The sequence below is a fragment of the Pezoporus wallicus genome, unplaced genomic scaffold, assembly GCF_028554395.1.
Source record: "Pezoporus wallicus isolate ANWC-B61680 ecotype Strahan unplaced genomic scaffold, APGP_CSIRO_Pwel_v1 contig_5261, whole genome shotgun sequence".
Taxonomy (NCBI): Eukaryota; Metazoa; Chordata; class Aves; order Psittaciformes; family Psittacidae; genus Pezoporus; species Pezoporus wallicus.
Genome location: NW_026642423.1, coordinates 4,791,364 through 4,862,583, shown reverse-complemented (window position 1 = coordinate 4,862,583; position 71,220 = coordinate 4,791,364). Strand labels below are relative to the sequence as shown.

The following is a 71,220-nucleotide window of genomic DNA, read 5'->3' as shown; positions in this document are numbered from 1 at the left end:
GTGTTAGCCCCAAAGTACTTGTAATCTTAGCTTCAAACATGCAACCTCGTACACACAAGTGGACTTCTATGCTATCACAGTATTTCCAGAATCAAAATGGAGATAAAAAAAAACATAGGAAACAGGAAGAAAAATGAGTCAAAAGTTTGAAATGTGAAATCACTGGTTATATATTGGTTGATATATCCTTATTCCATTGTCTGTCATTCTTTATATTGGTTTTGATTTTTCTCTGCCCTTTTCTTCTTTTAATGCCTGAATAAACTCAGTTTCTCATTATTTTCTTGTCCATCTGTTTAAGATTAACTGACTTATACTTGCTTGCAATTAGTCTTGGGTCTCTGATCAAATGCTGTACTTGTAGGACTGTAAAAGCACGAACTCTACAAGTAATTCTCCAGCCATTTAAATATTCTCCAAGACACAGCTCCAAGGCAAGCAGATGCTGCTTCTGTCTTCCTTCCTTTCATTTTCAAATATCAATGCAGTTACCCTGAACAAAATTCACCTTTATCATGAATGGCCAAAATAAGGCAGTCCTGGCACTTTGTGGTACAAAATGTTATGCTTCATAAGTTTCATAGACAGTATTTCCTCTTCTAAATTATAAGCTAGAAGTGCACATGTGAAATAAAATGTGGCCAGTGATTCCCAGCTCCTGGAGGCACAGGCTGGCTTGTGTCCATGACCATCAGGACGCTCTCCCTGTTATAAAGGTCATGCCCACATTGCATGATGGGTCTTCTTGTAGGGAGGCATCATCATTACTGTTATTAGCATTATTATTACTAGTACTACTACATTGACAAGGAGCTGGCTCTTTCTCAGTTCAGTGTGTGAAGTAACATGATGGATGTGCTGCAGCTTTCCAGAGCAAGGCTTTTACAGGATGGTCATGCTGTTGGCCTGGTGTGTCGTGTGCAGGGATGCGAGGACTCTGAGGATGGCACTGGATGACCAGCTAAGGTGACAGGAGCCACACCTGCCTCTCAGAGCAGATCCTTCAGGAAACAAACTTGTGTATTGTGAAATCTCTCTGCAACACATGCGAAGCATGGGAAGGTGGCAGAGTTGGGAGAGATATTTGAAAAGCATACTCTTGAGCCAGTCTAAAATACTGGTGCAGATGCACACTATAGTGCTAGGCACAGATGCTACCTTCCTGCAGCAGATCAAGCTCCCTTCTGCTAGAATGAAATGCTGTTTAAAAAACAGCTTCCATCTGAAAATTTGCATTACTGTTTCCTTGCAGTAATGGGGCTTTGGCAAACCATTTTCTAGCATTTCTATATATCTGCCCCTACACAATAGTACTTAGCTTTGCACTTGTGTTTGCTAATCACTGAAGCAAAAGAAAATAAACATACTGAACACACGCAAACATTGTTTAAAAATTAATGCAGACTATAACCTGTTAAATATGTCTCCCTTGTCCTCAAAATAAATCAAAAACCCAGAAAGCAAAGTGGTAAAACAGAGGCTCTGTCTACTTTGCCAGCTACTTAAAGTCTCTCTGTCTTGGTCTCTGATCAGAAACAAAGTCAGGTATTTATGACTTTGTCAATTTTATAAATAGAAAAATCTAATTTGTAACTACTTTAAAAATATTTGTTTTGGTGCATTGAGAAGGAAAAGATAACAGCAGCAGAGGTCCTGGCCTGATGTAATTCCCAGGCGACACTGTTGCAGAGAGAGAGGATCAGGATATGATACTGTGGCCCAGTGACAGCCTAGGTAAATGGTAGTTATCCACTTCTAGTCTGGGCAATTTTGCATTCACCTACTTCATATTTTAGAAGAATAACCACAAGGATTTTTTAATATTTTTATTTACTGCCACTCTTCTGCGATTGCCTTACTCATGAAGGCTGTCATGAAGTAGGACCACACGGCTTCAAGATCAGAAACAGATTTGCTGAATCCTGGCTTTATTATTTGAATTCTTGTCTTGATAATGAAACACCAAATGAGAACAGAATTCAGCCTAAGAGATGAGATGTTAGAATAATTTTATATCTTGTCACTAGGTAATGATTCTAATGGTATCTCTTACTTAGCTGCCTTCGCTAATGACTTTATGGTGAGAGCGTGTTTCAGCAATTGTGAACGTGTGGAATACTCTGTGTTCTGGGGCAAAACATTAGCTTAATGAGGAGAAAGCCAGTTTCCTGAAGAAGTGCCTTACATAGTTCCTACTTTTAAAAGAACAACTGTAACGTGGACAATTTGTCATTATGAGATATAAAACCCACTTAACCTCACAGTTTGGTGCATTTATAGCACTCCTGCAGAGGGAAGAGAGAGATTAATAGATTTTTCTCACCTAGTAAAAATAGGTGGAAATCTGTCCAAGTCTTTTTGCTCAATAGAGAAATGTTCATTACCAGAAGACTGTTCAAGGAGCAGACTGTCACTTCACTTCTCATGCACTTTACAAGTTTTATTAGATGATTATTACATTACTTAGGTACCTTTGCAAATGTGGCCCCCAGACTCCAAAACTCTGTGATAGAGCTTTGAGAAATGCTCTTATCTTTCAAATGCAACATACTTTATTTTGTTATGGGCAAGTAGCTTTAAGTTCTGTAGTCAAGAAGTAACATCATCAGAAGGATTTCAGTAAGTCGAAACTACGGTGCTGCAATCTTTAGCAGAAGTAAAGAAGCTGTAGAAGGGAACAACTATGAACATTAGGTCATCTAGTCCATCTTGCCAACAAAGGATGTTTCCCTATAGCCTTGGCAAGCAAACATGGTAATCAGGCTTGCCAAAATAAAAATTGGCAAGAGCCTCGATACCTGATGTGCAAAGAGAAGAAATGAGCACAAACCTAATATTTACTTTGTCTGCATCTTTTTCACAATTTAAGCAGAAAGGATAGAATGTCCTTGAATGTTCTTCCCCAGGAAAAAGCTGTACCATATAATCTGTGTCTTTGCACTTGATAGTTTATGCCCTCTTGTTTTTTTCCAGTAAGTTTAAATACTGTAGTGAAAAAAATTCTACAGGGAAGGTTTCTTATTTTTTTCCCCTATTTACTGAATATCAGATACACTATTTACCAGCCTACCTCTTCAAGTTCTGACAAGCTTACATAATATAAAAAGACTGTAACTTTAGGGAACAGAGATTTAGCACATTAAAACATTATAGTTTTAGACAGTCTCAAGCTCTCTCACTGTCCTGCAGCAAAAACCTTCTGTCACCAAGCTCTCCAGCTAAGAACCGTTTTCCAGTGCAACCGTTCTACTTCTTGTTAAGGTGACTCAGAATAATGTACTTATATAAAGAAAGTGGATTCCGTCTGCTTATGATACTACACCACTAACTGCATTAGTGGGCTACTAATAGCCCACTGTGATACAAGAAAGGTGAAAGAAGCTGGTCAGCTGTCAGAGAAACATCCCCAAACAGATCATATCCTCATCCTCCCATACGAATGAAGTTTAAAATTTTCATGGCAGCAACCAGTTTGGTGATGCATACTTAACTGGGCAAAATGCTTTTCTATAAAATTTATCTTGATGCAAGTCACCAAAGAAAACAGACCAAATAGGATACCTTTAGGCTGATGGTGAACAAAACCCTTTTATGATTTGAGGTTAGAGGAACTCTGCTGGTGATTGCCGCTCTCCCCAGCCCATGCCAGGCTGGTATATAAAGCACTCTGAAAATCCAGGTAGTAGCCAAGGCCAGGATGTGGTAACTGCTCCTCTGCTGTGCTGGTGTTACAGCCACTGCTCTGCTGCTTTGAAAAGAAAAAAAAGACTCTACTGGAAGTGTTGCTGTATTGAATATAAACTTGCCAGTCACCTCATGTAATAACAATGAGAACAAATTCAAGACACGGGAAGAGATCTGTAAAATATTCATTAGATTATCTTAGCTTTCAGGACAGCCAAACTGACTACCATTTTAGGATCTATTTAAAAAACACTGTTCCAAAACTTATGGTGGGATAAATTCATATAGCTCTGCTGATTTCAGAGGAGCTGTTGCAATTCGTATGAACTGAGTTTCTAGTCCATGTTTAAAGCAAGTGTGACTTGCTTCTGACGTACACACTCACAAGTGGAAATGTTGTTGTAATTTCTGTATTTTAATGGAAAATAGATCACCTATATCTATGTCCCACATATCATCTATGTCCTACAGAACCAAAATAAATATGCAAAACATACAATAATAGATACTGCATTCTTTTCAAATAAATCATTCTGCTCATGCCTGATTGATTTTACATGATTTGTGTCATCACAACACTGCTTTTCGCTCCTACGCTATTACTTTTGCTTACAAAATCTCAGAGTTCTCAAATACTAAATAATTAATTGGTACTGGGAAGCTGGAGCAGATTCTATTTTCCCAATGTGAAGATGCTGTTCTCGGAACATCACTAAGGAACTGAACATGTTAAATCTATGCCCATAGAAGAAAACTTTATGAAAAAAAAATGCATATATCCTATTCTTACTATGCACCTTGTCCTTTCTGATGCTCCTACCTCATCTCTTATATAAGTCCTATCCATCTATGGTCATTGCCAGCAACAAAAACTCAAGATTCTCACGGGACAGAAGTCAGCATTATTCCACCACAGATTGTACAGTCATGCTTGTTTTAATCACCTAAAAATCTCAAAAACATGGTGCTTATGGCTGGGGTTGGACAACAAGGCCTTTCTACAGAAAGTGATGTTTTTCTACTCTTCTGTGATTCCTTGAGTCAGTAAACAGAAGAGTGATCAGTAAATCAAAATCATCATTTTAACGGAAATCAATATTCTTCTAGCAGAAAGCTGCTTTTGAAGACTAAGTGGTCAAGGGATACCAATCAATAAGAAGCTGGCTTAGAGATAGATAACAAAGAGTAAAAATTTTTGGTCATTTTTCTACATCACATAAGGTTGATGACAAAATGCTCCTATGTATCATAATAAAATCAATCTGATTTACTAAATTTGTTTATGAATGAGAAAGTAGTGAAAGCCAGCATTTTGTAGGCAGGAAAAGTCAGCGGACCAGAAAAAAAGAAATATATCAGTAGAATTTGACAAATTTAGACAGTGGGTCTGCTGATGAGAATCCCCATAAAGAAGTATATGAAAATCCACTGCAGAACTGAAAGGAGGTATTCACCCACAAGAGAGGTTACAAAATTTCACAAGATTGCTTTTATACATGGATCCAGTTTTTGTTACAAACATATTAGCAGTATTATGCGGCATGATTATCTATTAGTCTTAGCCTGACGTAACTGTCTTAAGTGGGATCCATCCTCTGAGCCTGCAGCTTTCATTTGGCCACCGGTCACATCTTACCCCTAAGACTTTTCTTCTCCAGACTACATAAGCCCAGATCCCTCTACCTCTTGTCATAGGTCTTGTGCTCTATGTCTCTGATAACCTTAGTAGCTCCTCCTGCACCCTTCCAGTTTCTTATCATCCTTTTGGACTAAGAGGTCCCACAGTGGGTAATCTCTGTTAAGGGACAACTCCCAAAATACATGAGCAGCTGTCATGTAACTACCCCGACCAGTGTCTCTCCCTTCCCATCTCATCTCCATCTGAAAGCAGAAAGAAAATTAAATTCTACCAAACTTTAGGTCAGTAAATACCAACAGAATTAAAACTTTAGCCTCTGAACTCTAGGATGGTCTTAGGCAGAAATTATCCAATAAGGACAGTGCAGGTGGAAGCAAATTTCATTCTAAATATATTCCTGGGGATTCTCTAGTGAAAGACCTCCTCTAAAGATGTGGTTCAAGAGGAGTTTTGGCAAAATATATAGCATCTCTTGTGTAACTTCAGTGAAAATGACACCTGACAAAACCAGTCAGCCTCACCCCTTTATTATTTTGTCAGTAACAATGACAGTGGCCTGCCTACAAAGGACAGAAATCACTGTTATTAAAACAGAAGACACATCTATGGCAACACCAGACAATTCTTAATGGCCACTTCACACCACTTGAGGCCGGGAAGACAAATAAAAACTCCAGCTGAGAATACCAGGAGAGGCTAAGTCTATTTAGATTAAAATAGTAGTGTCCAGATGAGAATCACCCAAAGTGATGCTGAAAGGGCAGAGAAGCTACAAACACCTTTCTCTTCTGCAGACACTACCTTTGGCAATGATTTAACAAATCTGTTTTAACAATCATTTTCAAACTTTTCAGATTAGCCCTATTTTTTTTGCTAATGGTTTAAGCCTCTTCCTGGTACCACCACGCATTCAACAGGAATGAAAAAAGCTAGCATGCAGCTCTCATTAAACACTGAAAACTCTGAGGCATGCTGTGCCCACTGGATCCCCTGGGCTCATCCACAGAAGTTATAATCATGGCATTCTTCTGTCTCTATACATAGAGGGTAGAAGAGGAATAATTACTCCTTGAGGTGAGATTCTTTAGCCAGAGAGATTGAGTTTTATATTGTAAAAGTGTTTGGATCTTGCTTGTCCAGGAGTGCCATAGTATTGATGGCAATAATCCTCAACCAGCTGTTGTAGATGATCGTTGCAAATGTGCAGTTATTCTTCTGAACCCCACCAAAAACCCAAACAAAACAAACCACACAACCACAGCAGGAGGGGATTCAAAGTTCAAAACCTAGTGATTTAAGCTGAGACCAAAAAAGTCGAGACAGTGGTTTTCGGTCACATTTTCAACTCATATCTTGCAGCTGCATATTCTTCTCTGATCTTATCTTTTGTATATCTTTTGCCTTTGCCCTTCCTTAGCTCAGGGATGGGATTTTTTTGCCAGCCTGCACGGAGGTCAGCCAGGCTGTGCTCTATGGCAGCCAGCAGGCTCTGCTCTCCAGAGGCTGCAGATACATCCACCCACAGTCTGGATGAAGGTATTGGGTCAATCTAAAAATGATTATATTGGTCAAGATGTCAGATTGTTCAAATATTATCTCCTCTTCCTTATGTCATTCTCACAAAAAACATAAAACACTGGATAACTTGCATTATATAGGTCATTTCTATGGCAAGTGGTTAAAACATAGTTTTCAAAAAATGACACAGAGTAAGCACAAACTAAGAGTTCCCTGAAAATAATACACTCATCAAGCCAGCAGTACTATTGTTTGGCCAACGGGTACCACAGAGCAACAGCAATGCTGGGGTGATCAGGTTTTTTCCATTATTGATAAAATACCTAATTTTAGTCTTGGTTTGAAGCACATTATACACTCCTCCTGCTATACCAGAAGGGTCCCAGTGCTATTCCTCCACTAGTGTAGTGCTGTCATAGCTGGCTTCTCGTCTACTGGTCTCCCTCAGCTGGTTGGAGCTGTGTAGGAGGATGGAAGGGATGCTTTGTAGGAGCTATAGGTAGCTCAAGGAAGATTGTCTAGGAATGGATGCCACTTGACACAAATTGAAAACACCTTTCAGGAGCTATTCCCCTCACCTAGGGACAGACATGGCAGAAACCTTGGATCTACAGTCAGCTCTCCGTTTGCCACTACTTCCTTGAGCGCCAAACTTGGCACAAATAAAAATTGTGCTTCTTGGTAGAAGGTGGTTCAGTTCTTTCCAAGGAACCAGCATGCTGCTGAAGGGCCAAAGCTCACTAGGCAAAAGAAAATCAGTTGCCGAGACACCTGCTGCGTATGCGTTATACTGGGCTTATAGCAAAGCCAGATCTCTGATGGCAGGTTCTAGCCAAATCCTATTGACTCAAATGGCATGCTGTCTGTGGCAACTAAATAATTCATAGTTGTTGTAGTGTGGAGACTTCATTCTGGCCTTTCTAATTGATGAGAGCAATCTTGGGCCAGTCTGCCCCTTGGTAAGACTCCCATGAATCGCGCTCTCTGGCTAGTCGCTAGTTTTCCTACCAGAATGGCCTTGGCACTTAAAAATCCAGTAAGTATTATGAACAGTGGATGTAAAGTTAGCTGAACCAAAGAATCCCAGCCCGCAATTCAACTCAGCCTGTTAGTTCCAGGAAAAGCAGTCATGTCCTCAAAGTCCACGTGCTTTTCTGGATTCCTGAAAAAAAGGTCTCTTTCAGGGAAAACATCAAGTGTTATCCCCACTGGGCAGGAGTTACTCAAGCACATATGCTCACTAACGTGCTGCCAGTGCTCGTGTGAGTGACTGCTTGCCAAGAGGTACACAAAGTTCTTATCTGTCATGTAGAAGCTTACCTAGGATGTTCTCTGCCTGACAGATCACTGCTCTTTGTCCCACAATATTATTTATCATCATCAGAAAAAAACTCTGAATTTGGGATTTTCCTTAAAGTTACTTATAGGTACATTGAACAGAGCAGACTAATTTTTAAACTAGGGAATCACTATTTCACAGCCGACAGTCTGCAAACCCATCCACCAGCTGCAAGGTGGAAGAACTTTTAATAGCTGAGTTACAAACCACTTGACGAGTTTATGATGGCATGATGTAGGTACACATTAAATGACAGTAAATAAAACAGCTATGACATGACTTGCATTTTACTTATTGGTTTTCAGGGAACCTATTTGTGCAACAGAAAATTTATATTGCATGCTCTTTGATAGTTCTTTGGATAGAGACTAACTTAAAGGAAGTTACAAAGTGCTAACAGTGTTGTAAAGATGGAAAATGTAAAAGACACACATTGGAAAGAATTTTTTGGGATCATAATGAAAAAATTTATCAGTCTTTTTGCTCTCCTTAACCTATTTTAGTAGCAATAAAACTGCTTTGTTGGTGTTTTTTTCAGGGTGGTTTCTTTTTTTTTTTTTTAGAAAGGAGGTGTTGTTTGTTTTTTGTTTTGTTTTGGTTGGTTGGGGTTTTTTTGTTTGGTCGTTGTTTGGTGGTTTTTATTTATTTCTAGGAAGCCAACATTTAAAGAAAACCGAAGGCAAAATAAGACTTGAGAAATAGGCAGAGGGGGACATCATTCCACACTGCTGAAAATAATCTGCCTGAGGAGAGCCCCATTAGTGCTTTGTGGTTAGGTCATCCACGTCGTGGGATTACTTGGTTTCAGTCTCTTGCTTCCCAAGGACTTAAACACTTTCTACATTAGCTATAATGAGTATATGATGTAAATGTTCCTTGGATTGCATGGTACAAGCACACCAGGTTCCCTCCTGTTTAACCTACCTTTTGATCCTTCCCCTTCCAGACCCATGATTGCTGCATTTTCTCCCACACCATGACACAGTTTAACAAGCACAGGAATCCCCTTCATCCATCCTTGCTTGCAACACCCCCCTTCAAATTATCTCCAGCAGATTATGGTTTAAACCTACAAATCATAAACCTGAAGAGATGATTTAGCAGAGTTTTACCACCTCAACATGTACACTAGCAGGTTACACAACGCAGTGAGCACAATGTCACCTCCTCCAACCATGTGTTAAAAGGACATCCCAGCTGCACTTTGTGATGGGTTTGATCCTAGCAGTGTAGCTTCAGGCAGCTCAGAGGACACAAACAGCCTGATCCCTTGCACAGATCCAGCAGCAGCAAATGCATGACTGAGCAGGGTTCCTCACTAGTTGGCACTGAGCCATATAACTGGGTCACTTCCAGACTCTTGCTGAACTCTGCTGCCAAGAAAAGGTGCTCAGGCTTAGGTGATACATGTTTTTTAATTAAGAATTTGTATCACTACATCAGTCATGCCTTCTGCTGGTTTTAGGCAAGCACCTCTGTTGGACTTGGCCATCAATATTGGCTCTATTTACACCACTCAAGGCAAAACTCAGTAGAAACTCTAAAACCAGAGCAACACCATGAAACAAAACCAGAGTGCTGTCAGCTTTTTTCCTAAAGGCTTTCATACCCACAATTTCAGCTGAAGCCAGCATGCATCTGATACCCACAAAAGACCAGGTACGGAACAATTCTTTCACACCAGACATCAGATTTCAAAGTCCAAGATGAAAATGTCCAGTGAAAGGGGAAGGAATTTTGACACATTCAATCCTGCAACATGCACACACAGTATTTTGCAGGGTTCAAAGCTGCATCAAATATTTTTCTAGTCTCAGAATAAAAGAAACTTCAGAGACAGCCATGATGTAATTTAGGAAATTCGTGCTTCAAGAAAACTTACCTTGGGATCTCCATGTAACACTTCCCCAGAGCAAGCAATTTTGTATCTGGATCAAGGAAACAGTAAGTACACCTGCCAGCTGAACTGTCTGTTTGAACATGTGTCCTGGGTTGAACACATTTGGTTTGATTTTCTTCTGCTCACTGTATAAGAGATCTGGTCACCATATGACTCTAGAAGAAAAGGTACCTTTTTTGATCCTATCTACTGTGAGGTTTCAGCCCAATTTTTTTTCTTTAATATTCACTGAAAGCAATCCCAAATATGTAGAAAATTCCAATTACTCTAATTCTTACTCTGTTCTTAGACTGAAAGTTTTGCATTTTCATGTCTCTACATATACAGTTCAGCTGCTGGAAAGTTAGAAAAAAAATTGAAATGAATGACTTTAATTTGCAACACAAATTATGTTCCGTCCAGGAAAGTAAGAAGAGAACTTCTGCCTTTGCACTTGCTTCATAGGTGTAAAGCCAACATATATATATTAAGCTTTCATCTAGCCACCTGCAACTATGCCATAGCTGTCTTCACATATGATACAAGTGAACACTATTGAGATCTGTAAATTGTAATTGCAAAAAAACACCTGGATTTATAACCTCCATAAAATGATAGATTCAGCATTTCCTTTTATAAGGTGCTGCCACACTTAATGAAAACCTAATCAAGAAAAGGTTTGTCTTGTTCCTGATTTGGCTTTTTCAATATTGACTATTGTATCTTTAGATTAAGCATAAGAACATGGAAGCAGAAGGGAAAGAAGTGTTAGGGGATAAAGTCAATTCTCCAAATTGCTTAAAAGAATGTATGAAATGTAACCTTTGGGATCACTGGCTTCTATTTTCCTATGGCAATGTCTAACCATCACATGCATATAATGAATGTTTTAACATTAAGAATTTATGTGTGGTGCCTTAGATGAGAATAATTCTCAACTATTATTAATGAGGAATTATAAAACACGCTTCAAGTTTTATGCCTAACTTACATGAAGTTTCCAAAAACCATAAATACATCTGTCTATGGGTATCTACGGAGAATTGTATAACATGCTTTTATAATGTAGTCACTGAGGCAGTAGAACTCATTCCTTGTGAGAAAAGATCTCACAAAGGAAAACTTTCTATAGAGGAATTCTTTCCTGCTCTCTTTTCTGAAACATACAGATGCCTGTAGTCAGGAAAGGCAGAACACACCCAATTCCCCCCCCCCCCCCCCCATTACTATACAGCGTTTCCCTCTATAGTAATTGAATTTTTGAGTATAGCTTTGCAATAGGAAAGCAGATGATAGTTTTATCTTTATTTCCACATTTACTATCTTCTTATAGTTACAGTGGAGTAATTTATTAGTTTCCACTTCTGGAAATTACACTTCTGTTTTTTATATCACAAATTATAGCTTCAGTCTCAGCTGATTCATGTTGATACCGAATGTTGTATTTGTGATAACAGAACCGCACAAAATTCCGTTTTCTCTGGCTGGAAATAAGTAATAGCTTGGGCTTTGTAGACCATCATACTTAGTAGAGCCAGCATAGTATTGATCTGTAACATGTTGCTTAGTGGAAGTTGGAAAAGGAACCATCACATTCAGTTCTCAACTCCTTTAAATAAAGGGATACTCCACTGAAACCTCTGGTGGCTGTGCAGTAACTGTGTCCAGTCCAAGGGAGCATGAAGGAGGAATTGGTGTGGGTAAGGGAACTGAAGCAGAAACTTTTGACTGGGACGCATGTGTTACCTGCAGTACCTGGAATCTGGCTACACACAAGGAACTGGGTTTTGATGGAAAAGGTGAATACTTGAAGATGCACTGAGCAGACTTATTTTTACTGTAGTTGACACAGTCATGAAGATGCTACTCAAGATGGCTAAGTATCTGTGCATAATGTCAGGACTGCAAAGCTTAGCTCTATTAAAGGGATAACCTAGAGATCAGTGCAATTGGTTACAGAATTCTATTGCAATTCTTGTGTAATACACAGCTTTCTAACAACATCAAGAGTTAGAAAATTTGAGGAACATGGGATTATTTTCTGTTGTTTTCCCTAGGTTTTTCTTCTGTGTTCCAAACCCCTCACCCTTGCAAGAGTTATTAAAAATACTTGCTTTGGCAGAAAAAAAAAAAAAAGTTCTTTTTCATCAGACAGAACCAAATAGATCTCTCTTCTTCTGCTCAGTGGCAGGTGATTAAAACACATCTATAAGATCCTCAGTGGAACTAGCAACGCAAGCAACTTGAGAAGTCGGAGTTCTCAGAGCCAGTGTGCAGTATCCCTACACAGCAGCACTCAAATGTAAAATGGCTGTGCTTGAACTAGGGTATCATCAGTACAAGCAGCTAATGGTACAACATTGCTTGTTATTTCTCAAGTCACAATATGTCACCTAGCCATAGAAGTATATGAAATTCTGGGTGATTTTCAGGAGTAGGAAACAGAATTTCTATGGGCTCAAAGGTAATAGCAGCATAGTGACAGAGGAAAATCAAGATCAGAAGTGAACCGGGTGCCACAGATGGTAAGAAATACATCTCTCAAAAAGTAATGCTAAATGAAAAATTCAAAAGCAATTTTTTTTTTTTTTTGTGGCAAAGCAAGAAGGTTTCTAACCAATGCCTATTTTTCATTAAGGCAAAGGCATTTTTCATTGCAAAAACACGCAGACTAAACCTAATAAAACAAGAAAGAAGTTCAAGCTGCTGTTGTCTTTAGCAGTAAGTACTGTAGGAGCAAGTAGGTAGTGCAAATGCAATTGCAAGCAGCGAGAGCTCAAAAAGTTCAGAAATCTTGTTTGAGCGAGCTGAAGCAGCCTGCAAGATGAGTCAGCTGGCAGCTGAGGCAATTAGAGTAGCACAGCAAGGGGAAAGGAAAAGGAACAGAGAATGAAGAAACAACATTCCCACTGGAAAATTACTTCAGCAAGTGACAGAAACAAAGCTACCAAAAGTCAGCAGGTCTGCACTAAACCACTAGACAGTTACTAAAGAAGAGCTGTTGGGATACTGCATACTCTTTCTAAATGTTCCCTCTGAAAGAACTGCTGGAACCTGAAATCGGACTCATAATGTCTTATGTTTTATAAATACTATTAGTCATCCTAATGAGATTTGCTGTTTTGCAAGACATCTACAGCAGAAGCAGCTTGGCCACACATGAAGGAGGACGCTGCCTCACCTGTTACTCATTTATATTGAAAGAAACTGTTAACACCCTGACCACATTAACACAGTAATGCTCCTGCAGACCGAAGTAGCTACTAACTATGTGTAACAAGACCGGCATACAAAGGGGGCCCAAATTCAAGATGAGGGAAGCTCAACCCTTGGTAAAAAAAAAAAACCTAAGCAAACAAACAAACAAAAATCCCACCATAAATATTCTCTAGGGAGCATGATGTGGGGGATAATTCTGTTTTCACAACTTAGGCGAAGTATGCTCAATTATAACCATATACAAGAAGCTCATTGTTACACTAAGAGGCAGAGGTCACATTATAGTAAGTACTGCACAAGCACATAGTACCACAAATGGTTCCTGAAGTAAGGAGTACAAGAAGACTAAGGTGGGGCAAAATAAACATAGACCTGGTTTGACTGTGTTTTCTAAAGAGCATTTTTGGACACAAACTGAGTTTTTAAGAGCACCGTTTCTCTCAAGATTGGAGACCGGGATACATCATGGCAAACTTTGTCTGACTGAGAAAAGCCAGAGCTCCCAACTGCAAAGACATTTCAGTGTTCATTTCTGGCTATGAAGTCTTAGTTTTGCTTGTCCAAAATACAGCTTTTTTTCTATATCCGAAAGACTGATTTCTAGCCAAATTTTAGTAATTTTTTCCACTTTACAGGTTTGGCACTTTGAGCAGCTTGAACATATTTGCTTCAACTAAACAAATTGATATATTCTCAGTGAAAAAGAAGCCCAGCAAAATATCCACAAGCCATTTTTCAGCTCTTTCAGACTTAGCTTGTCTAACATACCAGTTCTGAGATAATAATTACATTGTTTTCCTGTTCTTAAGTCTCATTTTGTTAACAACCAAATTCAGCTTCTCTGATGCCTGACAGTGTTCTCCTTATTCTGAGATCTTAATTATCTTTCTACATCAGCATTCCTCTGCTTACCAGCGTGTTCTGCCAGCTGAATGAAACCAAGGAGGAACTGGATGCATGGATGGCAGGTTGTCTGCAACTTAATCATTTTTATATTAATGTAAGCACACCTGCTATATGAGGCTTTAATGAAGACAAGCAGATAGAAGTTGCAGAATATGGCCCACATACTTGTCTCAGTGTCTGCAGCTTGCTAGGAATTGTATTTCCACATAGTGGAGATGCCTACAGTTGTTTTAATCATGCCCACAATGGCTGATACAGTAGTCACACTCTGGGATGGATCCTCTACATTTGTTCCTTTAATGAAACCTGCCTGTGATTCAGTGATGATGATTTGACTCATACGTTTTAATTCACTCCTACCCAAGCCACACTTTGTCACAGTGGTTGCTTCACAACTGCTGTGGCCAAGGGCAAAATGACAGCAGCTGGCTTGGCTTCCAGCATCACCTCTCCCAAGACCACCAGCTTACTCTGTAGGGCAACAGGCTTCATAGTTGGCTCTCTCACCATCTTATCTGTCAGGTTCTAGAAACCATTGCAGCATGAAAAGGGGTGATAACAGTACTCTACCAATAATAAAAAGTGCTGTTTTCTAAAGGACAACTACACTTCAACTAAAGCCCTTGTGGCAATACCAAGGGGGACATTCTTTACCCACATGACATCTGAGTGGCAATTTCTCTCTTAGAAGCCACCTCTGAAGCTCCTTCCGGTAAACTGCAAGAGCAGCCAGATACCTATAGCAGCTGATTCAGAAATTAAATCAGATGATTTCTACGATTTATTTGTCCTCAAGAAGACTGTCTAGCTCTCATTCTTGCTCTACTTCTGACTGTTGTATGCTTTTGACCATTAAACAAGCTGAAGGCATTTCTGTGACAAGAAACCACAATTGTCAGGATAGGGGAAGAAATGTGAGCCAGACCCTACACTTGTTGCATGTCAGCGGGAGCTCTGAGCAAAGCACCTAGGTAGCTTTCATCTCTTCCAGTATTATCCACTAAAGCTTTATGTAACAACAAGCATTACATTTATATACAAATTTACAAATTTAGTTACAAGGATAACATAAACAAACCAGTTGAGGAAATTTCTCTTTAAAGTAAGATTGTGTATAAATTAAAACTGGCAACTCGTTTTGGTTATTTGCTACTCATACTTCATCCCTTAATCACTTTACCAGTTTCATTTTTGTACACAACACCCATTTTCATGAGTTCATTCACACCGTCACTTTTACAGTTTCTTGGCTGAGACCTCTTATATCCACATCTTCTAGCAACTCCCATTGCTTAACATTTTCTGTTGCTTTTCTACACAAAAAAATTGTATGAAGTCAGCCTCATCTGAGCAGTGCAAGAGAAGCCACTTATTACTAATACAAGTTTTCTTCTCAGAGTTTTAGCTTTAGAGCTGGGGGAGACTGTAAGGCTGTCCACTGACACTATTTACAAACTGATTCTGGGCCATGGCATGAACTTGTTTTTCCACATAAGACTGTTCTTAGCATGGAAGAGCATGACATTTTCACCTTTAATTCTGGGGTGCTCTCTATTGTACCTTCAAAACTAGACCATTTCTATGACCAGTACAGGAAATTCCTAATTTTATTTCAATGGGAGTTCCAGAAGAACATTTGCAATGTTATAACCCTGCATGAGTATTCTCGTGGCCATATATTTGAGTTCTGCTAGTACTTAGCAAATAGCATGGTGATCTTGCAACCAGCAATTAAGTGGCAACGCATACACGATACAAAGCTTTTACAGGACAGCCCATATGTTCCCACAGTTCAGGGAAACCTTAATTAGCAGTTGTGATTTCAACTGCAATTTCCCTTATATTGACAGTACTATGCTTCCAGATTACACAGACAGCAACAGAACAGGAGCATGACTATATAGAGATGGAGGTGCATAAGCCCTTGGCAAGAACATCTCTTTGGAAGGCAAGGGTATGTGAATTCATACTAGTCAGCCCACCCTTATTGATACCAACATACCACAGCAAGTTCAAATAAGGGTAAACCAGACATGGCATTTAGAGATACATGGAACTTCATGGAGAATCCCACTGTAAGAGTAAAGCAAGTGCACAAATGCAAAACGCATTAGCATCACTGGTGCTTTACAACCTGAGAACGTTAAATAACAGTACTAGCTGCAGGCACCTTGATGAAAAGCAACAATAAGGAGTGGTGAGAAGCAAGCAGATTAATTTTATTTTGTTTAAACTCCTATTTGTCGTAAATCTCAAAGAATGCCTGTTTCCTCTCTGTACTCTCTATGTAATAGCAGCTCCTTCAACCACGTAAAACAAGTGGGCCAAATTCTTTCTGAGAACATTTAATGGAGTTTAGACTTGTCTGAAGGAGTAACATTAGGATGAATTGAACTCACAGGCTATATAAAACAGGAGTTGTTATTCCAGTCTTGAGCCACTACATCACTCAACAAAAAAAACCCTCTATCTTCACCAGTAATATTTGATTTACATGGAAGAGAAGTCAAACAAAATTAGCCTGAAGCTGTGACAGCTCCCTGCCTAAAGGTAAAGTCTCCCTTTATTCTATACAGGCTAGGAGATTTTGCCAAACTTCTTCATGAAAGTCACAAGAACAATAAGCTTATCCCCTACAGCCAGAAAGTACCTAAGATTCATCTCATCACTTCACAATTCAAGGACAACTGTAAGTGACAGGCTGTGGTCCAGAAAACCACGACATGGATTACTGCAGCAGAAACCCAAACATCTTATGTATATGGTTTCAGCAATATAAAGCAACACCAGAGTTTGAGCAGCCAGTACATCAACTTTATTCAATGAGAAAACAGAACTTAGTAGTGCTTTGAGCAAACACAGGCATGACAGTTATTATTGTAGCAGATGAATAAAGGACAAAACCAGGGCAGATAGGACACTCAGCACAACTGTGACTAAGGTACAAAGTAACAGAACTTTCCTGTAAGAATGACAACAGAGATGAGGAGAACTGCTGTGATGTCACCAGGGAGGAACAATAGAAAAGAGGGCTGCAATATAAAAGACAGGACTATGAAGTTTGACAACTATCACCTTGGAAACCACATAAAAGCTTCAAGGTGAGGCTATAGCAGAAAGTTCACTGCCATGCACTAAAAGACATTTCCAGAAGATTAGTAATCCTGGACAAAGCTTGGTTCTGGCAGACAAAACCTTAGGCTAGTCTGAAAAAGGAGAATGATCTCCTTTGGCAACTCTCCATCACAGACCTTACCAGATTCTGCAACAAATGCCAGACTTACACCTGGGCTTCTTTGACATAAAAGATGGCATACATCTATATGGCTTTTTAAATTAAACAAAATCTGTACCAAAGCAAACAAGAAACCCTCTCCTGACCATGCTTATCCCACTTGAGAGAAAACAACCAACCCACGACAGTCACGTTACGTAGTACCACTGCTCGGAAACATGCAAGGTAACTACTGCAGTCACCAGGCCATGTAGAGAGCAGACCTATTTAAGCAAAATAATACAGATGCTGGTAATAACCTAGCTGTATTAGTATGAACTGTAAGTTCATACTGTAAGTTCAGTGTAAATAGCGTGCTCTACTGAAGAATGGTGACTGCAGCATAAGAACTGACATGGTGCAAACAACTTACACAGAAAAGAAACACTATGTCTTGGTATTTATGTAACAGCACAATACAGACTGTCCAGGTTTTAATCATCTTTGGGTTGTTCTACAAAAAAGGAACAGCAAACTTACATACAAACACCCTGGTTAAACAATAATGCTCCCAAAACTCCCTGTCTCACTTCATCCTTTAAATTTTTCAGACTGCACTGACAGCAGAACTTCCAGATTGGTGTTCGAGAAGCTTCCCTCCTCTGTGGTCTTGTGATTTGAGATGCACACAGCACAGAGCACTTTTGAAGCGAGTCTTTAATATTTTAAGAGAGAATTCTTTATTCACAGAATGTGCAACAACTCGTTCGAGCTATATGCAAAAATAAACCCTGAAATTCTAATCATGAAGATACAGGGGGAAAAAAAAAAAAAGGCAGCACAGCAGTGTTCCAAGAGAATACACAATTCACAACTTTAAAATTCAAGCACTCCCTATGCCTGGAGCTCTCTTAAAATATTAACAATCAAATCTCTTCGGTAAGTGTACGGGGTATACTTTATTCTGAACCAGTGCCTTGGGAACAGGTTACCACTTGGGGCATAAATTTTCATCCCTTGTTTGCCCATCAGACCACGAAAGATCCTGTTGCGGGACAGGATTTTATCATAGAATTCAACCCCACCTCTGGCGTAGTCTTTGGAAACAGTAGCTGCCCTTCTGTCAGCCTTGCAGTCTAGGTGATAGGTCACAGCGTCGTAAGAAACGTAATAGCACATCAGTCCAGCAGCCGCAGTTATGAGGTTACAGATGCCACGAAGTATCACGGGGCCAGAAGAAAAACCCAGAAGTAGCTTTATAGCTCTCCCACAGAAAAATGTACCAGCTAAGCAAGTTGGAGCCACGGCTGCACTTGCTAAAGGGCTGCTGTTCTGCAAATACATAACTTCTCTGGCAAGGGCAAACTTCTGAGCTTCAAGAGAAAACGTCAGAGCTTCCTTCAAAGCAACTCCTTCATTGCTCTCCCAGTCTACTTCCTTGCCACTGATCACAACAACATGGTTGACTATTCCTTTTTTATTCTCAGCTGTGCTTTCAAAGTTAGGTGGGATGCCCACCAAAGAGCCTGCAGGGAACCAGGGGATTCCAGCACTCACAGGGTGGAAGCCAGAAACTGCAAAGGCTCGATACGAGTCAGCAGACTTCACACCAGTATCTTGAAGGACATCCTGAAAGACACCACAGAGCCTCTGTGAAAGCTCAGCTGGCTGCCCCTCTGACCAGCACTCATGCAGCAGTTTGAACGTCTGATCAGGGAACACATGATAGGAAAGGTTAGCACCAAACAGTCCCATGCATGAAACGGCCAACAAAGTGATCCTGCGCTTCTTTAACCACACAGATGCCTTCTGCAGGAACCGCACTGCCATAGTGAAATCCTAACCTGTTTGTAACATAAAATCAGGAATTAAAGTGTGCATAAATGGGTCTCATCTCTGTAGCATTAAAAAAAAAAAAAAGAGTCCAAAAATAATGAGAAGCAGAGCACATTAACAGAAGAAACATCCTCTCTTTTACTTTAACAAAACACAAAACACCTTTACAGAGAAAGTGAAGCTCATTAATTTCTGAGCCTTGGAACATAGGACAATTGATACAAAGAATTAATTTCTCCCACTCCTCCAGTAAATCAATTGAGTGCAATACAGACAATAAAGCCACCATACCTTCTCCTTCCCCCAGCAATCAATGCGCATTCTGTATTTACCCAACATACTTGCCTCGTCCTTGCAAGCACAGTCCTACTGTTGCACTCCACTACAAAGACTACAGATATTAAAGCCAGAAACAGCCAATAATTAATCTACACTAACCTCCTCTACAGTACAGTTCAAAAATTTTAATCAGTAGCATCAATACTAAGTTTAGTTACTTAAGCTTAACTACAACTACCAAAAGAGGATCACATTTTGATTTGAAAATTTCAGGAGGCAGAATTTTCATTCAGTTTGTTTTAATGGATAGTCAACTCACTATTAAAAAACCCTGAAACAACAACCCCCCCAAATGCCATCACAAACACAAGCACACACCCCTCCCAAAACCAGTATGTGCTTTTTCTAGATTTTTGGGGGGGTTTGGTGGGTTTGGGGTTTTTGCTTGTTTTTCCAGATTTCAACTTCCAGGCAGAGGCTGTAGCTTACTCAGCAAAAAGCTATTTTCAGAAAGCAGCATGCTTTCAGTTGCTACTTTAAAAATTTTGTCTCTGAAATAATTTCTCTGACAAATAATATGTGCAACCCAGAGCATAAACTGGAACAGAAATTGTTTCAGGGCAGACAACTTGGTTGTGACTCTTTAAATAAGCAGATAAAATTAAAAAACTCCCAAACCTGCCAACTCCTTCAGTTCAAGAGTCCTGCTTCCCTTGGAGAGTATAAGTTCCTTTTATGGTCCAAGCCACATGATGTGCTCTGCTCAGGAAAGCTCCCCTCTCTTACAAAATTCCATTTGCTACAGAATTGTCCCCTGGAATAATGCTACTATACATAGATAAAAGCGAACTAGGCACCTAAATCCAACAGACATCAGGGAAAATTGGATGCCCCTGTTTCCATTTGCATCTTGTAACGTCTGTTCTTGCAGGGCTTTAACACATGAGCTTCAGAGAATCTTGGTGCAGCTGTTGAAGACATTAGTATTTCCAGCTGTCCTGACAGGAAGCTGAGGTGGCAGAAGAAAACTATGCTTTGATAAAACAACCAATGTCTTAGTGTAGAGCATTATCAAAGGTGGGTTTCAGCTATGCTGCTGGGCTTTGTACGCAGCAGCTGAAACACAGACATATGTTGTCTTCTTCCACTCACGCTGAACAAGAACATCCCACAGAGGCGGAGAGTGGACAGCTGGGGGCTGTAACATCATAAAACAGCACTGCATGACATGCCAGGACACACCAGCCATGATCAACAGCAAATGAGTATTAACCACAGGGAAACAAAAAGAGATTAAATTAAAGGCAGTGTTTTACTAGGGGAAGAATAATCTTGTTTAATGTTTATACTGCACTGCACACATACTGAGTGCTTAAGAAAAACAATGATGCACGTACGTATACAATAATTTAGTATGTATTTCTAAGTGTAATAAGTGGTGGTATTCTTGCATTCTGCTAAAGACTGGAGGCAGTGATTTGTTTGACAAAACTGTTTAAGAAAAATACGCTGAAGAGCCAAGAGCTTGGATGAAACCCAATTATGGGAGAAAACTTCCTTAATAATAGAGCTAAAACCCAGCAAATGGTAATAGTAAGCCCAAATGCCCTCTTTGTAGTTAACAATCTCAGCAAATCTGGTAGTCTAGACCTGCTTGAAAAGGTCACGCCATTTACAGTGGGGAGGCCAGCACTTGTAAAGAGATGATTATATGAAGCCTATCACTTGATCCACACGTGAAGGTGAGCTCATGTTAGAGAAAACCCTCTCATTTGGGCTGCCTAACAGATCTTTTGAAGATTAGGAACACTGCAAGGAGAAAATTCAGCCTTCATGTTATGCCCACACCAGCACCAGGAAGGACAGACCATGTGAAAACTAGTCTACACTCCCTTTTTACATGACCAAATGGTGCTTGCCAAGCCCATGGAATGCTGAGTACTCCTCCTGGTCAGGGACTTGGGATGCCAGGAAGCACACCTGAACAGGCAGCCAGCTGACAGGTGAACCACAGGAGGGCTGGGCAGGAATCACTGTTCTTATCTACAAACTTCTCCTGAACAGCCAGAACAGACCCCTCGCAACCCCCTATGTTCTTGACTGGATTATGCCCAACAGTCCTGCCACACACCTAATGCAAGAATAAGCAGGAAATGCCAGCAGTATTCATTTTCTCATGATAGTCAATACTCATGAAAGTAACATGAAAATTGCCCTCAATACCTTTTAGCATTTGTGCTTTCAAATCTTCCCCTAGGGCGAGCACAGACTCTCAGCTCCTGCAGATAATCTCGCTGCTGCCCTAACTTCATATGGCATCTTTATTTTTATCCATAAACTTTGCACAATTTATGTGTAACAAGGCAACCAAAAGCTACAAGGCAATTTCCAGACCATATCCTGCAAACTTAACCACTAGCTCTCATAAAGCCACAACAACGTTTATAAGGGGGTCTCCCCCAAATGCTGAAATATTATTTGCTTGTGGTGTTACAGGTACTTGCTGTCACTGCAGTCTGGGAATTTTAATAGCTAACGTTCAAAACAAGTAAATGTAAGCGTTCGAATAAATTTATTTTCTAACTGCATACAGATGAGGCAAAAGGGAAAGCCCAATTTACAACATTACCAGTCAGGAAGTAGGTGAGGGCCGGACCCGTTCCAGGCCTCAGGATTTCAAGGCTCACTTAGCGAAAAATAAAAATTTGGGGGGGGGGGGGTTACACGACTCCCACGCTGTCCGCGGGACCAGGCCGCGGGGTAGGCGTTCCCTGTCCTGTCCTTCCCTGTCCTTCCCTCCCCCTTTCACCCCTCCATGCCGGGGGTGCCGAAGGGCTGTAGCGCCTCGCCCCAGGCCGGCCTCTCGTCCTCCTACTTCTCCCACCTCCCCTATCTGCACCTACCGAGGATCCCCGCGCCGCGGCCGAGGCGGAGCTCCGCGGGCTGGCAGCCTCCCAGCTGCCGTGCGGCGGGCGGAAGGAGCAGGGGAAGGGGCGGGCTGTGGCGCCATGCCGAGGCGGTGAGTGTTGAGGTTGGGTGCCCCTCAGCGGGGCGATGCGATTATCGGCCTGACAGGGCTTGAACCCGCCAGAGTGAGCAGTGGCCTCGAACAAACCAGCGGGAGAGCTTTCCTTCCCTTCGGGAGGTCCGACCCGCTGCGCTGCCTGGAGCCGAGGAGCAAGGCCGAGGGGTGCTCCCCTAGGGGCACCGGAGCAGCAGCTGCGGCCCGGGGAAGGGGCTGTCTCCCAGGGTCATAAATCCATCCTGTGTCCTTGTGTTTCGTGCTGTAACCCCCTGTGTTTTTCCTGCAGAATACCTCACATATGTATTAGCAACACAGCCCTCCCACTGCAGCACAGGGATGCTCACTGGGAAGGCAGTAAGTGGCATGACTAGCATCCATCACAGAGTGTTTCTTTTCTCTGCCATCTCTAATAGGAAAATAACACACGCAGGGGTTTTTGTTTGCTTTAGAGTTACGATATGCTGGAAGCAGAAGATGGCCTGTGTAGTTTCTCAGTAATCCTGCATGGATTTGTTCCACAGCTTGGGTGCTCTAGGGAAGCTCTGCCCTTCGCTTGGCAGCCCTGGTTTGCTCTATAGAGCAGCGTCCTTTGGCAAGCACTGGCCTCCGGGGGCGTGACTCTGATCAGAGTCCAGCCTTGCCACTAGGTTGTGCAGCCCTTGCAAAACAAGGTCAGAGAGTAGTTTTTGGCCAGTTTAGGGTTTTGTTTGGATAGTGGATAGTAGAAGATCAGTTTTGCCTCATCTATCGGAGAGGCATGTATTGATACTCAATGGTTGTTTTAAAACATCCCTTCACACCAGGCAGTCATGAGGTATCATTTTTTCACAATCCAAGTAGAAATAATGCTTTGTAATGGGTTGAGAAACAGCAGAATGGAAATAAAAGCAAGCCATGGTTATTATTTACTTAGATTAATTTGACAGATCTATATTTTTCTTCATAGCAGCCCCTGATTGCAGCCCTTCTTCATAGAAACCGTGACTGCGGCATTTCTTTCCAATAAAGGTTCAGCTCCTAGAAGTTTTGGCCTGAGATATGCTTTCACATGAAAAGATTAAGATTGCAAACTGAATTCTTAGTTTTTGTTCAAATTCAGATATTCCTCCAGGATTTATGTGGACGTATCCTAGGGAGATAGCTAGGGAGATATTCACCTTAACCTTTTCCTACTAGATGATCTGTATTTTAGAAATGCTAGTGCTAAACAGGCCTGGATAGGCATAGCCAAGCACCCCTCCTTGTTGTGAGCAGAGGCTAATAGTGACAGCCTTGGTTTTAACTTCCAGTAACGAAGTGTTAATTGCTAAGAAAACACACTCCCTCATGAGAGGGCACAGTTCTGCCCTTATGTTGTGGTTTTATGCAAAAGGCAAGGCAGATGAATGGTTTGCTGCCACCCAAAGGGAGAAGTCAGAGGAAAGACACCACCTTCCTCACCTCTCTCTTCCTCTGAACCACTTTTTGCCATATCTGGCATCCCTCAGTCCCTCTTGTGCTGCTTTTAACTCATTATCAGCAGAAAACATAGAAAATTATCTCTTTTTCCATCAGATTAGTAAACTGAATGGGATCATTGGAAAGTCTGAAAAGTGCCAGAGGTGTAAAAGGAGAGGAGACCTTCATCTCCACTTTATAACAGCTGAGAGCTGTTATAGCCATGGGTCTGCAGCCTCAGCATGTAGCTTTATCATTTGCCAAAACTTACCATTTGTAAGTTGGCACTGATATTTGTACTTCATGCAGATGTACAAGGAAAAAGTGCATGCGGGGGACAGTGGACAACTGGAGACCAGACTCCTTAAAACCAAACCACAACGTATGATGGTACATTCTGAAAGTCTGAGAGTCACTGGGGCTTACCTGGTGAATATGGAGGGACAGTGGGATGGGTTTGTTCAGCCTGACTTTCTGAAAGGTGCTTCTTCTTTCTGTAGGAGCTAGAGATGTCTAAAAACTGATGGCTCCTTACATAAAAACTCAAGAGCCCAACACAGCATTGCATTTGCACTGTGGTTTCTCTTAAGAGCTTTATAATAAATATGATTGTGAAAAGTAGAAATCACAAGTTTACTAACTGACATGTTGACATGATTCTGGTTTCAAAAGATAGCTGTTATAATAAGGAAGGTGAAAGAAGACTGAGTTGCACTCTATTTCTGTTGCATAAGCGCACCGTTGTTATAGTCGGGGATCAAGGGATATAGACCACTTTTAAATTAGCCTGCTAGGTGGTGCTGTAGGACATGCTCTAAGTTACCAATTCAAAAAGCTATTGCAGCTCGGTCTGATGTTTTACTAGAAGACGTATAGATGTCTACCATCACCTGCCTCTCAAACTTACCATTTTATACATAAATTCTTTTTGCTAATTTAGCAAAAACGTTGATTTTTAAGTGCAGAACCGAAAGTCATTGACTTCTCAATGATTTGTGTTGTCTCACAGTGTATTTTGCTTATGTGATCTCCAAAGTAAACGTGGTCAGTCAGTGAGTATTCACCAATCTGAGATACATGCATTTATTCTCCCAACCCCTTCTTCATCTGTGGAGTCCATTTATCTGCCCTTTTATGCAAGTTCAGGGGTAATCCAGCCTCCAGACATAAGCTTCAATGCAGGGTAGCATGAAAAGCCTTGCAATTCTGGCCCAAGTTTATGCAATATTGCATGTCCCAAATGTTTCTCCATGTAGTTCAGTTTTTGCAGGTGTCAGGTGGAAAAGACACTGCAGGATTCTGAGACTAGATAAATGCACTGTGTGAGTCTATGACCATAGAGTAACATTGATAGCAGGAAGAGAGAGATTATAAAGTCTTCAGGACAAGGATCTTCTGCTAATTATCTATGGAAGCAATCGTGAAAACAAGGGAATGGATACTGTAGATATTAAGGGTTTCTACAAGAGTGTGTCAAATTAAGGATGTGAAGACAGCAAAGAAATTTGACGAATAACAGAAGAAATACTAGAGTCTGAAAAAAAGAAAAATCCTGAAGTGAGATATGTTGGTAGATCTGGGAAAAGTCTTGTTGTGAAGGAGGGCCATGACATGTCAGCCTGGTTTCTGGTGCAGGTGCCTGGGCCACTCTTCGGTGTTGCTGAGCATAGTGCTTCAGTAATGAGTGGCAAGTACATGGAGGAGCAGTGCAAGGCTCTTAAACAAAACATACACTTAGAAAGTACCTGTATTGAGGTGACTCACAATGTGCTGGAAGTACTTCAAACACAGCAGAATGCTACAGACACTGCACTGAAAACTGATGTATTAAGTGACCATTAAGGTTCTTCACAGGTGTAGAGGGGTCAAGCCTGTTCATACTTAGATGATAATCATAGTGCCTTGAAGGGAAAGGAAAGCTGGTGGCAAAATGGCTTTCTAGCCTGTTACTTTGAGCAAGTTGCACATTTACATATTGCAGATAATAGCAAAGTGACCATGGGATTGGAGTGTACAGTATTAAGCAAAAGCACAAAGGTGCAGCTATTGAGATCTCACCAGTTTCAGTTGTTGAGAGGGGAACATATTGGCCAATATTGCCAGTGTTTCTTTGCATGTCCTGTTCCCATTGCTCATCCCACAGTTCCACCCCACATGGAGCATTCATGTCATGCAGTGGGATGCAACTGCAACTTTTGTCTGTACTCTAGGATTTTGCTATGGGCTCAGGTAGCACAGGTTAGAATCATGTTTTCCCTTGTGTTAAGGTTTGGCTGGAATGGCAAAGCTCTGCTAGTCTTAATGCTGATTACCAAAGCCATGTGTAAAAAGTAGCAGGACAAAAAGTTTCCTGTCTCCTTGTTAAGCTTTTTCTGTAGGAAAAAAAAAAAAATAAAAGAATTATTTATTCCCAACTATTCATCTTATTCCTGGGGTAAGTATGTGTTCTTAAAGATAAATAATACTTTGTGCTGTCCTCCCTCAAGAGGGATGATACGTGGACAAATATGGTAAAGGATGGGTGTTCAGGAGCACATCTGTAGGAACAGAAAAGGGAATTCTATTTCTGGTCTCAAAATCATCAAATCCCAGTATTCAAGGAGTAAAAAGATGCCAATTATGTTGTTGGGTTTGACAGGTATATAGATCAAAGCAATCAAAGTAAACCAAAGAGTCTTTAGAGGAGATGAGGAGATACTTTCTTCCCTCTGTTCCACAGTTTAGAATTGGTCAGGGATCAAAAGCTAGTCTTTTAGAAGGCAGCAAAGAGGCTGTGAGGCATTTGGCTGGCTACATGACTCTCTGAAACTGACTTCTGTTTCCACTCAAATACCCTTGGCATTACATTATGAAACATTCCTTTGCTGGTGCAGATCTGCTCATGATTCAGGGAGGCTCTTTATGATGGCAGATATGGGAAAGGGAAAATATGCAGGTGATCATGGTTTTATCACTTTACTATTGCATTTTTAGATCTCAACACTAATTGTACAAGCTCCTTCAGTTCTAGCTGGATGTACTAGAAGTTAAAGCTTGAGTGTCCTGTGGAGTAGAAGAGAAAAATCCTCTCAAACAGGACTTCTCAAGTATATTCATTAAAACATTGCTGATCTGAATGTACTTTGCAATCTATGCTGAGGCTGACAGACATGTATCCAGGTTAACGTGAATACTGGTGGAAAATCTGATACCAGCAGCAGAGAGCTGAGAAGCAAAACCACTAACAGATTCTGGGCAAATCAGTTCATGCTGAACTCTATGATTCTGCAAGTAGTCTACTGCTATTTAAAACAACTTCAGGTCTATCTGCATTGTACAGACAGACCCTATAACATATTGCATTTTAAACTGTGTTAAGGTCTAGCTGTATTACAGACATCATTGTGATGCCATTTGGCAAAACCAGATCAAAGCTCACAAACTTAAGTTCATTGTCTAGCCTGGGATTTCTTGCAAGTGCATAGAAAACCAAACTTGTAACCTGGACAGCTGTCAATTGTCTACAACCAATATAGTCTTTATTTTCAATAGCTCTGGTCCTGCAATTAGCTAGCTGTAGTTAAAGAAAGGTAGCTATAGTAAAATAAGATGTCACGTTTTCCTCATAGAGCTAATTAGCGATATTTCCCTTCAGAATTGGAAGCAGTAAGTCTTGGGAAAAGAATGCTAATTATTAGAGGCAGGGCTATAATATTTAACAGGTTTAATCATACTGTCTAAGCTTTGTAAGTAATTTAATCATACTAAGCTCCTGATATCCTTACTGCAAAGGTAAGGATCATTGACAGCAAGCAGAAACTGGGGCTGTTTCACTGAGTCAGTCCACCTAGCTGACCACTGCTCCATGGTGGGAGTATTTTGCAAGCACTATGACCTTCCAAGACTCAGCAGAGATAAGGATGTATCTCCCCATATCATTAGCGGCTGTGGAAAGTACCAACCAAACGTAGGCTGTTCTGGTGGGAAAGTATCAGGGAGCACAGACTCTGTGGACCAGGTCTTTTGTTCCACAGTACAAAACAGAATCCAAACTTCAAAATGTTTATAACCCTGGTCCAGGGTCTAACCCTGGTAGACTTGGTCCTGGCCCTTCCTGGCAAGACAGGAAAACAGGGCACAACTGTATCCAGAGGATTTCTCTTTGGTGGAAATATCATGAAGAAGATTATTAAATATTCCATTTTATGCGTAGCCAGAATGATGCATGGAACAAGACATACCTGGAAGAAGACAACATGAAGGTCCTAGGAATAACTATGTATGAATCAGGCAGTGTTCTGTCATAAACACTGAGAGTGTTTATGCAAATGCAGTGCCCAAAGAACTGGAAATATGTGCTTTGCCTAAGAAAAGCAGAATGGTGGGTATGGTTAAATACTGGAGATGAAGTACAATTAATTTCTTTCACTTGTCCTAAACAGAGCATGGCTCTGTACATCAGACCTAGTACGTGTCAGCTTTGCAGGTTGTCAAGCTGCAAAGTCAGTATCTAAAAATCAGGCAGGCATCTTTTTGATTTGCTGAACTTTTCATGCACTCAGGCTGATTTCTTAATCTTGACAGATCGCACCAAAAACTCAAAGAAGGTGGGCACAGTTACCTGTTACGGCTACATCTTGGTTATTGTTAAGGCTACCATGGTTATTTAACTTAGAATTTGTTGGCACCTACAGAGTCATTTAGAAACTGAAGTGCATTATTGATGCCTTCATAACATCGGTAAAGCATACGGACAAGTCTGGGGCCCTTTAGTTGTGCATGCTATGTAAGGATATGCAAGGATATGTCTCCTGCCTCTAGTAATTTAAACTCTAAAGATCAGATCATGCGAGGAGAGGCTAGGCAAAAGAAGTAAAGTCAAGGACGCTGTAATATTTTCAGTGAGGATTCTCTATTTCATGCATTTGAAGCCTATGAAAAGAGTACATGCTCCTGGCACAAGCACAGACTGCAGATCCCACCCTGCCTCAAGTCACCTGAAAAGACATCTCAGTTCTAGGGAAGAGGTATCAGCAGAAATAACTGGACTAAATGAAGAGGAAATGCAAGTTGAATCTTAAAGTAAGACCTATTTGGAATTTACTGAATTAATAGAAATCAAATAAGTTCAAACTTGCCTTGTTCAGTGCTATAACCAAAGCTCGGATTGATGTTATGTACTGACCAGGGAAAGAAGGCTCATGCTGATAGCAGTGAAAGATACATTCTGTTAATGCAGAAATAATTTTCTATCACCACTGGAAATCCAGCATTTTCTTTATGTTTTCCCACTGAGGGCCAGTTTTCTTGGTGCTTTGCTGGAGAGCTGGAGCCTCCCAGTCCCAACCTGTGGGGCTTCTATTTGAAAAATAAAATCTACCTAGCTACATTTCCCCCCCCCCCCCCACTCCCAAAGTGGCATCTAACTTTTTGTGACAGAAAATAATAGTTAAAATACTTAGGAAAAGGTCATCATGAGAAGATGGGATCACATATAGGTGTAACCCACAGCTTTTTTTCTTGGGCAGCATGTTTAACTGGGGAAAAATAACAGCTTCTCTGTGGGAGCTGATCAAGTCTTACAAAGAGTATGTGAAGCAGAAAGCAGCCACAGTAAATAACAGCTGTTTTCTATAAGCCAATTGCTCTGCTGAATCAGGTGAAATATGTCTGCTTTGACACAGAAGTACATGTCCGTGTGTAGGAGGGGAGGGATCTGATCCTATACTCTCTTCCTGGGGAAAAGCAAATGATGTTCGGCCACTCAACAGGCTGTTTCTATTGCAGCAGTCACTTAAAGATCTTAGAGTACTTTAAGAAACATTGAGTTGTTCTTCAGACTGTACTGATCTCAGAGTGGACATCGTGCAGGTTTGCATGTGACTGAATCAACTTGTGTGGGCTGTTTCCTTGCAAATGAACTAATTTGGAGAGATACCCTCTTCAGCCAGAAGTCTAAAAAAAATCAGTACCATCCAAAGAGACTTATTGCTGCTTAAGCATGGAATGAGGAGCAGACATGTTTCTTCATATGGTTTAGTAGTACCTCTTTATATAATTACTAGCTTTCCAGGTCAATAGGTTTTTCAGGATACTTGTTAAAATGAAATCTGGGTACCACAATATCAGGTTCATTTATACACCTACTGCCACTCCAATTATATGTTGCTGGTGATGTCCGATGAAGTTCACACTATATACAATTTCCTATACGTGACTTGAAGCATAAGCATTCCATCTGCAAAGGTGAGCTCTAAAGAAAGATACTGTGGGTACCTTTGAGAATAAGCATTGAAGACCTATATAGCTGATACATCATCCAAAGATTAAGTTGCCTACTACAGTCACTCCAGAACAGACTTCTATGTCTTCATCTAAACACTGCCTAAAACTGCAATCATATTCCATGGCTGAATACTGAAAAGTGAAATACTATAGATTCAGCATGATTGGAAATGATAAAGCATGATCATTATATATAAAAATGACACTTCTGATTCTTTCATATCCCCTGAATAACTTGACATGAGTAGAGGTTTCTATGAAATCCCCAAGACAAACTTCAAACCAGCCAGCATCCTGCAAAGGGGAATGTGTATGGGTTTACAGATAACAGTTTTGTTTCAGAGAGACTATTGTTTGTAACATAGTTTCCTCAAGAGGGTGTTATACCCTCTTCAAGTCTCCTCACAGGATATTAATTGAGCCCAAAAGAGAAACTGTTGTTTTTCTGTAACTAAAGGTAGTCTCCAAGGAATAAATCAAAACAGGGGGCTGAGAAGGTCTGTGGACTATGGTAAGAATAACATACTAGATGTAGATGAACAAGTGTGAAATACCATGACAAAGACTGTGCAAGGCAGGGAACCTTGTGATTATTTAGACTGTGCCTGCAAAAGCCTATTATCACAGCAGTTTGTATTTATATATCACAAATCACAAAGGAAGACACAGGAATAACACCTCAGAAGACTGTTAAACTGATAATCCAAGTTCAGAAACAGAAATTGTTAAATGCCAAGAATGGTTTGCATTCATCAGAAGTAATCTCCCTACTAATCTGGAGTTGATAACAGCGACTGATCTTACGTGTCACATCTGGAGAATCACATGAGAGCCAACAAACTGGAGAGGCAATCAAAAAGCTGGAATCTGCATTTGGAGGAGCCATCCCTGTTATCCGTAAAGACAAAGGAAAACTCATCATATATTATGGTAACTACTTATTGGTTAGCTTACCATAGGTAATTCAGTGCTAAAGACAAAGTTGGGAGCAGCCGTATCAAGTGGTTTTCAGAAAGCAACTTCACAGATGGGTGATGACATCTAAGAACCAGGTGAGAATGAGTCATGGTATCCTCAGCTCAAAACCAGCAGAAAGTTTTAACAAATGTATCTATTTCTTTCACATAATTTCTTCATACAAAGTTAACAAAATGATTTAAGTTTAGGAGAACTTACCGAACAACACTGTAACCAGCAAGAGCTGATTTATTTTACAGATCACTTCGATATTCTGATTTGCTGCACACAGATATCAATATTTAATCGACTGAAAAGTTACAGGATAGGAAGATTGTTACTAAGTATACTAGCAAATCTTTCTGTTACTTATTTTAGCTTCATGCAGATGAGCAACTAGAATTAATATTTTTTTACAGGAACACGCATACAGGCAGAAACTGTAGCCCAGGGAAAACAAAAAGAAATAAAACAACAAACCTGTTTGTGTTCCAAGCCTATCCACAGTAACATAGTAAGTCAGGAGCAGTGAGAAAAGCTTTGTTTGCACAAAGACTAGCAAAATAGGAAAAAAACAAACATGCTATTTCTCTGTGTTTTTGCTTTCTTCCAAAACACACGTTTGATTTACCAGCAAGTTCTCTCCCTTAAAACTCCCCCAAATTAATGAAGTGATTATGATCCAGGCCACCTGACTTCTGTTTTCTAACCTGTGTATTTGATGATCATTAAGGACCATTCATATGATCAGTGTCTACTTAGTCATTTCACACAAAAATCAAGACCTCAGTTGTGCATTTACTATTGTTACTGTAGGGGAAAGAATCTAATAAAAACTCTGAACCTAAAAATCCTGTTCTGTTAATAACCTCGAGAACAACATAGTGCTGACCTACCTCCTACCCAAAAAGAGCCCAATGGCTAAAAGGTTCAACCCAATCCTTTCAGCTTTTCTCAGCTTCTACTATTGACTGCTATATTTCTTCAGTAAAGCTGTCTATAGTGCAAAAGGCAGCCAATGTGCATTCTGAAATAAAGCTGCTTATTGCACAGAGGATGCCAAAATTAATAGCTCTGAATTTTAATGAGGAGATGCTTGGTTGCTCTTCTATTGGGATTGCGGGGAGTAAGTTAATACACGTGAAAACAGGGGCTAAAAACCCCAGAGCAACCAGCTTTGTCTGTGTAAGAGTTCATCTGTTTAAATAGCGGTAAGAAAAGTTTTTCAGACACTACATGCCTTAGTTCTAGCAAATTGTATTCCCAAGTTATTGTAGGTCCAGGCAAGGAATATCAGAACAGGTTTATTAGGTGAAAGGTTGCTGCTTTCAGGTAATTTTAGACTCAATCTGGCTAGGCAAATTGTGCCAGACCTACAATACCATCTGAGCACTCATGCCACCATCTTTACCCTGCCAAAATACCTCAGGAGTGACCTAGAGAACCTCTTTTTTCCAGTTTGAAAGTCTGTGCTGAACTCCTGCTGTCCACAAATACTGTTTAGCACCTAGTTGCAAGACTCTTTAGATTACATATGCTAGCAGTCAGGCTGTGACTAAATGGATATTGGCAAAGGTATTGAACCTTTGAAAGTATAAAGTATATTGAAAGTATAAAAGAAATGGAAACTTCTGTTTGGACTCCAATGGGTTTTGGATCAAGCATAAAAAGAATAAAAGCTCTAAAGCAAATAAGGCAAAACTTCAAGTTTCCCACCCTGTCTAGTCTCTTGTAATCAGAGGTGCCAATTAGTATTTTTCAGCTATTGGATGCTATTAAATGCTATCTTAAACTGAGGTAGTTAAAAGAAATTTTCTGAAAAGCAGCAGAGAAAAGTAAGAGCATTTCTGTTAACATAATCAGTTCTGGATAAAGAACACATAAACCAATTTCAATTCCAAATCTTTCCCAGGAGGTCACTAGGACTACATGTGCTCTTCAGTTACTTAAACTGGGTTTTACTCTCCTTCTCTAGGCAGAAGAGTGATCTGCTCAGACTTGTCCAGGTAAAGAGACTTGGTACCTTTTGAGAAACAGATTGACCTCAGTTCTTCCTCAGGCTGGTCTTGTATTATTACTACTTTAAAGTAGCTAGGGACTTCATACAACAGCTGGATGTGTTCATTACCCTGAACACCGTTCAGCCAATGTTAGACACAAGGCTCCTAACAGTAGGTTTGCCAAATAACAGCAGGGAGCATGACAAGAAATACAAATACCTGGTTATTGTTGCACTGTTATGGACAACAATGGTTTCAAAATTCATCCTGAATTCCATCTCCATTTCCTTTACTCAGCAAAGAACTTCTATTCAGGAGGGAATACTTTATGATGACTGAAAAAAGACTTCCAATTCTGTCACCCTACATGCCATCTTGCTCTTCCAACCCACCCACTGGCATTTCAGCTGTCCCACACGCAAGTGACCCCTTCCCTGCACCACTGGCTGCTGGGCTCTGTACCACACATGCCCACTTCTATCAGCTACCAGCCAGCCCTGGGTACCAGCCCTCTGAAAATAGGCAGCAGTTGTGAGAGGTAGTTCTAACCCTCCACCTTTTGGAGGTTTTCAGGTGGCACAGCTAGAGAAAGCACCAGTAGACCAGTGTTTCCTTGCCAGATTTCCTGGTGCTTTATGGTCCAGGCAACAGGACCATTTCCCCGTTAGGGTTTAAGAGAAATTTATGCGCTTGTGGCATGACCATTGACTAGAGCATGTTGCGAGAGAGTGCAGGCCAAAACCAGCATGGCAACTGACAGAACTTGGTCCCTAGCCATTTTTCACCCACCAAAGCATGGAAAAGTTTGGAGAAAGTCCCACCCTGTGAAGGGCTGTGGGACATTTCCACTTATTTTTCCCAAGTGACCTTCTGATTCCAAGGGTGATGAAGAAATCATTTGCCTCAGCAGCTTTGTCTGGAAAGTATTCTTTTGCAACCTTTAATTCCTCTTTATTCAAATTAATTGCTTTTCATTTGAATTTAGCTTTAAACTTGACGGGGATGAACTTCTCTGCAGCATACAACAAGAAAATATATCCTGCACCTTTTACATCCTTTAATATCTGTAAAGTGGCAAGACCTAAAAAGCAGAAACACTGAACCATTTTGGTTCAGGGGTGTCACTTATTTCTGTAAAAGCACCCTGTGGTGTCACACATATCAAGTAAGAAGTGACCCCATTCTTGACTGCACAGATCATACAACATAGCTCACTGAACTTGCAGGCTAAATGCTTCAGAAATTATATTTCTTTTCAGGGACTGTTGTGGAAAGACATCATGGCAGAGAGCTGTGTTTCAGTTCTCTGCTTTCTAAAGCTTTGTGCTAACCCAGAAAGTTCTCTCTCTTCCTTGAGTAGGAACACCATTTCTCTAAAAATCTGTTCTTACTAATTCTGTACCCCTCCAGATTTTATGGAAAATACCTCTTGTTTGACAGCTGATGGCAAATAGTTTGGAGGGGATTTTTCTGATTTTGTACTGTACTCTGAGAGTCATTATTATTACACTGGGGTAACAGGTTTAAACTGAAAGGGGGTAGATTTAGATTAGACATTAGGAAGAAATTCTTCACTGTGTGGGTGATGAGGCACTGGAACAGTTTGTCTAGAGAGGCTGTGGCTGCCTCATCCCTGGCAATGTTCAAAGCCAGGCTGGACAAGACTTTGAGCAACCTGGACTAGTGGAAGGTGTCCCTGCCCGTGGAAGGTGTCCCTGCCCATGGCAAGGGGGTTGGAACTGTATGATCTCTAAGGTCCTTTCCAACCCAAATCATTCTACGATTCTGTGATCAGGGAGTTCATTGAAGAATTGATAAAGTACTGAAATAATTAGCACATCCAAAAAATGTCCTTTAGGCTTAAGAGAGCAAAACATCAACATATTCAATCTAAATGCAGTTATACAAATGATTGAAATCACTTGTATGGGTCATTAACAAGTCAAAATTTAAAAAACTCTCTATGCCATCCTCCTGGTCTGTGTTACAGTACCTTCTTTTCACAGTAAGCCTGCACAACTGAGAGCAGGTAGCATTATCCACCTTAAAGGACCTTTAGTAACTATGAGTAGAATTGGAGTAAAATCCAGCATGAAGCCCCAGTTCTGCTTCTCTGATGGTGCTGAAAATTTTAATGACAAGTTCTGAAGCAGAGTGCCATGTCCTGTCACAGAGATCATCACACCACATTTTTTTTATGTACTCTGTATAACTGAACATGTTCCCATAAAGCCTAATCTCTTTGGAGAAAGTCCTAAGTACAGTAAGTCCTGCACAGTAAGTCCTGCAAACCGACACACTGGGAGCTGCTCATGGAACACTGAGGTGCCTACTGACTTGTAGCGTCAGTCACCTTAGCTCCTCCAGCACTGCTACCGTCCAGTGCTACTGCCCTCCGAGGGAATGACTGACACAAAAGGTAAGTTTTGAGAGACTTACTCGGAAATGCATAATTTGCATTTCTCATTCTGCCACCATCCACCAAGCTTCTTGGTCCTGAAAAATCTGCATTGCTATAACCTGAGTAGTGCACACAGGATGATGTGCTCTGCCTCTGTTAGGTAGGATTAGGATAGCTCCACTGTCTTCTTGGCCTTAAATCTGGATCCTTCTAGGCTTTCCTTTAGTATCTTTTGCAAGTTACTTGATAAATAACTGAACTGGACTTAGCTCTCATGCAGTATGATCCCTTCAAGCATGACTCTCCTTAATTTAAAATTCCTCAGTCTTACCAAGAGTCCAAGTTAGAGTACAGATAAATAATTCCTAACTAGAGAAGGGATCTGCAATTCTCATAGCAAGCAAACAGTGGAAAGAGAGAACAAAGTGACCTCCCTTCTGTTTTTCCTTCTATCTTAGAGAATAACCCATTTCATCCCACTTACTACTGAGAACCTCCCTCATGGACTAGCCACTTGGTCACACCATATCCCCCATGCACGAAACCCAACTTGCAGCCCGGACCAGGCCCAAATCAATCCTGTCTTGACATCCTGCCAACTAATTGGGTTTACTAACTCAGCTTTAACAAAACATTGAGTAATGAGGAGACGAATATCCACTGCCTGATCTCCCAGTGCATTGTCCTTATAAGCGAGAAGGGGCAAGCACACTTTGAAGACATTAAGCTACAAGCTGTTTGCAAACAAATTTTCTCTCTTCCTCCAAATAGACAAGTGCTTACTGCTGCTCAGCATCCAAATTCTGGATAATTATAGTGACCTCCCAGCTGTCACCAACAGAATTGCGGAAGGCGGATTATGCACATGAAGTTTTCTACAGCTAAAGCCACCATATGTCCAGGTTTCAGTGGACACATTTCACAAAGCCGACTTTCTCCAGGCTGAAAAAAAGACTGCCCATTTGTCCTGAACTTGCGTATGTCTGGAACCCCTCCCAGCCTGGCTGACACTTGGACTGGAGCCATGACGCATGCTCAGATCCTCTGCATGGTGCCTTCAGATACACCAGAATCACCACATTTGAGCTGCCTATCTGCTGGGGCACAGCTTGAGGGGCCATGAAAATCCAGAAAGAGAGGGAGGCTCAACCTTAACACTGGCAGCTTTCACTGGAATAGGTAACAGAGCTATCTATGTCCTGCCTGCAGGTCCTGTGGGCATCTCCCAGCATTGGCAGGAGGGGTTTGGGGCAGGAGGTAAGAGCCTTGCAAAACCTCCCTGCACAGCTGCCTCTGTGCAGAATGCCCCATGCCAGGGCCTGGCAACCACAAAGATCTCATAAATCACAGGCTAATACAGCATTAGCTAAGTCTCGATTAGAAAATGCTTGTAAAAAATGCTACACTGCTTGTAGCTCAGCTACAGAAAGGGAGAAAAAGTGATAGTGCTATAGGTGTGAAAGAACAAATCTCTAACTACCTAGGTAATATTTACAATACTGCAGTGGGAGTTTGGTTAAGGAAGGAATGAGTCAGGGTTTGGGGCCTCATTTGGTAAACCAGTATTTTTGCACACAAAGAACTTGGATGATGTCGTGGTTTAACCCCAGCTGGTAACTCAGTGCCATGCAGCCTCCTGCTTACTCCCACTGCCCCGGTGGAATGGGGAAGAGAATTGGAAAAAGGTAAAACCCATAGAGATAAGAGCCCATAGAGATGCCTGTCCTGCAGGGGGCTAATGAGGAAACACTCGAGCCAGAAACAGCCAGCTGATGCCCTGGTAAAGATCTCTACTGGTGCTGCTAGGAAAAAGCAGTGGGTCATAGTAGTAGGGGACTCTACACTGAAAGGGACAGAAGCACTTGTCTGCTGGCCAGAACCCGTCTCAAGGGAGGTGTGTTGCCTACCAGGGGCACGGATCAGGGATGTGGCAGAGAGACTGCCTGCTTTAATAAGTCCCACGGACTATTACCCACTCCTGGTGATACATGTGGGTGCTAGGGATATAGATAGTAGTAGCCTGGGGAACATAAAGAAGGACTACAGAGCCCTGGGGGAGGTGGTTAGGGGCTCTGGAGCTCAGGTGGTCTTTTCATCAATTCTCCAGGATACAGGGGAGGACCTAAAAAAAGCTAGGAGGATTAGCCAGGTTAATAACTGGTTAAAAGGGTGGTGTCATAGTCAGGGGTTTGGGTGTCTTGAACACGGGACCCAAGCTTGTAGGCCAGGTCTAGTGGGGGCTGGTGGAGCTGGTCTGATAAAGAAGGGAAAGAGCAGTTTTGGTAGGAGGCTTGCCAGACTGGTCAAGGAGGCTTTAAACTAGATGTACTGGGGGAGGGGGGCATCATTCCATCCCAACACACCCAGTCAGTTGCCAGAACCTATAATAAATGCTTGGAGCAATGTAGAGATATCCCAGCCGCTCCAGCCAATGAGCCAGCTTCATTTGGAGCTCAGCTCAGATGCCTCTATACAAATGCCCGTAGCATGGGGAACAAACAAGAGGAATTAGAGATGTGTGCACGCCTACGGGGGTATGATGTAATAGGCATCACAGAAACATGGTGGGATGGCTCCTACGACTGGAATGTTGGAATGGAAGGTTACAGGCTCTTTAGGAAAGACAGGCCTGGCAGGCGGGGAGGGGGAGTTGCCCTTTATGTTAGGGATAGGCTGGAGAGTATGGAACTCTGTCTGGGGACAGGTGAGCAGTCCACAGAGAGTTTGTGGGTCAGGGTTAAAGGGAATATAGCTATGGGAGACATTACTGTGGGCATCTGTTACAGACCACCTGATCAAGGAGAACCTGCGGATGAAGCACGCTATAAACAGATAGGAACAACTTCATACTCACAGGCCCTTGTTCTCATGGGTGACTTCAACCACCCTGACATCTGTTGGAAGGACGGTACGGCCCGGCACAAGCAATCCAGGAGGTTCCTCGATTGTGTAGAAGACAACTTCCTTCTGCAAGTAATAGGGGAGCCAACAAGGAGAGGTGCCATGCTTGACCTTGTGCTCACCAACAGGGAAGGGCTCGTTGGAAATGTGATGCTCCAGGGCAGCCTTGGATGCAGCGATCATGAGATGCTCGAATTTGAGATCCTCAGGACAGTGAGAAGAGCGTGCAGCAAGCTCACGGCCCTGGACTTCAAAAGAGCAGACTTTGGCCTCTTCAGGAACCTGCTTCAGAAGGTTCCATGGAATACAACCCTAGAGGGCAGGGGGGCCCAAGACTGTTGGTTGATATTCAAGGATCACCTGCTACAAGCTCAGGAGTGTTGCATCCCAACTAGAAGGAAGTGCAGCAGGAGGGCCAGGAGACCTCCTTGGATGGATAAGGAGCTCCTGAGGAAAATTCAAATGAAAAAAGAGGCTTATAATAAGTGGAAGCAAGGACAGGTGGCATGGGAAGAGTACAGGGATGTTGTCCTAGAAGCTAGGGACCAGGTTAGGAAAGCTAAGGCCCAGTTAGAATTAAACTTATCTAGAGATATTAAAGATAACAGGAAGGGATTCTACAAGTACATAGCAAATAAAAAACAGACTAGGGAGAACGTAGCCCCCCTCAGGAAGCTCTCAGGAGAACTGGCTACACAGGATTTGGAGAAGGCTGAGGTTCTGAATGACTTCTTTGCCTCGGTCTTCACTGGCAAAGGCTCTGACCAAACCACCCAAGTCTTGGAAGGCAGATGCAGGGACTGTGAGAATGAAGACCTTGCGCCCACTGTAGGAATTGGTTCGAGACCATCTTAAAAATCTGAACGTGCACAAGTGCATGGGTCCTGATGAGATCCATCCACGGGTCCTGAAGGAGCTGGTGAATGAAGTTGCGAAGCCGCTGGCCATCATATTTGAGAAATCATGGCAGTCAGGTGAAGATCCCGATGACTGGAAAAAGGGAAATATAACCCCCATTTTCAAGAAGGGAAAATGGATGACCTGGGGAATTACAGACCAGTCAGTCTCACCTCTGCGCCTGGCAAAATCTTGGAGCAGATTCTACTGGATGGCATGCTAAGGCACATGAAAAACAGCAAGGTGCTTGGTGACAGCCAGCATGGCTTCACTAAGGGGAAATCTTGCCTGACCAATTTGGTGGCCTTCTATGATGGGGCTATGGAACTGATGGACAGGGGTAGAGCAGTTGATGTCATCTACCTGGACTTGTGTAAAGCGTTTGACACTGTCCCACACAACATCCTTGTCTCTAAATTGGAGAGACATCAATTTGATGGATGGACCACTCGGTGGATAAAGAACTGGCTGGATGGCCGCACACAGAGAGTTGTGGTCAATGGCTCAATGTCCGGCTAGAGACCAGTAACAAGTGGTGTCCCTCAGGGATCAGTGTTGGGACTGGTCTTGTTCAACATCTTTGTCACTGACATGGACAGTGGGATTGAGTGCGCCCTCAGCAAGTTTGCCGATGACACCAAGCTGTGTGGTTCGGTTGATATGCTGGAGGGAAGGAATGCAATCCAGAGGGACCTTGACACACTTGTGAGGTGGGCTGATGCCAACCTCATAAAGTCTAACCACACCAAGTGCAAGGTCCTACACCTGGGTTGGAGCAATCCCAGGCACAGCCACAGGTTGGGCAGAGACAAGATTCAGAGCAGCCCTGCGAAGAAGGACTTGGGGGTGCTGGCTGATGAGAAAATGAACATGAGCTGGCTTCAGTGTGCGCTTGCAGCCCAGAAAGCCAACCGTATCCTGGGCTGCATCAGAAGGAATGTGACCAGCAGGTCCAAGGAAGTGATCCTGCGCCTCTGCTCTGCTCTCGTGAGACCTCACCTGGAGTATTGTGTGCAGTTCTGGTGTCCTCAACATAAAAAGGACATGGAACTGTTGGAACAAGTCCAGAGAAGGGCCATGAGGATGATCAGGGGACTGGAGCACCTCCCGTATGAAGACAGGCTGAGGAAGTTGGGGCTGTTGAGCCTGGAGAAGAGAAGGCTGTGTGGAGACCTCATAGCAGCCTTCCAGTATCTGGAGGGGGCCTATAGGGATGCTGGAGAGGGACTCTTCATTAGAGACTGTAGTGACAGGACAAGGGGTAACGAGTTAAAACTTAACCAGGGGAAGTTTAGGTTGGATATAAGAAGGAAATTCTTTCCTGTTAGGGTGGCGAGGCACTGGAATAGGTTGCCCAGGGAGGTTGTGAATGCTCCATCCCTGGCAGTGTTCAAGACCAGGTTGAACGAGGCCTTGGGTGATATGATTTAGCATAAGGTGTCCCTGCCCACGGCAGGGGGGTTGGAACTAGATGATCCTAAGGTCCTTTCCAACCCTAATTATTCTATGATTCTATGAAATAAAGTAATGTATAAAAATAATAAACAACAACAATAACAACAACAATAATAAAAAGTAATGAAAAGGGAGATAACAAAAAGAGAGGGGAATAAACTCCAAGAAATACAAGTCATACAGAATACATTTTCTCACCACTCACTGAACAACACCCATCCAGTCTGGCAGCAGCATGTGGCACCTCCTGGCCAATTACCAGCAGTTTCTATGCTGAGCATGATGTGCTGTGGTATGGAATATCCCTTTGGCTAGTCTGGGTCAGGTGTCCTGTCTCTGCTCTTTCTCAACTTCTTGTGCCCCTCCTCACTGGCAGAGCACGAGACTGGAAAGTCCTTGATGAGGCGAAGTGCTACTTAGCAACAATTAAAACATTGGTGTGTTGTTCTCACATTAAATCCAAAACTCCAGCACTATACCAGCTACTAAGAAGAAAATTAACCCAAGCCAATACCAAGACAGGTGAACGTGTATTGGACTTGTTTAAGGGAGACCCTTCAAGTCTGACCCGATGAAAGCTGGGTTGTACAATTGTGATTCATATTTTAGGATCATTCATTCTCTAAATTAAACCAATGGGAATTTTTTTACTGACATGAATGGGAGTAAGATTAAGCATTTGCTCCGTTGTGATTCCCTTGGAGAATGTGGGACTAGGGTAAAGTTAGCTGATGCTCATTAGAAGTATCAAAATTTGGCCTACAAAAGCAAGCACATCTTCCTCCTCCATCAGGAAAAGTGTGTCAACTGGGAGCAACACATTCATTTCTTCAGACAGATGCACACTTGAGTTAAACTCCCTCAGAGTTAGGAGGATTATTCTGCCTTTCTATCTGTGCAAGAGAAAGGCAGAGCTGCTTCAAGACATTCAGCCCCAAGAGATTTAAACTCTGCCAGTTCCTACAAAGTGTTGAAATTGATACAATATGTCTGGAATTAATTTTTCCTCGGATACTGCAGGCAGTCTTCAGATGTGTTGGTGCCTGCTCTGTAAATGAAGGAGTGACTGAAAGATTACAGATAGCTGGTTTGTATTTGCAGCATTTGGGAACAAAGAGGGGAAAAGAAATCCAAAACATGAGCAGCAGACATAAAAAGCAGGAAAAACACAGAGCCAGCACTGACAGCTATACAGCAAATGTAGGAGCATAGTCCTACCCCTTAGTGGGAGTACCATGCTGCTCAACATCAAATAGACCGAAATAGGACATGTCATGGGTAGGAAAGAGGAAGGAATTAAAATCAGCCAGATCCCAAGAAAGTCTGGTAATGGAGGATATTTAAAATTTATCTATCTTTGTTCTGATATAATTTCTAGGTTTGGGTTTGTTGGTTGGTTTTGGTTGGTTGGTTGTTTTATTTTTGTGGGGGTTGTTTTTTGTTTTTCTTTTTGTTGAGCTTTTTTCCATAGAGTGTGATAGACCAGTTATTGGCAAAATGTTTCATTTTCAGCAAAAGTGATGGTAGACCCAACAAATCACCTGTCTGATACAGAACTGTTCTACAGCTTGTCTCATTCCCTCACTGATGTTCTTGTATTGCTATGAAAGACTTTTCTGTCTGAGGGCATTGACCAGGATAGCTCCTGTGGCAGGGTCACATGTGGTTGTGCTGGTGGACAGTTAACTGCATCCTTTGACTTAATGCCACTTAACAACCCAGGTACGAATGGGCATGGGCACATTGGGAAGGGTTGAGCTTAGTCCATGTTAGATCCTCTCCTGTCTCTCTCAGTTTGAGAAATCTGTGTTTGTAAGTTCTTGTGTGCATGTTCTGGTCTGGAAATAAATACACTTTATTATAGGAAGCATAGGAATAAACCCTAATTTAGTGGAAGCTGGATCAGCCTCTCTTCCATTAAAAAAATACAAAACAACACATCACATTTCCTTTTTGTTTTGCTAATTATTTTTTAAGTCCAGACTTTACTACATTCATTAGTATTTTACAGCATAGTAAACAGGTAATCTCACAGGTTTGGCAAAAGTAGTTGAATCTGAGTGATGTGCTACATTACAGTTGCCCCAGCAGCAAATCCACTTCAAACAAGTTTGAGGGCATAACCACAGAAAAATTGAGTAAGCACACTTGAAAGGGCTGAAGCACCCATAGGTGGGGGCTTGAACTCAGGCAAACCTATTACACTGGCTTTGCTGGTGGACCAATCCTGGTGTGGAACCATCCCCTTAGTAGTCAAAGAGCTTTGTCACAGGGGCAGCTGTGAACTTGCTGCTATGAAAGAGGATGAGGTGATAGAGCTGTAAGGAAGCACATTTTTGCTTGCCTTGCAGCCTCAGCAAGCGAGATTCTGCTTTGATTGTACTGCCAGATGTCAAAGCAATGGTGTATTGCCAACCCCAGCCAACTAATGTCAGAGGAGGAAGTGTGAAGTGCTGACATGTATAATTATCATATAAAATACACTTTGTAAAGGATAGGTCCCAAAAGGCCCATAGCATATGCATGTACCTGCTTGGACAATGTGGTCTGTGCAGTGATGTGCATGCTACTTCAAGCACCCTGAGATACTTTACGTTATAAGAGGGGACTTATTGTGAAAGAGTATTTGGACATTTCCACTGTAAGCATAAAAATATATTGGAGGCAAGAGAGGTGATAAATAAGGGTTGCTCACAATATTTACTGTTTTTATGCTTCTCACAGGTGTGGGGTAGGAAAGGGATGAAGGGGCTGTTACTGCTGCTCTTAAGGGAGAAGAAAATGGGAGCACAGAGACCCAGAGGAACAGACCCAATTGTCAATGGTCCCATTGGTGAACCTGTGGAAATAATAGAGATTACAGACTGCATTAGGATAAATGCCTTCTCTACTAATAAGTTAAACAAGATGGGAAAAAAAGCCATGCGCAGAGATGTCAAAGCTTGAGCGATGAAACCACAGACATATTGTTCCCTTGGGTTCATGTACAGGCAGAGCTCCAAATCTAGCTCTCCCAGGTTTAGGAAGGGTCGTCTCCATCCTACCTTTTCCCCCACCCTGTACAGCAACCTGAGTCCTTAATAGCATTTAGCTTCTCCACTCCTTTCACAAAATCTGTGGATGCTTCATACATGTCAGGTCTCTATTTCCCTCCCCCTGTCAACTAGTTTAAATTTGGGTGATGCAGCTGACAGTGATGGGACTGGGAGGAGAAGGATGTGGATGGCAGACGGTGCTGTTACATAAGCCTGTAGGCTTTCAAAAGGAAATGCGGCTAAAAATTGAACATCCTGGTATTTTATATTGCTAATTATCAGAAGACACCATGAAACCTCTGCTAATGAGGAGCACAGTATATATGTGTTGAAGTGGACCATGTTTTCATCAGCACAAATATCAGGGTAGCAAAGTAGAAAGTCTGAGTAGCTTTTGGTTATTTAATTTGGGTATCAACATAGATTTTACATAGGGGAGGGATCTTAGGTTTAGTTAATTATTAAGCAGGTTTTCTTGCTGCCTGATCACCTTTGTAAAAAGGTTATTGTGAAAACACAGGAGAGAAATTTTGAAGCCTCATGATCATACTATTTTTCATGCCCTGATTACCTGGCCAAAATCCTACTCTCTGCTGAGTCAGTCTTTGCTGAGATTAGTGGAAATGCTTTTGATTTACAGTGGAATATGAATTAGCCAGAATGTACCCAGAGGAGAGAGAGAATGCTATTTAATATGATTAAAAAATGAGAAAGAGAAGCTGAAATAGCTTTTGTCTGTAGCACAATACTGTTCACAAAGAGTTGTGACATCTCTGCATATCCCAGGGCTAGAAAAGCATGATGTTTTGATATTTGCTCCTTTAAAAAAAAAACAAACAAACAAAAAAAACGCCCTGCTAACAATCACTTTTTTGGGCTATAACAGCTCCATATCCACTTAAAATTACTTGAAAGATACTGGAAGGCAAAGCACCCAGTAGGAATATGTAGTCATTGAAGTACCTTCTTCACAGTGTTCTAGAGATCCTGGTAGTGCAGGGGTTAACCTGAGGCTAGGGAAAGTGCTGGGAAGATAAGCATTGAGGGAGCCTTGAGGATGGGAAGGGATTTACTGTGAGCTTTGGAATATGTTCATTATAATTTTGCTCTGGAAATGAAGAGAAATTAATAAATATACTGAAAAGCAAGAGCATGGAGGAGACAGTGAAAGCAGCAGCAGTGTGGACATGGTAAGGATGCTCGCCACAAAGCAGCAATACTATTACAGCAGACACCAATGACTCTGTCAGATGCTCTCTGGACTCCCACCTGCCTGCAGCTGGATCAGCTGCCGAGGGCCAACATGCAACCCTGACCTGCTGTGGTAGCCCAGATCTGGACAATCACATGCAGGTCACCAGTAGGCAGGATTGCAGCAGCACTGGAGGATATCAAAGCCCCAGAACGGATTCTCCACCCCAGCACAAAAATTCTGTCCCTCACAAAGCACAGAGATGAGGCCTCCCCATTTCCTGTGCCAGCTGCTAGGATGTGCTGCCTCATTTTAACCAAATGGTAAATGAAGAGATAAGAAATCCAAATACCATGGCTGAAAGAGAAACCTCAATTCCTAGAAAAACTCCCAAGACTTTTCTGCTTCTTATTTCTTGGGTCTGCTCCCCTCATAAAATGGGCAACAACCAAGCAACTGGGGAAGAGAAAGGAAACTTAGATTACACAAAATTTTGCATCAGGGACTCTGGTTTGAGACCTCGGTTTCTATTTCAACCTAACTCTTCTCTTTGCTTCATTTGCTTCCCCTGGTTCCTTCAAGCACATTGCCTTACCAATGCAGCAGTAACAATGGACTTGCAGTGGGTGGGGAGATTCTTGTTTTTTTCCCCTCTTTTGGAAATACTTCAGAGCAACCATCTGTCAGCTCCCACCAGCCTGGAGAGCTGCTCTGACAGCAGATTCAGGCGGCATCTCCCTGCTCAGCAGCAGTACTGCAAAAGAAGCGGACTGGGTAAGAGCTGTGCAGGGCTCGGGAGCCGAGCTGGGGTTGCAGCTGGTGTGAACGCTTTCTCTGAAGTGAGAAACCACACCAAATAGATTCTCTCACACATGCACATGAAACTGCTTGTTTGCTACAGTCAGTCAAAAGCAGAGATTTTGTTTACTGCTTTCTGTGACAATGGGAAATACGGTGTGGCAGTGTAACAGCCTCCTGTCCAGTTTTGGTAAGATCACCAGGGTTAAGCAGTAGCTTGGTTGGAAATGTCCCATGGAAGCAATGTACTATAGGAAAAGGGCTGCTGGGAGCTGACCTGGTGGTGAACTGAGAAGAGATGAGGATCATAACTTAATAATTTCATGCATCTTTATTGTTTTCAGGAAATTTGCAAGAGGAATGGATAAATATCATGACATGGCAGAAGTCAGTACTGAAACCAATAAGCACCAAAATGTGATGAGTTTCTGCTGTGTTTATATTACACACGAACAGTGACTCTGCTTGCAGGAGTGAATGTCTCTGTTGCACATGGAACAACAGGAATCAAATCCTATATCCATCCATGTGTTTGTTCTGGATGAGCTGGTACAGTTATTCACTCAAGAAATAGACAACTAACTTGCATTTCCTTGAAACCCCATAAATCTGCTTTTGAAGGGCTTGTAGCTATATGCTGATGGAATACAATAATTCCAAATATTTAGTTACCAACTATTTACCAACTTGCCAAACTCTATGACAGATTTACCTAATACCAACAATAGACTGGGCATCAAAAAAAGCCCTCATAATGTTCTATATTTCAAAATTCCACCACCACCCCCAGCTCCAGACTTCCATGATTACACCAAACCTTTGTGCATTTTCCCCTCCTGTCTGGGAGATGACCTCCATTTCCCACCTTGACTTCTTCACATTCCCAGGCTATCATACCTTTTTCCTACCTCAACTGCTGTGTGAACAAATCTATACATCTTTTAACATAGTATAAGTCCTGCAGCCAGACTAACAAAATTATCCTAAATTATCTGTGGCTCTAAGGTGCAAACAGCCAGCTGGTACTGGCCACCAGTTTCTGGTGCTTTCAATCTACAGCTAGCATAGGTAGAGGCAGAGTGGATATTGCTGTACTCAGGTGCTATACATACCACAGCTGAAGCACAGATAGCTTTATTTCCAATAGGAGCTGATAATACACTTGCTTCTTATGTGGCAATATGGCTGCATATGGTCAGAGGCTCTAGGTAAATGAAATTTTTAAGTAATTTTCTTTTTAATGAAAATTTAATGCCTTAGAAATCCATGGAGGAAATAGAGGAAAAAGATCTTACTACATACAAGAAAAGCTCACTCTTGTTTGATCTGTCTCTTGTACCCTTTGGAAGCAGATATATTTATTTACAGCACAATCTCAGCTCCACTGAAGTCAGTGGGGAGTCTGCCACCAACTTCAGAGGCAGCAGGCTGGAGCTTTCAAGGAGGTGCCTCCAAGGCTGGTGCCTCCAAGGAGTGATCCGCTGAGCATGCTCACCTCCTCTGCTGCAGAAGCCACTAATGTATGCCCTTTGGCTGCTTGCTGTGCTAAACCCGCTTATCTGAACCATGACAGCATAAGAAGCAGTTTCAGCAATTAACCCACTTTTGCTGCCATAAAACTAATCAAGCTGCTTCTTTTTATTGACTAGGGCAGTCCATTTTAAGTTCCCAATGCTCAATTGTAGGGAGGGGACGGTAAGTTTTGCACATTTAAAATGGAGTATTGTATTCATTTAAGGAGCAGGAGGGGAAGAAAACAGCGAGCGATCCTTTCCCCATCTGAGGATTGACAGTTTGGCAGCCTCCAAAACAGAAAAGTCTTTGTTTATTCCATCATGGCCACAGTGCCCACAGCTGTCAGGTCAGCGCTCCCACACTGGCCAGCTCATCTCAGGAAGAACCACTGTGTCCAAGTCATCATGGACAAGCTGAACAGATCCATCAAAATGGGGTATGGGAGCCAAGCCAACAGGTCAGGCCATGTTTCAGGCAGCTGATAGCTGAAGACTGGGAGTCCCTGGAAATCTAGGAGGGTTAAAATGCTCAACACATCTATAAATCTGCGGAATGAAACTTCAGGGAAAATAACAGTGCAAGAAAGCTGTCAGATGCTAAAGAGGGTGGTTGGGGGGCACTGCTTCTCTTTGAAGTGGGTTAGCAGTGTTAAATATGCACTTTGAAGAACAATCATAATCTGAAACTGTCATATATCCCACCTCCAACTGTCCTTTCCTGGCTAGGGTGCATGAGCAGTGGCTCCTGCCAGCAAACTGTGTGAATGGGTGGAGAGGCTGATGGCTGAGGAAGTCCTGAACCATGAGATTAATGTTCACATGTCAAATCCTGAGAGGTGCCACCCTGAGTTATCCCCGCTGCACGGGGAGAGTGGGCATGGATGTGGGGGCAAAGGGGATGAGCAGGAAACACTGCTGAGTTGTAATAAGAGACACTTAAAGCAAAACATGTGCTATCCTCTTGATTTCTAGCAACAACAGTTCAGATGAATGCCCATGGGACACAACACCTGCCTTGGAGCCACAGAGCCTACCTTCCCCCTGCTTTATAGCACTGAAGAGCACAGGTGATGGCTATCAGTGGTGGCCCACTGGAGGGGTTAAAGGCTGCCCACCTTCCCTGGCCAGCTCTTTTCTCAGATCCAGTTCAGGCAGATATTAAGCCAGCATTTAAACAAAAGAGCTTTGCCCACACCTTCCCTCAGCCAACTTCAAACTGCAACTTAAGCAAACAGTCCCTGGCTGCAAGTCAGAGCAGCATTGCTCACCAGCACGCAACCAGTACCTGCCCTGTGCCTCTACCTGCTGCTGTTTCAGCTACTCGCAAAGTCCCTCTTCTTGCTTCTCACGTTTCCTAATCCACAGGAAACATCTCCTTCCTCCTTTACCTCCTAGGAGCCATGACAAGCGCCTATCAGAACTATTATCAACACTTTGTTCTTCAAAAAGCCATTCCATTGCACTTGCTGCCCCTTTCAGCGTAGTGTTTCCACCAGCTCTGCTGCTCTTACTGTCTCCCCAGCTGGGGACTGGGGAAACCTGGTGTATGAAATGTTGTCTTGAAAGCATTAAGGTTATTACCAAGATAGGGACCTCTCAGAGACACTGCAGCAGGCAAGCCGAGGCTGGCTGTTATGTTGGACAAATGTTTGCCTTGTAAGGGACTGATCAGCAAGAGCTCAGGCAGTAAGGCAAACTTTGGCCACAACTGAGGAAGCCATTGGAGGACTTGTTAAAAAAGTCAAATGAGATAATAATTTAAGTGGAACAAATGAGCAGTTAATATCTCTTATATATTTTAAACTCCAGAAATAGGGAAGACAACTGGTTTGGACCCTATGTTGTTCTCTTTGCTTTAGCTGCAAGTACCAGTAAGACTAATGAAGATGTCAGTCAGAAAGCAGCTTCATTTGTAACAGTAACTGATTCTGAATTTGATTGAAAATTCTAATAGTTTTCAGCTGACTCAGGCAAAAGGGCAAGATATGAACACTACGGAAAAGCTGAAGTGAGATATGGAAGTGTGAAAAGGAGACAAACATTATAAATCTCTGAATGAGAAAAAACAAACAAACAAACCCCATCATTTTCACAAGGACTTTCAGGTGCCAACAGGGGTGCCCACAGCAGGGAAAAGGAGACTGAGGAGCACTCTCCCCAGTCAGATTCAGGTTGCGCTCAGGAATTCCTCCCAGGAGCCACAGACAGAGTCACAGAAACAGTTTGCTTAAAAGCAGCTGGGATATTGCTAGGTTTTGGGCTGCGAACAAAGGCTAATGAGGCAATGGAAACAGAGGTGCACCTCCACTGAAATAAATCCATCATGAACAGCAAACCCACTGCATGGCCTTGTGCTTCTGCACTGTCCCAGCTGCAACAATCCACCTGCTTGTTGGTGTTCCCTGGGACATCCCAAAGAGCACACCTAGATCCTCACCCCTCTCTATGATTTCTTTCCCATGTTTTTCCCTCTCCATCCCCACATGCTTGGGCACTTTACTCCCTGATCTGGCCTCTAAGCCAGCTTCCCATCTGCCTTCCTCTGTCATCTTCTTTGCCTCTTGGCAGGTCAAAAGCCAGTATGAGATGGGGCTAATCTGAAGCTACACAAGGCTAACTGGCAGATAGCTGCAACCAAGCAGAAGACAATGGCCCTCACTTTTCCCCTCACCAGAGGCATTAATAATTTTTTCTCCGGCCATGGATTTCTACATTGGCTTATGGAAAACTTTTTCTCTCTGAGGCCTCCATCAATCTGCCTAATATGTTTATATGGCCAAAAGATTCAGATTATTGCAGGCAGACAGAGAACCAGGCAGAGGGACTGTGTGGATGCAGTCATCTTTGGGAGCTATATTAAAGATCTGGACTGCTATATTTATGTACACCTGAACAAAAAGAAATGTGTAACAAAAGGTGTTTTACTAGCTTCAAAAGACAGATTTCTGGGGACCTGACAGATAGCAAATAGCTTTATGTGCATCATCAGGTGTCTGGCAGGTGCCGCTAGAGAAACAAAGTCTGTATTTCTCCATGCTCTGTTCACCCTTCGGGAGACACTTCATGCTCAGACTGACATTTTAGTTACATTCATTCCCTGAGGCATTTTACAGAAAAACACAGTAATGTATTTGATTGTTCAGGAGATACTGAACTTTACATAGATTGGGAAACACAGAGCTCATGCCTGGGAGATCCAACTGCCTTGAAAGGAGCATAGCTGCTGTACTCAATTATATAGAAATGTAAATTTGGTGTGGCAGTAATACCAAAACAGGAGAGAAGTTAGTGCTGCTGGATTGCGCTAACCTCAGCTGCAAAGTGTACTGGAAGTTTGCAGTAAAGTTGTTAAAAATGAAGGATAGAAAAGACCTCTTGCAGTGAAAGCCTGCGTGTAGAGAGCCACTATCTTCTGGCTGTCTGAAGCCGAAGTCTGAGGGTGCTGTTGGGATAACATCCTAGTGAACACGAAATGTTAATGTCTTAAGATACCCAAGATGTTTCCAAGGTCCCAGTCCCAAACTGAACACAAAATTAAATAATCTGTCATGTGCTTTAGATAATGCCTCGATTTAATAGTCTGAGGTGCAAGCAGCAGGTGTGGGTATGTTACTCCTCATTAGTCCCCAGAGAGAGTTGATGTGAAGGAGAGTGGGTCCAAATAAGAATATGCCACATATGTGAAAATGTGTGGAGTCAGCTTCTACCCTGTGTTTCGTATTGTCAAACCACAGAACTCTATGGAACCAATCTGTCTCATACTGACAACAGAAACGACAAATATGTGCACTGCCTATGCAGAGCTACAGCAACACAAGATAAGCCAAAACCCCAAACCTGCTGCCATGAGAGCAGCTGCTGGGAGATGCTTCATGTTGTGAATGTGATGGTGAATGTGTGGCCTTGAGCAGGGCACAGGGGTTACAAATGCAAGGCAGCTCTGTGGTTAGAGGAATGTGAGCCTGTGCCAGGGCGGATACAACCTCCAATGCCCGAAAGAGAAGACAGCCAAGTTAACCAGCATGGTCCAGAAGATGGGCCATAGCCCAGGCAAGACGCTGGATCATCCAGCCATCCACTTGTTTAAATGAACACTTGGCTTTCTCCTACAGCTGATAGGAGAAGCTGGCATGCAAAACTGTAGCCTGGAAAAGGACATGGTCTCCTGGCCAATGTGAAAAATTTTATTTGATCTCAGTATGCTTTACAAACCAGCCAAAGCTGGGCATTCAGCCCCATCACTTGCATTTACCCCACCAGACATGGGAGCAAATGGAAAGTCATAACGCAATGCCATGGATTTACAGAATCTGGCACCAGAAGGGAAAGTCTCCGGCACAAAGTCAAGATGTGACAAGTCTGTGTAAAGCCTCAGTTTCTCATACATGCAGTCTCTCTCATTTCTGAGTACATACTGAAACATGTTCTCCTCCCTGGAAAGAATCTTGCCTCCCTTCTTTCCAGCCAGAACACGCAAATGGGTTTCTGCACCTTAGTACATCATTTACTGCTGCCGTAAATCTGGAACAATGTACACTATCAGATGTGCAGTTCTCATTTATAAAGCAGGATTTATGGTTTCACCCCTTAGATCTGCAGATGGGTTTTATTGTGATTTATGCCTGTGTCATGAAGGACCATATATAAGAATTACCTGATGTTATCAAGGGACCTATTCTTTTTGGCCCTTATCTTTCTTCTGAAAGCAGAGACTACTTAATCACTGTTAGCCATATCCTGAGTGCAGTGTTCTCTGCGATTTACCCATATCCCTCTTTTCAGTATTATTAACTTGTGATGTTGGGACTAACCCAATGAAATACTCACAGCACAGGCTGAATTGCAACTATATATACAATTTATAAATGGCTCTTCGGTGACCATGTTGGTAAATACAATTACAGTCTTAAAGGAGACATTACATCAACATTAACTGAATGCCAGCATGAAACTGATGTATGAAAAAGGCTCTTTGGGTCCTCTGAGTAAAATAATTAGGTTTCCACTATTATTGGTAGAGGCTACACCTCAATAGCATAAGTTGTAGGGAAAAAAATCCCATTTTTGAGAAAAGTGGAAGCCAGATTTATGAAAGTATTCAGCCATCAAACCACCACTGATTTAAAAAGGCATTAAAACACTACAGAAAACCTTGCTTGGAGTAGCAGAGGAGCACCCAGCAGAGTCTCATAATACCCCACGCATTAGACTTTCATGATTTTCACTAGAGCTGGGTACCTAAAAGCTTGTCAGAATGGCACTTAGGTTTCCCTACATTTCTTCAAGTGCTGACATGCCCTCAGATATCAGGCTGATAACCTGTTCTTTCTTGAAAGCTAGTAAGTCATAGGCTCCTAGAGGTGTTTTGGTATCTTACAGTCATTGGAATTGCCTTTGATAGTTAGGGTCTAACCGCCTAAAAAAGGAAAGATAACCTGTGCCCCTTAGGTGGCTTTGAAACACCTGCAGTAATTGCTAGTAGATGCTGCAGCATTTCAGTAGATCTGTTTACTCTCAAAGATACTGGCCCAAAACATGAAGCTCCAGCGCTGCATCTTATTTTGCAAGGGCTCCTTGGCCATATAGGTCTGAGAGTCCTTTTCTCTGCTATTGGTCCAGGAGAGATGGGGAATTTCTCCACTCAAAAAAAACTCACACAAGCCTGCTGAGAAGAGTCTTTGAATCTCCTTCAGCCAAGGGGTGAATTAACTCTTGGTTTCCTGCTTCTTGCTGATTGCAGCACTAAGAAACAAATGGCATGGTTTAGTGGGAGGTCTCCCTGCCCATGGCAGGGGGGTTGGAACTAGATGACTTTAAGGTCCTTTCCAACTGTCGTGGTTTAAACCCAGTCAGGTAACTCGTTCGCTCACTTCCAGTGAGTGGTGCCGAGCTGACAACAATCGAGGTCCGTGTCCGTCTCCCCGCCCCCCCCCCCCGCACCGGGGCTCTCCCCTTCCCCGCTCCCGGAGGAACGGGAGGAGGATCAGAGAGTGCAACTCCTACGGGTTGAGACAAGAACAGTCCAGCAACAAATCACCACCGCTACTATCAGCTAAAACAATGATAAGGGAAAATAACAAGGGAAGAGAATACGATACCACCGGCCAAGAAAGCGAGTTCCACCCGGAAGCCCGTGTCCTTCCGGGTAACTCCCAGTTACCCCCCACCCCGGGCATGACGTGCTGTGGTATGGAATACCTCCCCGGCTAGCCCGGGTCAGGCGCCCCGTCTCTGCTTCCTCACAGCTTCCCCTCCTCCCTGGCAGAGCATGAGCCTCACAGAGTCCTTGGTCAGGGTAAACATCACTTAGCAACAACCGAAAACATCGGCTTCACCAACACTGTTCTCAAACTAGAAGTCAAAACACAGCACTGCACCAGTTAACACAAAGAAAAAAAACATGACTGCTACTGCTGAACCCAGGACACCAACCCTAACTATTCTATGATTCTATGAAAATGTGGCATTCCAGCAGCTGTGACTGCCTACTGTAAAGAGGAGGGCCCAGGTGTTTTTGTGGCTCCACCTGTACAAACAGGTCTCAGTAGTGTTTGGGCATTAGCCCAGTCTTGGTCGAAAGCACCACAGACTTACCATAAGGGAAAACCTCAAGTCTAATCACATATTCATCTAGATGAGAGGATAATTGCAACAACAGCCCTCTTCCATTTTTATCTTGGCAGTAACAAGTACTCCCAGGTAAAAGGTTAGGGAAGTGTACTAAGCCCTCAGAAAGCATCAGGCTGCAAGATGCTATGGCTGAACTTCCTCCCATGTGCCATCTGTTGGCCTTTTCCTTCTGCCTGCCGATAGCAGCAGCTATCTGCAGTGATGTCTCATTTCAGGGAGGGAATTAAAGTGCTTTCAAGTGGCATTTTCCTCCCTGCGTCCTCCAGGACATGTGAGAGCAGCGAGATAGGGATTGGAGGGAGCACTTTCTTACCCCAGGCTCCATGAAGCTTTTTCCTTTGCAGGAGAGGAACTTACCACGCTTAGGTTCCTGCTCTTGCTTTGCCTGCCATGATGATACATTCTTCCTGTCTCATGTGGAAAAATCCCTTTCAGATTTCTGGAAACAAAATTGGGAATTTGGGTCATCTGAAAGACATACGGGGGATGTCAGGGTTTCTTGGAATGGTCCATGGCTTTAGGAAATTACTCTCAAAATTTGAGTCCTGGCTATTTTTTGCATCCACATGAAGGTTTGTGATGTGCCAAGACTTTGATCTTGAGTGCTGGCACAGAACCCACAGAGGGAGAGGCACCGGACTTAACTTGCTGCAAACCAGGTGTGGGTGTAAGTTGCTAGGAAGTCCTTTTAGGAGCTCAATAGTGGCCTAAGCCATTTTGTCTGAGGTATTCTTTGTGCATGCCTACCAGGCTGAGCCACTGCAGGGATTTAGGGAAAGGAATGATAAATTTCTGGATTCAAAAGAGAGCTGTAAATGCACATGATGTGCTGAGTGGCTCAGCCTGGACAGGATGGGAGCACTTCTGAGACCCAGATATCTCAATGACTGTAAACATCTGGGGTGGTTTAAACCAGGAGGTGCCTTTGGAGTTTACACATGCTGAAAGCCTGTCAAAAGCTGAATAGTGCTTTTTCTGCATTGCAGTATTAGATTTAGGCACATCTATGCCCCTTTTAGGCTTAAATCCTTAAGCAGATATTGTTCATACCATTCAAATTGATTTCGAGAATTTTCTTACCCGTGTGCAACTTCCCAATGACTGTTCCATTTGCTTTCAGGTTGAGAGCCTAAAGCACCCCAATTTAGATTCTTAACTGCTAAGTAATATGTATTTTTATCAAAGCAAGTAGAAGTCTTAAATGAGGCATAGATTCTTACCCAAATCTCAGCTTTCAGCAGCTCTTGTTACATCCATTTAAAAACACATGTAGGCAGGAGAGGTTTTTTTTGAAAGTATACAAATCAACAACTTCTCCAGACTCCTATAATTCAAACAGCAATTTAAGGACTACAGGATATGACCCATTCCTAATGCTTTCTATTACAGCTCCCTATTTTCTCACACAGACAGAAGTTTAGGAACAAAAATCTCAGCCCCAGAGGAGCATCTCAGATAGTGCAAGTGCATGAAAATGAGAGGCTGTAATGCTCGGTGTTTTGTAGCTTTCTAAGTGGGCCTAGAAACATTTACAGCCTTAGCTAATCACATTACATTTGCTTAATTAATGGGAAGAGCCTAAGCTCTCAAGCTGACAGGCTTTGATAGATGAGTACAGCTGCCCTGGCTTTCAGCAGCATGTGTGAGTGCTTAATGGGAATAGGGTGGGGCACAATAGGGGATGCAGAGCCATGAAATAAATGTACTATATGTGAATGGAACTCCCATTCGTGATTACTCTGCACCTGAGAGGGAGAAGTAGCTCCAAGCTGCCTTTGTGTGGGCTGGACCTGAGACTGTGCAGGTATCTGACCCATCATTGCTGCATGGAGGGGACAGCTCTTTCCCCTGGCACAGCCCAGGCACATCACTATGCCCCGGGTCACCACCCCGGGGTTGGGGGGGTCCCACCCACTTAACATCCCTTTAGACAGCTTGAGAATACCTTCTTGTAACAAAGAGTTGGCTATAAACTAGAGCTAGAGTGGAGAGAGCTTCAGTGGTTTCCTAGGCAGGGAAAGAGAAATCCTGCTGTAGATGGCACAGATCACCTGCATTTTTCAGAGCTTCCTTTGTACTTAAATGAGAAAACAGCCTTGTCTCTTGAATTATCTGCCCCTCCAAATGACTTCTCATATACTTGCATACACGAGCCTGAAACACATGATATAAGCAGCTGTCAGGCCAACTGCTCTAATGATAATCGAGCCAGTTGTACATGCTTTCGTACCTCATACCCTATTGCATCCGACTCTTACCCTGTTACCAACTGCTTCTTGTCTGTTTTCTCTAGGAAATGGACTTTATCAGTGTGATTTGCAAAACACCCTCCAATCCCAGCTGGGAAAATCATACTCTTCCCCCATTTCCCTTCTACCACTTTCTTCAGGGCTTCAAGTTGCACAGCAGGGCCAATTAGGAATTCAAACCAGGTAGAAAGTGGATATACAGTAGCAATGAGAGCCAGGGGCATGATTGATGATGCTTATACAAATGCTTCTGGCTTGAAAAGTGATGTCTGGGTTGATTCCAGAAGCTGTTTCTAATTTCAAAAGGATCTCATGAAAGGAAAGAAAAAAAGAGGGTTAGCAGCACATGCTGCAAAAGGCAACTTCCACAGATTATTCCATCCCCCCCCAAATCAACCAATTACTAAGAGCAAAGCGTGAGAGAACTAACAAGAGCTTTTTACTCATACTGATCCTCCTGCACATTAACTGAAATAGGCCTCAGACTTTGTTTTATTTTTCTGCGGGATTCCCAGCAGTTAAGAGTTGCATTGGTCTAAGCGTGGTTTTAAAATTAACACTGTTAGCATGTATTAGGAAAAATAGCTTAAGATTACAAAAACCTAAGTAGCTACTAATGACAGTAAAAAAAGCCAAGCTCTGTATTTCCCATTGACTCAAAGGGATCTGTGCAATTTTTGAAGAAAACAAGAGGTTTTCTTACCTCACCTCTGATTTTTACTGACATTTGCTAGCAATGCCCATCTGTGGGTCTGTGCATTCATGTGTAGCTTCAACATAGTTACACCAAACCCCTCAGTCCCTGCCTGTCTTCTTCATCAATCAATGGCCCTTCAGTACTGTCCTGGCACATCCCCTTCTGCCAGCCATGGCAGGAAGGGAACAGAAATCCTATGAAAAAAGCCATTGACCCAGATTTATCCTGGAAGCAGCCAAGCCCAGGAGCAACAGAAGATGAATGCTGGGTAGGTGTCAAGGAAGCATGCGGACCTGCCAGCTCTGCAGTGACACAGGCGATGAGCTAGTGGATACCTGGATGTCTGCCAGTGAGGCTGCTGGGATTCTGGAAATCTTGGGCACATGCAGAGGGACACTGTCCTCTGTGCAGCAGGTCAGATGCATTAGCCTTCTTCCACGTGTGGAGGCAATTCTGAATGATCCTGTTTGGGATGCTTTAAAACATACTTTTGGACACAAAGGAGTCATTAGGGTTGTGTGTACAAGCTAACAGGGATGGGAGAGCCCCAGAGGCTCTAGGACAAGTGCATGGGTCTGGAAAGCTGGTTAAGACTGACAGGAGATCTGGAGAGCTTCACTAATACTTGGTACTGTGGCAAGTATTTGCACTAATTTAAATGAAGAGTCTAATTTGGGACCGTGGTCTCCAGGGGTCCTTGTATATTTACTGGAGAAAGGCTGGCTTTCATGTTGTGTGATCCACAGAGGAGCCTGTATTACATGGGAGATGAGCCCATTTCATCCAGCAACTGCAGAGGGAGCCATGGTAGCTTGGACTCTTCGGACTCTTCACTTGCGCACCTAAGTCAGACACAGAGTTAAATGCTGTGTCTATCCAAGAGGGAGAAGCCATAGTGTTTGTGTTTAAGCAGATGTCTGAATGGGATAGGACATCCCCTGCCCTAGAGACAAGACCTGCAATCCTCACTAGACAATATCCTCATGGTCCACAAGAGCCACTTCCTTCTGGGTCATGTCAGCATGACCGCTGTTCCTGGCCTTGTTCTAGCTCTTGGCAGCAGTGTAAAACATGATTTCCCTTTATTTACATGTCTGAATCATACACTGGGTTCTGACCCGCACCTACTGCCATCACTCTGTGTGTGGTGCAAATGTTACATGGTTCAGAGGTGGGTGTATCATTCCTCTGAGTAACGTTAACCATGGTAAGACATCCTACCTCTCTAAAAGCTTTCTGCTCCTTTGACGACTACTACTTCATTGCTTTTAAGGGGGCGGGGGGGTGGAGGGGGTGGCAGTTATCCTTAGCATCAGTAGAGCTCTTCAAGTAGGTTTAGGGATTTCAGAGTGCTGGCTGTTCTTTTGTTTTGCAAATCTGAGTGAGCTGGAGTCAGATGGGTAATCAGGATGCCTGGTTTAAGGCATTGTTGCATGTGGCAATTCATTAAAAAGCCCCAGGGAGTAAGAATGAGTTTTTTATTTTAAAAGCTATAATGTCTAGAACACACACAATGTTCTCTCTTAACCCAGATTTGTCACAGCCAGCTGCTATAAAATGCCATTCTGTGCTGTAAGCTGTCTTCAATGTATTGTCATTATAATTGACAACAGATTTTTTATGGTTTTTTTCAAGTGACACTTGAGGAGGATTGGAGGATGACAGCATATGACTGCGTAAAATTATAGTTAGGGAAACATGGGAAGAGCCAGCTCTTCCCAGAGAGCTTGTGGCTGTCAGGCAGGGTTTTATTTTGTGTGTCTGAAACGGGATTAATCCAAAAGGCTCATGGATTTACTGCCATTTGTGCTCTGGTCCTTTATAAAACCAAGTAAGCCGGTGTCTATTTTGAATACACTGGATTAAGATCTGACCTCATATTTTGCAGGGTTTGGGCAACAGAGCAAGTCTTTGACAGGGCCCGGCATGCACAAGAGGGTCAGGGTGGAAAGAGCTGCCTGCACCACTGTCCTGGGCTTTCCAGCCTGGTTGTGAATGAGCCCCTTTGGCTTGCTGGGACACCCCTGCCTTGCAGGCTGCTGCATTGTATGTACGGGGTGGGGGGTCCTCCATATTTGTTTTCAAGGTTGAAACAATCTCATTGTCCCATTTACATTGCAGGCAAGCAGCATTAAACTCTTTTTTGTCTAATTACTGCCCCTCCTCCATCTAAAAGGTCTCTACTTACCCAACTGACAGGGACTTCTCTTGTTCAAGGAAGTCCCTGCTCCCATGCCACCTTATAGGCACAGCCTTGAGCAGCAGGACTACATTTTAGATCCTACATTCAAAAAGTCTTCAGCAAAGAAGAAACATTAAATGCCACTAAGTCTTAGGCAGGTGGAGAGTAATCAGCAAAAATTGAAACTGAATGCTCCAGAAAGGCTCTTATACCAGCTGTGGTGGATAATATGGAGGGAATATAGAAAGGAGGTGATGGAGGGGTAAAGGCAAAGAGAATGAAAAGCAGGTAAGTAGAAGGAAAACATGAAAGGGAAAAATATCTGAGTGCTGATTTTTGGAGAGCTGGCTTACTCTTGAAAGCTGCAAAGTACAAATGCTCTGCTTGAAAGTAGCCTGCACCAGCAATACAAAGCATTTTCTCTGTAATGCATGCATTTAGTGAGCACTCCAGATTATGTTATAATGGTCAGCCATAAGTCTCTTAAGCCACTGTACTGAGTGTACCCTTACCTGCAATAGTTTTATGAGGGTAGCAGGTCAGATGGACCACAGCCCTTCTGCAAACCAGGCCTCTTATTGTACTCAGCAGATACTACTTATCCTAGGTCTTAGACATTAAATACACCTCTGTTCAGTTTTGTATAGCAAAAATGCAGAAAATCATAAAACCATAGAATAGTTTGGATTGGAAGGGACCTGAAGATCAAAGCTCCAACCCCCCTGCCAAGGGCAGGGACACCTTCCACTAGGCCAGGTTGCTCAAGGCCCTGTCCAACCTGGCCTTGAACACTGCCAGCGATGGAGCAGTCACAGCTTGCCTGGGCAACCTGTCTGAGTGCCTTACCACCCTCATAGTAAAGAACTTCTTCCTTATATCTAATCTAAATCTACCTTGCCCCAGTTTAAAGCCGTTTCCCCTTGTCCTGTCACTACATGCCTTGTAAAAAGTCCCTCTCCAGATTTCTTGTAGGCTGCCTTTAACAAGTCCTCTTTGAATATAAAAATACTTGTAAATAGGCTACCTCTGAATGCCACTGTCATTTTTATATGGTCTTGTATTGCTAACCCCAGTGAAGACAGGCTCCTTGAGAACACTGTGCAAAGCAAAGAGAAAGGTGATTCTTGAAGTGCAAGAACTAGCAAGGTTCAGAGTGCAGGCTAATAAAAATAAAGTTATGATGTTGAAAGAAACCCCTCACACCCATAAGCAGACAAGTGATTGACTGACCCGCATAAGCATCATTCTTCTTTTTAGGAAGAGGTTACCAGATGAAGACAGGAATAAATTATGTAGCAGAATTGAATGTTTTACGGAGAGGTCATTTCTTAATTGAAATTGTCCAGTAAGAAGGATGGCTACGAATTAAGGCATAATTGCAAAGCCACATGCCTTTTGTATGAATAAAGAAGCAATTCACAGCTTTTCTGTCAAAATGATTACTGAATTTCTGTCAAAATGAGTACTGAATTGAAAATTATTGGTGAAGCTGGCATTTTTTGTGGAGCGTGTCTCCTTTTACAGAGGCACTTTCCATTTCTGCTGCTAGAAGCTTAAGCAGTGCAAAGTCCCAGCCACTTCTTCCCCTCGTGGTGCCTAACTGATAATATCTGATTTATACTTTTGCTTACTTGATGAAAAGTCAACATTTTTTCTGCATTTCTCTCCATTGCCCTCCCCCTCCCTCTGTCTAAGAAGGGAAAGGCAGAGAAATAAAGCAGCTACAGAATACAGCCTCCCAGCACCTCTGAATGGACAATGTGCTTTAGCAGTGACTGAGGGCTCCTTTGAAACCAACAATAAAAGCATCTTTTCTATTGAGGAGCACAAGGCTCACAGGGGCAAGAGACTTTAATGACACCATTATCTTTCAGGCAATTAGGACTCACTGGCACAATCCAGCATTGGTACAGGGACTGTTTTGTGCAATGACTTAGTGAAACGTAGACTGCTGAGACTTCAGGAACATCAAAAATCGCTTTTAATCTCAAACCACCATGGATAAAAATGTACTAACACAGGCATAACAAGAATTCATGGGCATATTTTATCTTCTAAAAACATATGCCTAGGAACAGAGGTCTCCCTCCTCCCATCCTGTCCCCACATACACGGGTTAAGTAATGCTTATTCTTCTGCTTCTCCCCTAACACACTCGCAAAAACGGGCTTGAGCCTGCCAGCTGTGTGTATGTTTATTGTGCATTATATTTCGATAACATACCCTAAGCCTCTTATGTTCAAACAAATGTGCACTTAACTGTTGGTGTGTTTGTGCCACTTTATAAGGTAGAAGGTCAGACAGTTTATCGCTGGGCTCCTCTGCGAGGGTGCTGTCCAAGAATTTTAATGGAGCTTTCAAAAGCCTCCCGTTATGCAAGGTGCCCTTAATGGAGAGTCCTCCTGCCTCTGAAAGTTCCCTCTTGTTGCTAAACACAATGAAAGGCAAGCCATAATCTCCGCAGAGAGTGCCCAGATTTTTTCATGTCGCAGTGTGTAGCTGGGATGCAAAGCATGGCTCCCTCTGCTCTCCTGCCACAACCTGGGGGATTCATTTCATTAGTTCAGAAAGCTATTTCAGAGGGAAGGGGAGGTTATGTAGGTCACCAATTCATCCCTGCTGCCTTGCAAAAAGAATTCATTATGAAATTTCACTTTAATTAATGCAATGCACCAGCTCTTAATAGTACTTCATCAGGACATCTGATAAAAGCACATTAGCTGGAGTTTAATGTTAAGGCATAATTGAAAAGGACTCCTATTGGAGCTTGGGTTTTGCAGTATGTTTCACTTCTGCTTCTCCTGCAAGCTGACGATTAAAGGAATTGTGAGACTCCCTAATCAGAAGTTTATGGAGCCTGATCCAAAGCCTTTTGACTTGACAGAAAGGCTCCAGTTAACATTTACAGGCTCTGAAGTAGGTCTCAGAGGAACAAACCCAACATCAATCCTCTATTTACATACCAGGTAGTACTGGTACCACAGATGATGTATAATCCTGAATATAAAGTAACAACTCTGGTGTTTTATTCCATTTGTATTTGAAAGGCCATGCTGAAATGGTCTTTATAAACCATTTTCTTTTGGCTTAACTTAGAGCTTCTTCCTGTTCTAATTTTACCTCTGCATAATTGTGTGTTTTAATACTTATTTGATTATCTGCCCAAATTAATGTCAGCCCAGCAGCCTTCCAAAGAGTCGTATTAAATATTCACATCCAAATGGGATTTTTTCAGCCCTTTGTTTTATAATGATCTCCTGGAATATAAATGTGAGCTCACAAAAGATTTTAGTTACTCAGTAAGTACCACGTCATGATTATTTAAGTCTAACAAACAGGTCAAAAAGTCTTTGCAAGATTAATACATTTAGAAGAATTTTGTGAACTGTTTGAAATCTTCTGTTTGATTTGAGGCTGCCTCCACTTCTCCTTTTCTTGTTTTGGGCAAGTGCTTGAAGAGACAGTAACAGTAATAATAAAAATATCAGCTACTAACAAAAGCAGATTGTTTAGTTTCCCTTTTACATTCTTCAGCAATTTTTTCACTAGTGGTTTTAGGCAATTTTACTCCCAACCTTCATTGAGAAGGGACAAAAAGGACTAACGTGCTAGAGGTTTTTCTTCTGTTTAGTTATTCTTTGAGTTCTTTCCTGCACCAGTAGGCAAGAGAATGGGACAGGAGGGGTCTGGAAAAGCATAGTATACCCTCACTGAAAACCCCAGTGACTTCCCAGTGGTGCCCAACACCTGGCAGCACCTACCCTGCACACACATGAAGGGGTCCTGAGGGTGTATTGACCTCCCTTGTCATGCCATGCACCATATGGCTGGCTGTGTCCAAAGGACCCTGTGCCACCCACCGTGTCTGTGTTTGCTGTTGGACATTGTCACAAAGGGCAGGTAAGATCGATGGAGGCCACTGGAACAAGGCCAGCCCATGCAGCAGGTAAGGCCACCTCTCAGATAAAAAACAGCTAATCCTCATACCATGTGAAGACACAAAGAGATTACTCTGGTCCTCATCTGGTTGACACAGGGGGTTAGTTACTGGGAAACAGCCCAAGTGCCCCAAAGAGATGCTAAGACCTCCTGAGACAGCTTGACAATGAATTTGACCCTGTCCTTGAAGCTCCATGCAATAGACACAAATCCAAGCCCACCAGCCTCCCCCCAGAGAGGAGCACCAGCTCTGTCCCACTTTTACAGAGCCTCTGGTAAAAGCAGAGCAAAGGCAGCTGGCCAGTAAAAGATGCTGTGCTGTAGCCAAAGTGGCTCTCCAGTGATTTTTCAGTGTTACAAGTCCCATACTGGTCACAACAGGAGGAAACCTGAGACCACTGTTAGGGCTGAAAAAGCCTGTAACTTGGCATTAGTTGGCAATAAAACACATGGACAGATTTCCTCCCTGTGGCACTGGTCAGGCTCATGGTAACCCTGGCCCAAGAAGCAGAAGCACTTTATTCAGCACTGTCATTGGTAACATTATGTATATCTGGCCATTTCTAGAGGTCCTCTGGAGTCCCAGAGGAACAGCCACACTGGCATTATATAGCAGCATTTCTTTGTTGTTGCCTTAGGACAACATTGCCAGAGGACCTGTCATTTTGAAAATAAGTAGTAGCTTCTGCTCCTTGGAAACTTGAAACAGCTTTTTAGCTCTTAGCTGTGGGCTCACATGGCTTACGCTTGGTGCTCCCAGGTTTGTTCAGCCAGCAGGCCGTGGATGATACAGTCACTGGTGTCAGGGACTCCATGGAAAAAGCAGGAGTCAAGATTTTGTTCTGTAAGAAAACCAAAAGCAGTCCCGTGAATAAGTCCAAGGAGTAACTTTTACTTTACAAAGAGTAAACTTTTTTTTTTCTAGATGAAGTAGAACTTGTGACCTTTTCAATGTCTATTTCATCTCTATGATGTGATAAGCTGAATTCCAAATTAGGAAGCAGGTGGATTGTTTAGGGAAAAAATCAATTGAAAATGCTGGGAAATATAGCACTTCTGGAAGCAGTTTATACGTATGTCCTGGTTTCAGCTGGGATAGAATTAGTTTTCTTCTTAGTACAGAGCTGTGTTTTTGGATTTAGTCTGAGAATAATGTTGCTAACTAAGTTGATGTTTTAGTTGTTGCTAACTAATGCTTACTCAAAGTCAAGGACTTTTCTGTCTCATGTTCATGCTCTGCCAGTGAGGAGGGGCACAAGAAACAGAGACAGGACACCTGACCCAAACTAGGCAAAGGGGTATTCCATACCACAGCATGTCATGCCCAGTATATAATAGGAATTGGTCGTGAGGGGCCGACCTCTGCTTGGGTAGGGCTGGGTATTGGTCAGCAGGTGATGAGCAGTTGTACTGCGTATCACTTGCTTATTCCTTCCTCTCTCTCTTTTTCCTATTGTTAGTAATCGTATTCTTAGTTTTGCTTTATTATTATATTTTACTATTACTATATTTCATTATTAAACTGTTCTTATCTCAACCCACAATTTTTACTTTTTTTTCCCCTTGATTTTCCTCCCCGGAAGGGGAGAATGTGGGAGGTGTAAGTGAGCAGCTGTGTGATACTTAGTTGCCAACTGGGCTTAAACCACGACAACCTAGTAGGTATTTATGGTTTTTATCAGGGACTGAACCTCTCAAGATTGCTGGCCTTGGACCTCTTCTTTCAGGATTTAGTATTTATCCAAAGTCTATGTTAATTGTAGTTTCACAGCTTGAAGCAAATTGAGCACAAGTCCCAGCAGTACTAGGTGTTCAGGCATCTCACCAACTTCAGCTCACTCTTTCTCCATGCTCCAGATCTTTGCACTCTCATTTCTGCAGCCTACAGAACCAGGTCTGCCACCTCTGAATGTCCTGACTGCAAAGTGGTTGATTGAGTCATGAATGCTTTAAGATCCTGAAATGAAAAATTTCAGGAAAAAATAGTGCTAATTCTCTAATCTTACAGCAGCAGCTACCATGTGAATTTTCCCAGGGCAATTGTTACACACTGGAGTTAAACCAACAAAAAAGTAGCAGAGCGCCACCTCTGACTTTACGTATTTTATGCTGGCGGTGTAACTGCTTTGCTTTTCCCATCTCCTGCTGCATCTCTTCTTCCCCAAGAAACACCTTCTGGCAAAGGCTGCCCAAACACCCCCCATTAGGAAGTTAAACCTTCTGGCCAAAGGGTGCTCAAGGAGACAAAGAGACTTCACAAAAAAGCATGGGAATGAAATACTGGGATCAGCTTTGTGGGAAACTCAATGACAGAAACCGGCTTAAGCTCTTGTGGAGATTTAGAGACAGGGACGATTTGGAGGGCAAGGCAAAGCAGGAAGCTCCGGGGGGGGGGGGGAGATGACAAGGGGGAGAGGGAAGGGGAGGAAGGTAGGGGAGGGTGAGCAGCACCCTCTCCCCAGCTAACACCATTGTGCTTTGTTTGACCTCCACAGTTATGTGAGCAGAGCTGGGTGCATCAGCTTTAACTTCAAATTTCCTGCTTTTTGTCTGCTCGCATCCCAATGACTGCTGTTTGAAACATGGCTCTTACTATGGAGCTTGCAGAAAAGAAACCTCTGCCCCACAAGCCTGTGTCCAGGCCTTTCAGCAGGCCCACAGTGCCAGGACTCTTGCTTTAAGGGGATATGGGCTATTGAGATGCAAAGAGGCATGCCAAATACCCGACTGCCTTAGGCTGGTTAGGCTTGATAACTACTCAAGAGGAGCTGCTGTCACAGTAGCCACACGGTAACACCTTTATGTGTGGCAATCCATGGACCAGCTTGTGACCTGTTCAGCTGGGCTGACTTCTCAGCAGAGATTGTCTTAAACACAGACCACACAATGTCTCTTATCTAGATTTGCAGAGGATTTGGCTTTATAAAATAGGCTCCAATTCACAAAGCTCTTTTCTCTTCCTCTTGCTTCTGCTCTTATTGAGCAAATCCAGGATTCTGCCGGAGTCCCTCCTCTTTGGCTCCTGGACCTGACCACATGCGCAGTCTGAGCTCTCAGACTATGTTGTACTGTGACACAGCACCCGCATGTTTCTCCTGCCTCAGGAAGTCTTGGCCTGCTGGCCACTTACATGAGACTTCTTAAAGCTGGAGGGAAACAGCAGAGATTTGCCACAGTGGTGGGAACCCCCGCCCCTCACCCCAAACCAGAGAATACCTCTATGCTACTGCTCCTTGTCTCTTCCCATCATGGATCATGACATGCAGGGTCATCTCCCTGCTCTGTTCTATTGCAAGCAAATCCCATATGATCCCAGAAACTCAGTCTGTGAGATCATCTATGAAATATTTATTCCCCTTGCATGCAAGTGAAAAGGAAGCAAAAAGCCTGTATACTATTGATGGAATCTCTGATAGACAAATATTGAATTATTTACAGCCTAATTGTGCAAGTGATACTCATGAGATCACTTAAGCTGCAAAATGCAATTAATACATTTCACAAAATTGGTGACTTCTACTTCAGACTTTGTTTTGATGCATCGGTGAGTTGCTAAAATACACGTAAGATCTCTTTGCAGGAGAAGAACTAGAATATCCACAGACACGTGAAATGCCTACAGAGCTTTTTCAGAGTGATGCTATAAAATAGAATGGTTTGGGTTGGAAGGATTTTGAAGACCGAAGTTCCAATGCCCCTGCCATGGGTAGGGACACCTCCCACTAGACCAGGTTGCTCAAATCCCCTTCCAACCTGGCCTTGAACACTGCCAGGGATGGGGCAGCCACAGCTTCTCTGAACAGGCTGTTCGAGTTCCTCAGCACCCTCACAGTAATATCTAATATCTAACGTAAATCCACCCTCTTCTCAGTGTAAAGCCATTCCTCCTTGTCCTATCACTAGCTGCCTGAAGATACACATCTGGAGCCATTTCAGATGCTCAGGTGAATCCTACCTGGCTGCTAGTTGTTGTTCCAGAAGGGCACAGATCTCCTGTAGGTCTTGTGTTACACCTGAAACTCCCAAATGCCCTGGATACCCCAAGGCATCTCAGATGGCATTAAATACATATATGCAAGACAAGGAACTGAACCTATGTGACCGCTGGCCCCAGCAGACCTCCCAGCACAGGAAGCAGTGACCAGACACTACAACACTCCCTCTACTGAAGCATCCTGCGTCTCCTTGTTACTGCAATGCCTGCTGTGTAGCTATTATGCAGTGCTTCATACATGTACTAACTGTCCTCCTTTCTGCCCAACCTACAGCAGGTGGAGTAGATTAGCCACTGAACTCGTAGAATTCTGATTTCCAGACACAGAGCTTTTTTGTCCAGTCCCAAGTACACAGACTGATGTGGCAGTTGTCACAGGGACTTGTCTATCTCTCTAATGCCAAACATCTCTTGAACCCTCCCTCTTACTAGTTAATACATACCTGAACCCTGACACCTAAAGTGGTTCACAAGTTGCATCTCTTAAAACAGTTATATTCTGTATCCCTCATTATATTGTACTCCTGCCAGAGCTTTGGGGGTATTGCCTCCTTCCCAAGCATTTCAGCAGCATTTAGTGACCATCCCTTGAAACCACTGGAGCTGAAAAGGCTCTAGGCACTCTGCTTTGGTTTTAGGATGGCAACAAGCACAAAAAAAAAAAAAACAAACAAACCCAAAAAAACAAATAAAAAGAAAAAGCCTGAGCCAGTTTTACAACGCTGTCCTCACTGGGCTGAATAACACCCATTTCCTCTCAAGATGAGACACATCATGTATGTCTAAAACCCTCAGCCTATCCCAATTTACAAATTCTAGTACAGCTGTAGCTATAAAGAGCCAGCCAAAATTAATTATGACAGATTAAGGAACAAAGCAACATACTGCAATGGCCTCGTTAAACTGAAACATCTGATCCAAACCAAGCAATTTCAGCCCCTCCCTAAGCTCTTGCTTTCTTGCTCATCATCTTTTGCGTTTTTCTGCTGATCGGCATCATCTGAACATGGTTTACTCAGATGTACCCAGGCTCTCATTGAGCAGCTTTGCCAGTGGCCTCCACTGAGACAGCCAAGAAAGCAGGTTTGTAGGGAGCCCACCTCCTGCAGGCCTGCACAGGTGAGGTTTATTCCTTTGGTTTTATTATTATTAGGCTTTTGTTCCATTTAGAATTGGCAGGCAGAGAGGGACAATTAAAGCCTCTGCTTATGACAGAGGAAAGCATATTTATTTCAGCCAGGTACTTTTCCTTCTCTTCCTTCCCACCCCCTTTTCCCTAAATGTGAGACAAAGGTAGACAGACAGTTTACTTTACTTGCACAATATACACCATACATCTCGAAAGCTGATAAGAAAACAAGCCAGTGTCTGTGTTATATACAGAAGTACCTGAGGGAGGAAACAGCAACACAATTTACCAGCTGGGAGGAGATCCCAGATTGGGAAGGTGGTTACACCTTTACAAAGCTAAAACTTGCGTAGCTTAACTTTTTTTTTTTCAAATATTATTCATAGTTTGAAATTAAAAAAGGAGGCTGTTTGGTTATGAAAGACAAGAAAATCTGTCAGGTTTTACCCCTCTTTTCATTTTGTTTGAAAGTGTGTATTGAAAGCAAGGTAAGGGTATGGCCAGCTCTACCTTCTAAACTTCTGTTTAGTAGAAGAGGAATAAGATTGCTCTGAGACAAGCAAATGCAGAGTTACCCAGGGGCTGAAGATATTAGGTCACTTGGACCATCAGCTCTTTGGAAAATGAGTGCCAAGTGCTGCCTTACAGGGTCCTTCATCAAACTGTCTCTGACCACAACAAGGAAGTCCCTATCCACTGGATGCTCCACAGAAGAAAATAAGCCATCCACCAGCACGGTTGGTGCTTTCCTTAGTGTTAAGTATCACCAACTGGTGGGTGTCTCACAACCCAGGTCTAGGTGCTGTATACAGAAGGGAAGGTGCTCTCAGTTTCCTAACAGCCCTGAATATGAATGGGTGAGTTAAATGGCAGTAGGCTTTGTATACCTAGCTATTTTGAGCACCCTAGACTTGTTAGAGGTGTGATCCCTGTTGGAAAACACTCTTTGCTATAAACACATTGATGAGCATAGAAGAAAATGGTCAAACCCTCCCCATTTGCCTTTACTATCCTTTTCAGTTGCTGGTCTGCTCCTTTCCCCTCCTCCCCATTATTCTGCAATAGCTGTTAGTTGCTGACGAAGCTGAAGAAACAATTAAGATACTTCAGAAAAACCAGATAATTTCGCACATGCCATGCTGAGTACCCAGCAGATGTTACTCAAGATATACACATTCTGTTTTCGGGCAAGTATTCCCAAGGGTTTTTCCCCCATCATAAGGATAAGCTGTTTCAGTAGAAATCAGGTTAATTTTAAGTGGAAGGTCTCTAGGGGGGGTATTAACATGCCATCATCTTGTGTGGTGGATCCCATAGAATTTTTATGTGTAATTAAAGAAATTAAGCCAGTAATCAGGCTAGACAGGGATTCAGGTAGGAAAGTGGTAATGGCAGTTACAGCAAATTGGGTTGGTTGCAAATATCAGACACCTTCTGATTTACTAGACAGTTTCAAGGCAGAACAAATAAGATGCCTACAGGGAGCTCTTTACCCCCAGAAGACTATAGCAAGTCCCAAGAGCCAGGATTTGACCCTAATGGTTTTGGTCATCACAGTTCAGCCAACAAGGAAATTATACACTGGGAGAAATGCTGTGATGGTCTGCAGCCAAGATCTCAGTTGACACAAGGTGTTGCAACTTTACTGAAGCATTTGGCCCACATCCAATGTAAGAGGCCATGGAAGATGTTTCTTTCCACTGTCCTCCTCCTTAATCCATCCCCAGCATCTGTCATCACACGAAAGGAGATGGAGGCAGTGGAGCCAGCATTACAGTAAGCGGCTTGCTGAGCCAGCTGCAGACATTTGCCATCTTCTGGCAATGATGAAGACTGGACAATTAGGAAAATGTTTTCATTAGCCTCACTCACCTGAAAAATAATCAGCAGCCAACTCCCATTTCAAAAGGCCGCCTGGCAAAGAGTCAAGAAACGAAAACAAGTGGTGAACAGGTTGCAAAGACAAGCAATAAATAACTAAGTCTGTGATGATCCACCATCTTGAATGGATCTTCAGTTTCCAACACCAGGGTTTTTTCACTCAGACATATAAATCTCAGGCATTCATACTTTGCCGATATTTTAAGTCATGCCCATAAAGCATAACTAAGACTTAAACTGACGAAAAGCAAGTTGTTACTTTTAAAGGAGCTTGGTGAGCCTGTGAATGGAGTTGATGGCTTCAGTCCAGCAGATGACAATCCATTAAATTAGAGAAAAATTTGCCACCACAACTCTTAGTGCCAGGAAAGGTGTGAAAGACAATGTGGCCCTTCCAGGATGTGCACAACCGTATTTTGGATGCCACAGATGGTAGCCTGAATGGCTGCAGGTTTTTTGCCTTGCGTTTTCATAGACCATAAAGATACTTAACCTTCACTGTTTTGAGGGAGACATTTTAGATATAGCAAGCTTATGAAGAGACACGTCCCACTTGAATAATTTTCAAAACACCTCTTCCTTTCAAGTCACCAACTCTCAGTGAGAGGGAGAAGAAGAAATAAAGAAACATTGAGCCAAAGCCCATAAACAGATTTCTCTGTGTGTGCAAGATGAGCCTAGGAAAAGCAAAACAATTCATCTACCCAAGAGTGGCTTTACAGGGAAAGGTTAAGGAATAATAAAGAGGGATTTAAATCGCACCACTTTACACACATTTATGAGGGAGAAATTCAACACCCAGATAACAAATTCAGTTCAGGTTTTGCTTCCTCTCTCCCTCCCCCTCAACCCCCCTTAGAGATGACATACCCTTCCATTTGTAAATTACTTTAATTTAAATACTTCCAGGTTAGCAAAATGTCTTAACTTTGACATGCCCCAAATTACAAAACAGAAACAAAATCTCTTGACAAAGGGTAAGAAGAAAAATATAATCCAAGCCCAAACCTCCTTTCCTAAGCTGGAGTTTACGGTCTGTGAGCTGGCTGCCCTCCAGAGTCTGACACAATGTCTGGAGCACACACAGCAGCTGGAATTAATTTTCTTCCTCCAAATCTATGCACTTTCAT

The 71,220-nt window shown here is 42.6% G+C and overlaps 1 protein-coding gene and 1 long non-coding RNA gene across 6 annotated transcripts; both read right to left on the bottom strand.

Annotated features, from left to right (window-relative positions):
* Window positions 1-16,976: 16,976 nt before the first annotated feature.
* TMEM177 (transmembrane protein 177) lies at window positions 16,977-22,524 on the bottom strand. Of its 4 annotated transcripts, none has more exons than XM_057430358.1 (2): window positions 22,417-22,524; window positions 16,977-19,242 (listed from the first exon to the last, which is right to left on the bottom strand). In XM_057430358.1, the coding sequence occupies exon 2, from the start codon at window positions 19,226-19,228 to the stop codon at window positions 18,293-18,295; it is 936 nt and encodes a 311-aa protein (XP_057286341.1). In that variant the 5' UTR covers window positions 19,229-19,242; window positions 22,417-22,524; the 3' UTR covers window positions 16,977-18,292. The 4 variants fall into 4 exon arrangements, with proteins under 4 accessions (XP_057286341.1, XP_057286344.1, XP_057286342.1 ...); XM_057430361.1 differs by lacking the exon at window positions 22,417-22,524 and adding an exon at window positions 21,737-22,155; XM_057430359.1 differs by lacking the exon at window positions 22,417-22,524 and adding an exon at window positions 20,192-20,780.
* A 21,000-nt stretch (window positions 22,525-43,524) lies between these two features.
* Window positions 43,525-47,296, bottom strand: LOC130610457 (uncharacterized). 2 transcript variants are annotated; one of them, XR_008975054.1, is made up of 4 exons: window positions 46,988-47,296; window positions 45,673-45,831; window positions 45,430-45,533; window positions 43,525-43,689 (listed from the first exon to the last, which is right to left on the bottom strand). It is a non-coding gene; the product is annotated as an uncharacterized LOC130610457 (long non-coding RNA). The 2 variants fall into 2 exon arrangements; XR_008975053.1 differs by lacking the exon at window positions 43,525-43,689 and adding an exon at window positions 44,758-44,993.
* Between the last annotated feature and the right edge of the window lie 23,924 nt (window positions 47,297-71,220).

What these genes read in the sequence shown, in the direction of transcription:
- TMEM177 (XM_057430358.1), bottom strand. Translation starts at nt 19,228, where the DNA reads ATGGCAGTGCGGTTCCTGCAGAAGGCATCTGTGTGGTTAAAGAAGCGC.